Source organism: Dufourea novaeangliae, unplaced genomic scaffold, assembly GCF_001272555.1.
Source record: "Dufourea novaeangliae isolate 0120121106 unplaced genomic scaffold, ASM127255v1 scaffold125, whole genome shotgun sequence".
Lineage (NCBI taxonomy): Eukaryota > Metazoa > Arthropoda > Insecta > Hymenoptera > Halictidae > Dufourea > Dufourea novaeangliae.
In genome coordinates this window covers 2,093,386-2,165,474 of record NW_015374020.1, presented here as the reverse complement: position 1 = coordinate 2,165,474, position 72,089 = coordinate 2,093,386, and the positions used below count along the sequence as shown (strand labels likewise).

Sequence of the window (72,089 nt, the reverse complement as noted above, 5' to 3'; positions counted from 1 at the left end):
TTGTGACGTCAAGTATCATTTTTCGAGAATACTTCTTTTCTCGCTGGATCTCCACTACGAAGAAGACAGATCTCTCGTTCGAGGCATCGATCTCTGCGGGCTAGACTTCTCGGAAAGGTTTCGAATCCGTCCCCGAAACAGATTCCCGAAGAATCTGGGAAGAAAGTATCTCATAGATAAAAAAAGACCGAGAGATATATGTTCTTCCACAACGACCGACGAGCTGGTTGGTTGCGAGTGTGTTGGGTATTCCCCTTCGAAGAAGAATTAGACTTTTCTTCCATTTTATGTTTTCAGGTCACACGAACGTTCGTAGATTATTAGTGACCACGTTACACTCTCTAAATTACTTAAGTTGAATGGTATACAACGCGGTTTTGACTACACGGTAGTGTATTACAGTACTTTTACACATAAATGGAGTGATGTATCGTATTAAACGAAGTAGTCCGCATCTTTTAGAAACGCGATGACGTTTTTTCTTTAGAATTAGACTCTATTCTGCTTTGTTTTTTTATTGATATTTATTATTATTCATTTTTTACGTGTCGGCTGCAAAATGGAGTTTGGCTTACCTACAAAATATGGTTTTACTCATTTGTACTTCATTTATCTCCCGTCTCCCTTCCTGTCTTACACATTCCCTCTTCCTTCCTTCCAATTTCCTTAACTATTCTGTCACTCTTTCACTATCTGTTCCTACCACTATCTTACCTGATTTTCTTCTACCCCTCCAATCTCTTCTAATCTGCCCAACGCTTTAAACTCCCTAAACCTTCTTTAGATAGTGTCCATTTCCGTTCCGTTTTCTCCTTTCAATCCTTATCTCCACACCTCGCTTTAGCAATTATTTTCTGTATAACAGTTACAGTTCCAATTACAGTATGTATATCCTAATCGTTTGCTCGTCGGAAGTGCTCGAAATGGAAAGGTGATAAGAAAAAAGAAACAGCATTTCTTCTGACAGTTTTACTGTACGTGAACATAATTTCGATATAGTGTCCCGTTTATTCTTGTATACCAGGACCAACATATCTTCCGTAGTTCTTGCAATACCCAAGAAACAACGCGCCAGCCTCGATCGATGAAAGATCTTGAATCGCATCTTCCCAGACGCACGACTTATACTGCGTTCTCGCGCACTATTCTCTGTCAGCTGTTTCCATCGCACACGACGAAGTTTCACAAAGAAAAAAGTATTACAAAACCAGTCGTTTGCGGGAGCCTACGCGGCCCTCGACTCATTAGTTAACGTTCGAGCGTGGCGCGAACAATCGATGCACGACGATCACGGTCGGCGTTCATCGACGTATGTAAGTACGTGTGGTAGATATTCTTCCATCGACGATTGTCCTTGGCTAGAATTAACCCCGGAAATCTATCGAAGCAACGTCATTTCCGTTCTTGGAGTCGGAGAGAGAGAGAGAGAGTCTCTCATCGCGAATACATTAATGGCAAAATATTGATACTTCTTGTCTCTTTTCGATTTTCGTTTGTTTCATGAGTCCATGCGCGAATACAAAAAAAAAATCCAGCTCGAGGTAATAAACTCTCTGCGCCAATATCCAATCCGTTTCGATACAAAATTTCACGGTGTATACTGACGTGCAAACTCGGCTTCCTACCATGCTCCTACCACTTGGTATTGGGAATTACTGAAATTTATGCCAAATTAACATTCGGTTTAATATTTATTTTGGTAGCTGGAATTTATCAAGTGGTATGAGGCCCTTCTCGTTAGTGACTTTTTCCTTCAGCGGAAGCCGAGTTTGCTCGCGAAGGTACATATTTTGTACAATGGTCTTGTGTCCTGTGTCTGTGAGTTCTTTCGGTGGCGATCTTTTGTTCGTTCGTGAACGATCGAGGGGAAAGAGGGAGAGAGCATAATTCTGTAAACGGCCTGTGGATCTACGTAGCGAGAATCTTCTCCGGACGGTGTCAAGGATACACGGGTAAGCGCATCCTTCGTTCGCCAGGACTCATTACGACGACGGGCGTGTTGGTTCGCTGAAATGGTTGGGGGATGCAAGGCGCACGTTTTTCGACGTTCGCGTTGCACGCGATGCGTTTCGCGCGTGAGAATAAATGCGCGCGTGATTAGGAGGGAACAGACGTGCAAATACGTGAGAAAGCGTAACTGGATGGCTCGAGAATGGTGCGTTTTCTCGTTACCGTGGGGCAAAAAAAAATGGTGTTCGGACGAGGCGAAGATTACGGGAGTCGTTGGATAGAGAGGTTTTGGATAGAATCGTTAGATATTAATTAACACTAGAGAACTACCAGCATTGAATGTATGCTAAATTAAATTGTGTAATATATGTATAATGCAATACAGCTTAATATACTACAATATAAAATGTACAAGAAATTAGAGGTTAACTAATTCCGATGAAAGTATCTGTAGGATTTCTATAATTATAAAATAAGAAATCTGGAATCCGTCATTTTGACGGGTTCGATAGTTCTAGTGTTAAAATGGAATTTCTAATGTTTTACTGAGTGGGAACAGCTCGTTTTCAAGGCTTTTGAATTTTTTTTTATTGCAATACAAGACCCGAAGGAACTTTCATACACAGGGATTCGCATGCCGTCACGTGATTTATCTTAAGCTAATTTGTACTAACTGTTCTGCGTACGTCACACTGCGTACGTCACGACTATATATCCGTGATCGAATAATATAGTATCACAACGGTACGTACAAGATCAGGCTGCAATAATATTTAACAAGACTCCGAGAGGAATACTTATCGCGCCACCCGGAACGAATATACATATCGCAATTAACGGGAAATATAAATAAATAGCGTTCGATTGAAATACGTGTTTTATAAACGCGCGAGAGGATTGTTCGAGGGAACGGATACGCATCCATGGAGAGTATAAAATTCAACGCCGGTGGATCGTAACGCCAGGATGGCACGATAGTTCCCATGCAGGTTCCTACCCTTCCCCACGTGTTTGCATTCCAGAACGATGTTTCACTAAATGCACGCATTGCATCGAGTTTAACCACCCTCCGCAGAAGAACCAGTTCTTTCGGGCCGTGCGAGCATGCCGCCAGCCTCTAACCCGCCGCGCCGCGAATGTTTTACGATGGAAGGCATCTAAAAAGGATCGACAAGAAAGTCTATCCCGCCGAAACCTGACGATGCAGTTTCACCTCTATCGATTTGGCCCTCCCCTGATAATCGACATTCCGTGCACGGCGAAACTGCTCGAAATTATTGATATCCTCCTGTCGTTATCTCGCCATCACGCTATCACCTGTTTAGTTTTTGTTTTTTGAATATACAGAACGTTTCGTGCCTAAACGAAATTTTAAGGAAAAATGATTATTCGGTATAATATGCCTCAGAGGTTAAGGAAATATTAGGTTGGTACATATGAAATGTTGTTTTTCCAAAAAAAAAAAAAAAAAAAAACGAAAATTCTAAACATTTAATTGCGTCGTGCCATTTGCATTGGTATAAATTAATCAAATAATTCGGAAGTGGATTCTTTCCACCTGATCGAAAAATTACGGTTAGAGGGTGAACGCCATCTTTGAGCGCCCTCGATACCAGGCAGAAAGCTCATCGAAACGTTCTGGAGAACGGTTTTCCTCGCCGCGGCGCCTTGACAATGAAATTCCGCTCTCAAGGCGATTCTCTGCGGCGATCTATCTTTCGGGATCTCTCTTCTCTTTCCACGTTCACCGTCTCGCCGATTCCGTTTTCGTTTGAGTGATCCCTCATGGTGGGACCCGGGCACGTGCAACCGTGAACCGCCATGTTTGTCGATTGGTTACGCGAAAAATTTATGTTCACCGTTCACACGTTGTTGTGTATTCACTTTCGTCGGAGGAGGGCATGTGTCGTTAGAATAACAAACGGCCTGACGATTTTTTGCCGACGTGAGTGAGCGCGCGCGACGACATCACACATAAGCAAAATCATGGACGATCTCGGAACGGAATCAGAGCGAAACGCGAGGCATCGCCTAGAATCGCCGGCCTGTCGACCCGTTCGCGCCGCTCCTGACCGATTTTAACGGCACTAGAAACGTATATAATTGGTTGCGTCTGCGCGGAGGTAGAATCGTTTTCGAGCGTTGTTAACGTTTCGAGTAATTTTGCACGAGTGAATGTTTCTTTTTTTTTTTAAATGGCACGAGACGTGAGAAAGAGCTTGGGATTTTAATGACTAGAGAATGTCTTGTGTCAATTGTAAAGAATGGAAAGAAATTCACTTCATCGTTTTATGGAACGATTCTTTGTATGTTAATTGGTCTGTTTTAGTTATTATCGATTTTATTCCTTCCTAATGGATTATGAATTTCTTTGTCGCGGATATAGATTGTTAATAGGAAATTGTATGATGCTTTGTTTTCAAGATACTCAATTTTCGAAATTTATCTACTACGTATGTAATGTATACATACTATGTATTCGTTGATGATAAGTAGAAACGGAAGGTAATGAACAGACGCGTCAAGCAAGTCCTATGCAATTGCAAGCGCTTTTAGCAGATTTGCAAATTCGATTCTCTATCAAACGAAGCATCGTACGAAAAATTTTATTTTACATTTTGTTTATTTTTGCATGAAAAATCACATCTTTTTAAGTTGTACCACCAGCTTAGCATTACCCTGTATATAGCCTACAAATTTCTCATTAAATATCTCATAAACTAATGGCTATATGCGGTTGAAACAAATATCATTAGCTTCAGAAATCCCAGCTTTATCACTGGGCTAAAAACCATTAATCTCTTAGTTGTGAATGATGAGTATACCCGTCATGAAGGAATGGCAATTTTTTTATCTAATGACGAGTATACTCGTCATGCGAGAAAAGTAATTACCATTTCTTATTTGAATTAAAATTTTTGTGAAAACCTAAACATATTTGTAAATTTTAGATAGTTTAGAATATTTTGTGACAACGTAGATACACATAGACACGTAGATACGATAGCAACAACAGAAGCATTGCCCTCGCGCTAGTCATTTCGAATGCAACCTCGTAAAGTCATTTAAAGGCTACGTGGCCCTTGTCGAGGTTAAGGCCTTCGAAGTCGTGAAAAATGATGGCTCGTAGCATATTAATTCATCGCCGTATCGCACGACCGACATTATTACACGCTGTTTGTCGGATCGATTCGGCGCAAATTACTTGTCGACTGTTCAAAACTTTCGGAACTTTTAACGGAAAACAAACTTTATATACAAGCCAAGGCACTGATTTGCATGGGATTCCTAAATTTTTCAGGAGGGTAGTAATTCTCGAAACGGTCGGTCGATGAATTCAATATTTTTGTCTTCGAGCGACTAACACCAAGCGTCGACGTATCGCGCCAACTCTCTATAGCTCTGACTGCGTTTAATCTGCAGTCTCGGTTAAAAATTATCGCTAGACCACTTATCCATTGTAATTCAATTGTTCTTCAGTAAATGCGCCGCGTACAGTTCTCCCCCGACGTTCTCGTTTCGGACATTTTTTCCGCTACGGAGAGACGGACCCAACTCTCTATCGAGCTAACTGTTTAGGAGCGAACAATACTTGTCATGTTTCAAAATTCAACTTGACAATTGGAGCCTTTATTACCTTTTTTATACACTGGCAATACTTTCCATTATGTATTACTGTATGAATATGTAACTTTGCGATAATCACTGACCTATTAATACGAGTAATTAAATTCTTCAAGTTCGACGGTCCTACTTTGTTCTCACACGATGGAATTTGGGAGCTACTTTGAACAACAATTCGACTAACGAATTTCTTTAAGTTTGATGTGAATGAACGAAATTCCAGAAAAAAATGGAAAGAAACGTTTCTTTACAAAATTTCTCAAAAACCAAAAAGTATATCACAAAGAATGTGTGTACTTACCGTTGCACGCGGCGACGAGGCACACCAGGAGCAGTAGGAACCGGGTGACCATTTTGGAGAACGCGGTGGTCGTCATCTCCGGTGCCGCATTTATCACTGTGCGTCCTTGGTAGAGGATCGGAAGCTCCGTGTTCCTTAGGACCGATCGAGCTTCTCGTTACGCACGTGTACTGCCGTCGAAACGATTCGTCGCATGCGATTTGTAGCCGCACGACGATGACGCATGTAAAACCCCCCTCCGTTGTCACCTTTCCGCGAGGCGCGTGTAACACGTTCTACGGATGCAGGAACGAAATTACACCTCCTCCACCCTGCACTCCCTATCTGTACGACGATCCACACCACCGTTCGAACCACTTCTTCTCGGACACTTCTGATCAAGACCCGTCGTTGTAGCTATCTACCCCGTGCGGTGTAACGATCGTTTACTCGTTTCCACGAGTGTGTCCCTCGATTATCGATTTCCTCGTTGATCCAAGTCTTCCGTCCGGTTTCTTTTCTCTAGATCGAAGAACGAAGGATATTTCTATTAAGAAAGGAAGAGTCCTTCGACGAGGAGATGATCAAGTCGGCGCAGTGATTACAGAGTGCAAATGAAAGAATACCCGTCGCGATACGTCAATAACGGAAGGATCGGTGGTCTAGAAGTACTTGACCTTCTTGGGATCGCGTGGAAGGGAACGGTGTCGAGAGAAACCGGTGTGACGTGGCGGCGAAGGTGGCCAGGAAATTTTTATCGGTCTACCGTGTCCGCTCGCCAATCGATGACGTAGTTCCGTTATTGCAACGTGACGTTCGATCCGCGAGCATGATCACCGGCCGGTCAGGTGATAACCCGTGTCTTTATTGTTTCTACGATTTCCCGAACGAATTACGAGGGATTTTTTTTTTCAATGGAGAACGAATTACAGGCTATTCAGATCGGGTTACGCACGAATTGAAATCTTCTGCGTCCGTTAACGTGTCGTTTCGTGTACTATCACCAAACGACAGACGTCACAGTTTAACGATTTTCTCGCGATATCGTCGTCGAGGAATTGATTCGCGTAGAATCGTATTCGTCCGCTTACGATACAATTATCGCGAATAATTGCCTCTGAGCATAGTTACATTCGAGTTGTTGGATTCCAAAACTGGTGTTCTTTAGTTTCATAATTTTAGTTTCAATATTCACGATGAACGTGGAACAACGAGAGGGGACAAGGGTGCACCGGGAAAATTTTACGGATTCTTGCGACACCGGTGACGGGTGCGGGCGAATAATGATGCAAAACGATTATTCCGATGGCGAAGGCGCGCGAGTGTGGAGGGTCGACGATCGAACGAGATCGCGCGTTGCCCTGTCTGGCCAATTATGTTCCCGATATGTCAAAGTTACTCGAGCGTGAATTAACACTGCTCGTCGAATATGCGCCACGGTAATTACCATATAATGGACTATACGCTATCACGTTGAAACTAACGATTTAAGAAAAACCGCCTCCCCTCCTCGCGTGATTGTTCCCTTGAACTTTCCGCGAACGCGAGTAACGGAATCGGTTGATCGGGTGATTCACCGAGCCCGCCAAAAAGATCGAAATTCGAACAGGCAGAGAAAGAGGGAAAAAAAAAAAAAAACGAACCATTCCTCCCGTTCGTCAAAAAATGGTCGCGATTTCCCGCGACATGCCACCGTGCATCCCACGCAAATAGAAAGGCAAAAAGTCGAATATTTCGAAAGTTCAGCGAAACATCGTGTCGAGAATAGTCGCTTTCCCTCCGAATTATTCGGCTCGGCTGAATAGAAAATAAACTCGAAAGCGATGACTACGGTAGAGCACACGCACGTTCGTTCGTTCGCTCGTTCACGCGCGCGCGAAATTCTCCCGGGGTTAGATCGGTCCCCGTGGTTTCATCACCTGACGCTTCACCAGAATTCCTACCGGATGATCCTACTCTCCCTGTCACACAACAATTCCACCGTACGATTTACTCACTGTCACTCTTCCTCTGCCCCTCGCAAACTGTCTCTTTCGCTCTCTCTATCTTTCTCTAACACTTCCGGAGCAACCTTGTGGGCACTAATCGCGGAAAATCTGACGGTGGTATGTTTCTGGATCTCAATACACCTCTTGTCGAAACTATCGGCTCCCCGCTCGAGGAATTCTAAGCTCGCTCGCTGTCGCGCGCGCGCCGTTCGTGTCGTGTACTGTACGCCTGGTGCTGCTGCGTGGCATCTGCGGTGACTCACACACTAGCAGTGAGTCCCCCGGACGTGCCCTGTGCGCCGCGCGGGCGGCGGCGAAGATAGTCACCAGAAACGATAACGCAAAGGGGCCGTGCGTCCAAGGGAAACTCGTGGGAATTCCCCGCGGAGCGAAATGTCGCGCGTGCTCGAGCGTAAGGCGCCGTGTGGCTGACTGCAACTGCAGACGGTGGGACGGACGATGGTCGCCGGTTGCGCGGCGTTGTGTCTTTGTCGCGTCGTCGTAGCCGTCCACTTCTTTGTGTGTGTTGTGTGTGTCGGTTGTCTCTCTGTCCGTCCGTCGTCGTGTCGTTGTGTCGGTGTCGGGTTGTAGTAGTCACGGCGTCGTCGTCGTCGTCGGTCGTGTATGCGCCTTCGACTTCCGAAGCCGCAAGTGGGGGTCCAATGTTACCAGGGTACGCAACGGCGGCCAGGGGGGCCCCTACCAGAGTTCCAGCACCGGTGAGCCCCGGCCTGAGACTCGTCACCGATAAACTCCACCTTCCCACCTCCTTCCACCTGACTCCCGACCGCGTTCATAAGGGGGGAAAACGCTGTGTTGTCGGCGGGGGCTCAACAGCAGCAGCAGCAGCCCGTCGGGAATCAGGTGTATCCCGGGAATAGTATTCGATGCACCCGTTTCGCTCCGGATGCTCGGGAACACGGGCCTGGGTTCGCCGCGTAGTCGTGGCCACGGCCTGGAATGCTGCCCACCCGTGTCTGGCCTCTACCGTGTGCGTCTCGCCGGGGCGAGCTGGGTTTTGCGGCTTACTACATCGAGGACGGTCACGCGGGGAATTCGATGGCGCGGATGCTACGTTCGAACCGCGCACGGGGAACAGGTGTATCTTCCTTGGACGGAGGGAGACACGCGACAGGGAATCGGAGATCGATCGATCTCACATGTTTTATAGCTTCTCTATGGAACTATAAATGGGCCATGTTAGGCAGAAAGCTACCAATACACTATGATCTGAAATGGAGTGAATTTAGTTGGAAGATTATAATTTTAAAAAAATGTAGCTTTATTATTATTGGGTATATTTTATTTCTTGTTATTGTTTTATAATGATTTTTAATGGCTTATTTAACAGTGAGTTGTATATTATCTTAAATTTTCTACGGTCAATTGTAATTTTATTTTTAATTTTCTGTGAATTGGTAGTTTTATTAATTGTATAATAATATACAATGTATCTTTTTCTGGAGAAACATTATACCCACCACGATTTTAGACATACCATACTTGGTTTGTTTTTATTGTAAACACAATACATAAGAATTGACACTTTTAGAGTGATTCTATAGTTATGTCATGTAGTGTGCACTCCAGTTTCGAGAAGAAAGACACAAAATGAAATTGTTTTGAGGAAACAATTACGAGTATCAGATTTACAAGGGGGGTTCTAATTACTTCAAAAAAGTTCCATGATTTAATACCTGGAATGCGGGTAATATTAAGCAAGTATGTACTCGTGTTGAAGTTTGATCTGAGGTTAGCGTGTCCGGGAGGTAAAGTTTCATTTAAGATTAGGCCCAGTTGGTAAGTACGCCGGGAATTGCCGCGATTTCAGTGCACGGCAATTAACGGCCGTCCCTCGAGGAGGAGGCGAATCACTACGAAATTCAGTTACCTACGAGTCGAAGGGACGTTTACAAATGGACGCTGATAGCGTACGGAACAATGGCGGGAGGGGTTGGGAGGGGTGCGCGCACGGCTCGAATAGTTGCAAAGTGATACGCGATGGTACCGGAACCCGCGAAACGAATAGTCCGCATAATTACACGCGGTACCGCTCTCCGGTCGATATTTCTATCTGGCTTATCGGCGTCATCGGACACGATGCTTTATCGTCGACCGCGTCCCCGCGCGTACATTAGAGCCGCGTCGAAGACAATCGATCAGGCATACGTTTTCCACGGCGTGCGATCCCCCGACCGTGACCTCGAAGCATGTGTTTCATTCATTTCCATACGATTTATTTTTTTCTTTTTTTATCGTCGATCTCGATACAGGGAAAGGAGGTGATTGACCGAGACCTAAGACAACGTAAACGTTTAAAATTCCGTTGCTTTTTACGAGTTCTTTTTTAGCTATCAAAAAATAATTTACGCCGTATATATTCTGTGGGTGCTAGGAAAAATGCCGCATGTCACATATTTTCACTTTCGAGATATTGTCGTTTAAAGTCCTGAACATCAATTCTTATTAACAATGTTTCCTTGTTTTTTATTTACGTTGTAAACGTGTATTTCCTTCCCTTTGCATAATATTCTTCTGTATATTGCGACTCTTCTTGTGAAATACAAGTTACATACGTAGGTATCGCGCATATGTAATAGCATGCTATTTCTCGTAAAATGAAAATATGGAATATAATTTTGTTCGTTTTATTTTATACAAAATAAGTTAGAGTATAAGCATACTATTAGAGAGAGAAAATGAAAAGCGATCACAAAACGAAGATACTAGGAGACATAAAATTTATTTTTGTGCATCTTTTTCCATTAAACACATAAATCCTATATTCTACAGCTTGCATAAATTCAAATTCTTTTGAAATTGTGACATTCGACGTTTTTCTTTAGTCACAGATACGTTCTTAGGTAAAGGTCCATTGAAATAACCAAAAATGGAACTCACGATCCTAATCACCGGTACGAAACTCGTGTGGGGATTTATTCGAGGAAAAAAAAAAGCTAAATTGAGAAAGTCGGAAACCGGTACACAAACGTGTTTCACGATCCAGGTTGTCTAGACTCATCGGTTATGAATGAAGGGACATTATGGTCTGTTTCTCCTGCTTCCATCGGATATTTCGGGATCGAGTGAGTAATACCCGGTCGATGATTAATTCTGTTATTTTCATTGAGTAACTTGGATCGTGAAGGAATCGTCAGGCAGTGGGGAAAGGCTGCACAAACGTTATTGTACCAAGGAAAATAGTTTCGGTGGCGCTTATTCTGACGCCCGAGATGTTCTTCGATGGATTCTACACGGGCGAGCAGACTCGCGAGAATGCTCGGGAGGTATACGGATTTACGTGCCGTTTACGTCAGCCCCAGTCTCATCTCCCGACAATGAGAAAGCGGCTGCACCTGTACGCAGCTATAATCACGGTATTTGCACACTCGGTGACCTTGCAGAGGTATCCGTATCGTTCACGAAGCCTTGAACTTGCACGCGGTAGAATCTCGAACCTGTACGGAGGGATCGGGTTCGATTTTGCTCCGCACCTCAGCTATCGTTCAACATTTTCGACAAACAATCCAACGTATGAATTATGCAATATTCAAGATTTTTGCAAGATTTTGTTGGCTTCTTCATCCACGAACCCGTCCATCGCTTTTTAACTTAATTAAACAGGGAAGATTGAATGTTTCTATTAAATGGTTTCGAAAACGTTGTATAATCGTACCTCGATAAGATCCAATGACGTAGGAAGTTTTGTCGAATTCCCGGTGGAATGTGAAGGCACGGTGGGGCCAGGATTTTCGGAAACGAAGGAATGTTCTAAGCCATATTTTCGGACGTGAACTTTGGCCAATTTCGTCTTCGCGGAACTATTTGAACGGTCTGTCTTCTTGGTAAAGTGAAAACGACGTTACGAATATAGCGGGACATTATACAATTTAGTTTGTTTAAGGATAAGGTTGGTTTGGACAAGTGGTATATGGGTGTTGTCGCATGGATCGCTATTAAAGTTACGTTATTCTTGTTTGACATAAACAAGAGTTCTATACTCGTGTTCGAAAGTCTAACTTCAGAAAAGTCGAGAGATGTAAATCGAATCACGGGGCTGTCCGACGCGTGCAAAAGTTTTCGTGCTTCATCTTCGTCGTCGTCGAGTTCGAAAGCGATTACACGTAATGACGGTTCCGCGAACCAACAATTGCCAAGGCGGTGATCACTCTTATCGTTGCTTAATTCGTATGAAATTGTGGATTACGCAATGAAGATCGTCGCGATACGATGCAAAAGGCGGAGTAGGCTCCCAAGTTCCTCATTTTATTATTTTTCCCATCTCGTGGTCTGTGTGGCGCGACCGTGGGCGGTTGAGGTCAATGCCAATGCGAATCGATCAAACATTCGGCCGACCGGTTATCGATCGGCTCGCTGCGAACAAGACATTCACGCGATACAGGAAATTCATTAACGAGCAGACTGGTGTTGAAGCAGTAGATCCAGCCATGCTCTCACATGTGACGATTTTCGCTGGCGATCGCGTAACTACCGGATTGAAATCTGTCTTGCTCAGAAAATATTCGCAATATGACCGTGATGTTGTAATTTCCATAATAGTGTCCATACACGATTTTCTGATCTGATGGCGCTAAATAATTTTACTTACTAATGACAAAGGATAGGTTTTTTTTCATTTCGTAGAATCTACTCTATAAATCGGGAATTTATGTCTACGCAGTGCTTAATGAAACATTCCACTTTGCTTCTTTTGTTTATAAAAAAGAACGCTTTAACTGTCGATAATAATTTCAATGAACCTAAAAAAGAAAACCAATGAAAATGAATGATAACAATTTGAACGACTTATGAAACGCGACAGTGGCAGCAACGTTAAACTTCTCTGAAAAGGTGACCGTGTCACACGCATCGAACTCTCGGAGTCCCGGCTACGCAACGGATCGCGTGCCTGTACTATCGTCGACGAAAAGATTGATAAGACCCTCCTATACAATACGTATTTACGTGCAGAACGAACAGAACAATCCGTTCGGTACCTCGAGGCAGTTGCACGTGGTATCGAAGTACTCGCGGGGCAAGCAAGTACTTTCTGTATCGTTTGATTATTAACGGTTGCCTCGTAAAGCACACTCGGATGACGACGGTACCAGCCATTCCTTTGTCAGCCGTAACATCGACGAACACGGATATAAATTCACCCCGGCGCACCCGAGAATCGATCGACAATTTGCATACGATGAATCTCCCTTTCAACCGCCGCTGCGAACTTAAATTTATGTGATTCACGGAGATCGATGCTTTGCGTTGGTCTTGTTGAAGCTCTTCCACCGGGCGGATAAAGTGACCGAAATACGTTAATCGATCGATGCGCGTCTGGAACGTGGGTTTATATTAAGAATCGTCGATCCTCCTTCCGTATTCAGCTGAAGATCACGATATTAAGGCTAATTAACGTTATGCATTTCATTCGATGCACCACAATTAGCAAGGAAAACAGTCGAGCGTGGAAGACGCTATTTTTGGTCGGACTATTAGCAGGTTTTGCGTCGTGAACAAATTCACGGTGCGTGCACCCCGCCCTAAAGGATCAAAAGAAACGCTTATTACCTTTGCTCGCGAAGGGAACGTGCGCGCGCGTTGCCAGGCGAAGGAATTTCTGATTTTTTTTAGTACCTCCGTACCGCGGGTATTATGTGTTGCAGTTTCAATTACGTTCTTAGTTTCATCCGGCTTACAATGTCCATTGAAAGTTTTGTTTATTGCCGTTTTTTCCGTTCCTCGCTCGCCGTCGATTGACCGACCGAAGATCGAAAGAAGTCGTCGTGACGCTGTTGGACGCAACGGTCCTGGCCTGTAATAACACGTCATTTTCCCCAGGATGCGATAACTATAATTCGACGTGAAATTGAATCTTTAATTGGCCGGATCCTCGTACGACGCTGATCAGCTGGCGCCAGTCAGCAAAACAAGAATAACACGACGCGAAGGGAGCTTCGGCCGCGGGACCAACGCGCCCCGTGGCGTGGATTTCTTCTGTTGCTGCTGTGGTCGTTTCCTAGATCCTTCTTTCGCGTGCTCGCGCACAGAAACGCTCGCTTCTTATTCGAAAATAACACCTTCGTTGCTCGAGGCTGCCGCGTCGATTATCCCATCCTATGAAATAATGCAGGAGAACTGTCCTTTGCGGCAGCGCGCACAAATGCGGTCGGTTATAAATAAATCCTTGGATCATGCGTCTATTGCTGCGTATGACAATAACAGTACGTACTGTGTGAAAATAATGTATTTTTTCACAATTTCTCATGTACCTATCGATATTGCGTATAATCGAAATTCAAAGCAACGTTGTTTTTTAGTCCGTAGTATTCGAAACTGTTAACTCAAACTATTGTATTGAATAGCAGTACTAATGTGTATAGTATTGTATTATGAGTACTTATTGATTATGACGTTTGTTTGTAACAGTACTCACTATCGATCGTTATTAACGATTTTATATAGTTTCAATAGTGATTAGTGATAATCATTAGCGTCATGATTATCATTAATTTTTGACACTTAGTAAGATGATCGTCAAGAAGATTCAATTCAGTCCGAAATTTAATCATGAGAATTGTTTTTTGAGTAATTCGGACGATTCTAAAAGAAAAACTTGTATCAAAGAGTGGAAGATCGGTAGCATGGGTTTCTTCAAGGTCGCTGTTACCTTTGTCACAGGGACAGGACATCGATGATCATGAAGAACAAGAAACAGCGGTGGCTTCTTCAGTCCGTCAATTACACCGAAGCGAAAGGTGGATGGTTCTAATCGAACCTTGAACGTTCACGCGAAGCGATTTTCTCGCGATGCACGGCTCGTCGCGTATACACACACACGCTCGGTTGCACAACCTGCCCGGAAACGCTTTATTGGTGGTTAATTATTTGCATTGTTATCTCGCGCCGACATAACGGTTATGGAAATTCCGCGGAAAGAATTGAAATCGTCTTTCTACGTAAACTAATAACTCCAGCTTCCTATTAGCTACGCCTCGAATGCTCCGTTAACGTGGACGTTTTTCTTCAAATCGTTAACAATCGTCATAAATCGAGACCAGTCGAACCGAATTGGTGAAAAACATTCGAGCTTAGTCCATCGTTAAAAAAAATATGTTCGGAAACGAGGGATATTTCCGGCCGTTTTTCTTATTTCGAGAGTAGTAGAAAGGGTTTTCAATGCTCGGGCGATACTGACGCGCACCCTGTGATTCAATTATGACGTTATAATTGCGAGATCCTTATGACTCACGTGCGAGGATAGGTTTCGCACGATTAATTTTACTTTCAAAACGGTTCTATGCTCGGCTGCATTAGCGTTGCCGAGTTAGTTCGCAAGAGAGGCTGGTACTCATTTGGGGAACATTAACTAATTGAGCCAATTAATTGTATCGTCTAAGGAGCAATTAACTCTGCCTCGGTTGTTATATTTTAAAATAAAACAGCTTGAATTACTCTGCGGTTGCTTCGCTATGACAGAGCGATCGTATGTTGGATACAGAGAGATTGCTGAAACATCTGAATACTGTAAAATTCGTGAAACCATGCATTCTGACGACTGTGCTCAGTTGTGTTTCAATTGCTACTTTACTTATATTGTTGCAATAGTCTTTTTTAGTTTCCTCACTTCTGTCATAAATTCTGGAATTATTTATTTATGTGATCATGTTTGAATCATATTTTTCTACCATTGTATCTCGTGATGCGTTAGAGGTTTGTTCCTTTCATAGTCAGACAAAGCTGTGGCCATCTACATGCTGGAACTGTGAACTAGAATATCCCTTTCGTTATGCAACCTACTATGCTTATTCGTCGAAAGGTAATTAGAAGTGAGTCTAGTTCATAGATTGTTCACAATCTGAAAACGATGTGAAAATTTCCACGGTAAATCAAACAATTTCGAAATACATAGGTAAATACTTATTGCTAAACAAAGCAGTTCAGTTCCTAAGACGAATCAAATAATCGAACATTAAACAGCTCTATGAATGGACCATAGACTATAACAGTATAAGAAACTGTTTTGATATCGTTTAAATGCCTCCCGGATAGTTGGTTTGATAGTTGATCAAATATGAATTAATTTATACGAGCGATAATATAGTCTTCTTCTAGGATGTATATACAAATAGAATATAATAAATTATTATGTATTGAATTAATAAAATTTTCATCAATCCTGGTAAACAATACGATTTACTAGAATGTTTTGAATGAAAATATTTGAGCCCTCTAGCGATTACAATTAATCAGAGTGCCAACACGTTAGTAACTTTATTTTAATTCAGTGCGCGTCATTATTTAATCTTTCATGTTACTTTTTATCGTTCCCTTTCATTCGTTCGAAATACATCGTTTGGATAATTTTTCTACTGTGTGTCTGATATTTTACTTCAATTAAAAGTTGAACACGATGGTGGATCATAACCTATCACGGGAATTTCTTCACGCTTGCCAAAGCGGAGATTTACATAGAGTGGAAACTCTTGTATCGAAATACGACATCGAAGACTGGACGGTTTTCCGGCATTCAACTTCCGGCGACACTGCTTTACACGTTGCCTCGCGCGAGGGACATTTGAATATCGTTCAATATTTATGCGAATCGTTCAAGAAACCTGATTACCGAGTTGACGTTGCTAACAAAGATATGAAGAGGCCATTGCACGAGGTGGCGCAATTTGCTCGCAGTGAAGTCTTAAATTATCTGATTGAAAAAGGTGTTTAATGCAAACTTTTTGGAATTCAAAATATTTCTTAATTTGTACAAAGTTACTATTCTCCGAAACAATACCCCTAAAAAATTTTATCCTCCGATAACTTTCGGTTTTAATAATAATATCTTACACCGTTTTATATTTAATATACGTACCTTTACATTTATAAAGGCGCCACCGTGGACCCTTTAAAACGCGCCGATTGGACTCCACTCATGTTGGCGTGTACTAAAACCGGAAGTAAAGCTTGTAGCTGTATCGCCAACCTGTTAGAAGCGAACGCGAATCCGCTTCTTCGAAATAAAGACGGCTGGACATCGTTGCACATTGTGTGTCGTTCTGGCGATTTAAATGCTTTCGATTTATTACTGAAACACTCGATTAGCTGCATCAACGATAGAAGCAATAATGGCCGCAGCGCCATGCACATTGCTGGTAACGATTTTGTGGATGTCATTAGATCCTGAAATGATATATTACTCAATCTAGAGTCGAAAAATAAAAAAAAATGTCTTCTGTATTCAGCGTTTCACGGTCACGAGCCATTGATCGAACGACTCGCGACGGTGAATTCCGATTTCCTAAACGCGAAAGATTCATCAGGATCCACTCCACTTCACGAAGCGATAAAGGGTGGACATTTAACTGCGTCGGTACGACTCGTTAAATTGGGAGCCGATGTAGGAGCCACGGACAACGTGGGTCAGACGATCTTACACGTGGCCGCGTTAACTGGAAACACCTGCGCCGTTCGATATATTTTAAAAAACAATTTAATCGACGTGCACACGGTAGCATTGTTTAACGTGACGCCATTGGTTGCAGCCCGTAGAAGCAACCACGCAGACACGATTAAGTGTTTAATCGAATTCGGCGCTGTGAAATAAGGTTCATCGAACAAGTTTCTTTTGCGTATTTTTATACAATAAAGTTATAGAAACAAAACTTAGAAATTCGTTTCATATGTCAAGAATTTTTTTCGAACTTTATTCGAACCCTCTCCATTTTATAGAACGTTCCCTGTCACTCCTGAAACATAGGCTATACGAAGTATTTCATTGGGCGAGATAAATAGGCCAGATTTTATTCAGAGATTGGTACACATTTATTTATCCTTTTTTTCTGTATCAGACAGTCTTAAAGAAGCATACAAAAATGAAGAAACGGAGACTTAGTAGATCGGAGATACCTAGACTTTACAATCCTTCTTGTTCGTTTTTTTCTCGTCTTTTTTTTTATTCATTTGTTAAATCTTCGTTTATCTTCTTCGGTTCGTTCTTCGGTCTTCCCCTTTCTTGTCTTCTGCTTGTTTTTGTCAGCGTACGCAGGCAGGCGATGGATTCCACGGGAACAGAACGTTACGCGCGCGTAGGTATTCTGCATGCTGAAAACCGTGTTACGTATGCGTGTGTCCGTATCTCGGTTACCTTTATTTTTCATTTTTAGATATCACTTACAAAGAGGAAACATAAACGGTAAGATCACAGAATCTTCACGAATCCCTTATGGTTGTGTAGTATCGCGCGCCGGTTCCGTTCGAAATTCTGCGATTGTCCGGTTGCGGATCGGTTGCAGTCGTCGTGTGGGGATGTGTATCTCGTCTTCGGGTAAAACGGGTTTAGAAAAAGGCCGATTCGAAAAATATCCGGATACTTTCAACGTGTGCGAGTCCAGGAAGGGATGGCTGCGGGGGAGGATGGAAGGGGTTAAGAGATTCTGGGGATGCTGGCCGATTCCATTCTCTGTTCCGCTAGTCCGGTATTATTTTGTCTTTTGTGTTTTTTCCTTTTCCTTTGCGCGCGAAACGAAAGCATATTCGACAAGTATAAGTTTGCGATCGTGATTGGAGACGAAAATTAACGAAAACGACATTAACGGTTGAAAGGAACATATCTCGAATATTGGACAATACGAACGGAGTCAGTGTGTACTCGATCAGAGAGAAGTTTCGCGGTTTCAATTCGTCGCGTGAAAGAGAAGAAAGGAGGAGGAGGGCAGAACGAGAGAGATTGAGAGAGAAAGAGAGTAGGGGAGGGTACGATGGAGGAAGGGAGAGGGATAGATTTAATATTTATAAAACAGCTAAGGATAAAACATGCACTGTATATCTGTCCATCTGATTAATTGTTGCACAATAATCATAATCTTTCCCTTTCTAATCTCTTTAGCGCTTTTCCTACCCTCTTGGCATGTTTCCTTCTTTCCATTGTCGCTCTGAGTGTCTTTCGGTTTCCCTTAAACGTATGTCTGTCTCTCTCTCTCGCAAAATAGTAACCTAACGCACGGACGAGTGCTCACGTCCACTGTATATATCTGTACGCTTCCCCTCTTTCTCTCGTCGAACCTTACGGGTGGTGTGTACTTTCCAGTTTATTCTTCGTTTTTTTTTTGTTACTGTTTTCCGCTCTCGTTTCCGTTCTCTCTTTCGGTGGAGACTCGTTATAAATATCCAATGATTACTTGGGCTTTTCATTTAATATTTTACTTCCTCGCTTAATTTATTTACACATTAACTAATTACGCAATTTGGGGGGACTTAAGTTAACCGCCTCACGCATCCGCCATCACGATAATAGTCACTGTAATATTCACTACTTACTAGTAACTTGTCTTATCTAGTGTATCTTCATTTCTGTGTTCACATTAATCTTGTTCGCATCGCTTGCCCCTCATTCTCGTCTCATCTCACGCACTCTACATTCTCGACACGCTTTCGTTCTTCCTCTTTCTCTCTCTCTTTCTTTTTCCACGCACTTTTCCATATACATTACAAGTGTTCAACATGTACAAAGCCCTATTTACATTATATACACCTTGCTTCGAGAGTTTTCCGACGATATACGCTATCTCTCTCTCTCTCTCTCTCTCCTTTTCTCCTTTCACACGCAACAAACCTTCAAGAGACGTGACCGTACAGAGGTGTACAAGTTATCAGGCTCAACGTGATTGTGTCAACTTTCGCTGGTTTTTTGTACGAATATCAAGAAACTATAAGATCACGACGGAATTTTGTATCACCTTGAATTATATTTAAATATCGAGTATACACGGAGATGATTGCACGCTGAACACTGTGCACGAATATACAAATCGTGTATCGCGAAATATCGTTCTCGGAGAATGTTTCTTTTTTGCAATTTCGAGCCTAATGCGTTGTACACCGCAGCAGAGTGTGTATGTGTTTGTGTGTCTATTTGTGTCTTCTTTTTCATCAATGGCCCGCCGGTTACGCCGTTATAGATGCAAAGGAAATAAAAAAAAAGAACAGGAAATAAACGGAAAAGGATATGCAAATCGTAAATCGGTCGCTTCTCTATTCATTACCGGGCACAGCGCCCTCCCAAGTGTTGTCCCCCGTTTACTCGGCCCCCGTACACTTTAATCGCCCCTCGTCTCTTTCGATCACGATAAATCGAACGGATGGAATGTGGCTGCACATTTACGATTATATGTATATATGTATATCTGGCAGTAGTCGTTTCGCGCGGCAAGACCTTTCGCTCGGTTACAAAAGATTCATATACACGACTGGCTGTGGCTCTCGCGTACGCGGCCTCGAACAAAAACGCTAGTTAAATGGTCGCTGGAACTTGCGCCGTTGGTGATTCTCGATGATCACGCAATTAGCACGTGTCGAACAATTGAAATCTTAAAACGTTTAAAAAAAAAAAACGGGACGTCATCGTCGTCGCGTACCGCGTTGGTGTGTCTCGTAAACTCGAGGATTTTAGATATCGAATGGCACGGCTCCACTTTGCGTCCGAGAGATTAGAACGTCTGAGACAACCATTTGGCAAAAAAAAATTTGTCAACAAACACTCTCACCCGGAGATTACGTTCCCGTTCGTTTTTTTTTTTGCGCACATCGAGTATCTTTCGTTTGATGCTTCGTGGTCCTCCGTGAGTTTCTTTTAATCGACACAGAAGCGTATCCGCGAGTGGCTCACTGAATGGCAACAAAGGAATGTCTACAAGTGGAAGAATGGAAAAATATTACAAAAGAAGGTTTCTCCCGGGATTATATAATAATTCGATCCCCACCGTGACGGGTACGCGACGATCCGGTAAAAAAATATTATACGGTGGTCTCGATCTACGGATGCACGAAACAAGACGGCTGAATTCTTCGTGGCCTCACGAAACCGATACGTATATACGATCTCTCGTCGTTCCTAGTACGGACACACGGTTTCGGGCTGTTGTTCCTCTCACGGTGTCACGGTTGTGTGCGAAGGGCCTGCGAGAAACCAGGATACCGCGGAACGGTTGTGTGTATGTTCTGTCGCGGACGCCAGAGAATGAGCAAAATTTCTCGTTTCGGACGATACGGCGGATAAACGGCCCGCAATGCTTGTAATTATAGCTGTGTGGTACCTTTAACGCTGATTTATCGCTAGTTTTTATAATTCGCCTATAGAGTTAGTTCGTCTTAACGTACGGTTCGCCGTAGAGAGAAAGATCACGGCCGGGCCCGGCTGAGCAGAGTGGAATAAATTAAAAACTGTACGCGCTGAAATCGCCGCCTGCGAATTAACAGTAGGTTGCAACGATGCTTCGAAAATCACTCGTTCAATCTTATCCCGTAGATATTTCAAAATTACGAATGACCAAGTATCTCTCTCGGTTTTTTTGTTGTGTTCCGGACAAACTTCTGAACAGTCAAGAAAATTCTTATCGACATACATCGGTGCCGTCATTCGTCGACGAACCTTGACGTACCGAAAAAGCACCAAAACGACCGAGTAACTTCGGTAGCATCGCTGTACGTTCATTGAATTCTGGCGTTTTTAGCGTCTCAGGAGAATTTGGCATGTTCCTTCGCTCGCGGAATCGGTTCTCGGTGAGAAAATAAAATTTTTAACGCGGCTAAGAAAATACAGTGTTCGATGCTCGTTACCTAGATAAAACAAAACCAACGGTGTCTTTATCTCCGTTTCGTATCGGTTCGGGGTGAATACCGAGCTTTAGAAGTCGTTTCTCGATCGCTCGATATTCGTCCGTCTTATACGGTTCTTCTTATCCACTCGTCGACGAAAAAGGTCTTCTTTGCAAGCACAGAATCTCGGCACCGGGGACTCGACCATCGAGACCGCCGGTCGGGCGGATCCACGGAATCCGATATGTTGTCGGAACGATCCCGCAGCCCTCTCGATCGTCGTTCCACGAGCACGACCGCTAATTATACATTAGATAACACTCACGGGGTTGATAAAAAATAAATAGCGCGCGGGTTCCCTTAGTTACGCATTAGATTACGCGGTATTACGACATATACCATTTTGTTTTTTAAAAAATAGTAAAAAACAGTGACTAAGTTGTTTTTCGCTTTTTCCACGTCGCTCGGAAAATCGCTTTGTATCACTATGTATTATATATATATATATATATATATATTTATATATTTATACCTGCTTCGTACAATTCTCCCCCATTCGCAACTTAACCTCTTGTCGAATTACTTTTTTTATACATACATATATATATATAATACCGTTACTGTATACATACATATACATTTATATATATAATTTTTTATTTATAAAAATAACATTCTGGGACTAAAACGTAACGTTCCAAAGCAATGTACAATGAGGAGCTGGCTGAGACGACCGATAAAGGTATTCTTAGCTCTGTTAATTTTCGATTTTTCATTCTTGCGCAAGGAAATCTCGTTTTTCTTCCTCGTTCGCCGAGACTCGCGGAATGGGCACGTTCCCTTTTGCTTCTACGGAACTTGAGGATTTATCCCGCGAATTGTCTTTTACCCGTCCGAGCAAAAAACCTCTTCACCGTACACACACGTGTCGCGAATGCTCCACATCGGGGGTGTACACCTATCTACGATGCGATCACTAAATTTATAATGCGATATTGCGATTAAGTAATTACTTGATTTTTTTTCTCTACGTCTCGGGGAGGGGGAGAAACAGCGATTTACGGCGGATTTCATCGGTAAACGCCGCGGAGACAGAGTTCGCAAAAGTAGACACAAGCTAAATCCCTTTATCGAGTCGTCACCGATTTCCCGTCGGGGATCAAGATCGAATGCACGTCGACACCGTTAACGAGGAAACGTTCCACACACACGCACACACAACGCACACGCGTCCGTCGAAACATCTCCATCGACGTCGATATGTCTAACTGATTTCTGCTTCTCGTCCACGATGCATACTCTCTCTCTCGATCTCTGAACAGATTCTCGTTACGATCGCGAGACAAAACCGCGAGACACGCTTTCTCGTTAAAGGAAACGAAGGGGGCCAGCATCGACGATATCGAGCTCCTCTGATTACGACACGCACGAGGGACGAGCAGCTTCGCGGAGACACGACGAACGAAAAAAGAAACAAAAACAAGATCGTCGCCGAATATTACGAGGAAGATAACCTCGGCTTTTGCCTCGTAGTTGCGAGATACGAACGCGATCTCCGTATTCACAAAACGCATCGATCCCTTGATACGCCTTTCGACCTAACGATAAAGCGGACATCGTCACGTTTTATCATTTCCCGCCGCGGAGACACTCGTTACTGTTAGTCGATCTCGCAAAACAACACGCCTCGACGTCATCGACGACGATTCACACGAAACGAGAAATGGTGTCCGTCGTATTAGTTCTATCGCAACGGAATTCGATTCCCAGCGGTTCACACATACACACACACACTCGCACGGCCAACACGAGGACGTGACACGTCCGGTTGGTGGTCGGTACTCCGCGATTGGCGGCCACGCGATTCCCCGTTGCCACCCACGAAGTATTAACAGAAACGGAAACAAAAAATAGAAGAGGGCCGGTCGTCAGGCGGACCCGCCCCCCCCCTGCTGGCGTTAATCGGTTATGGCTAGAAAACGCGGCATCGTCGGCCAGCCGCGTTTACGTTTGAGCTAAAAACGCATGTTGATCGTCCACCCAATGGACAAGCGGACGCTGGTCTGTGGACGCATCGCGGTTGCTTCGGAATGGGTGGTGGACTTCATCAGGAACGAACCACACGTCGTCGTCGTCCGATGGGATCACGAGGAACCGTCTGGGTTCGTGGCAAGGACCCGCCACCATGATCCGTCAACGCTGGATCCAGGTGTGAACTGGTGCCTCAGCGGGGAGCTGCGAATCGGTCGTCCTCGTGCAGGAAGACCAAGAGGACGACATGTTCCTGCGATCGTAGCCGTGCCCTAACACTCGCTGTAGGATGGCGGCGGCATACCGCGGCCGGTGTACATGTTGTCTGTCTGCGGCTGGAGATGGCAGACGACCGTTTGACCGTCCAGGACCGCGACCGTTCGCGTGTGATCCTGCTGGGGCGGTATACCGTAGGTGACGGGAAGACGGGGCAGCTCGCCCCGCTCGAACCTGGCCTGTTGCTTGCGCAGTTTCTCCCAGCAAGCGTTTAGGGTCCTCTCCACCGCGGGACTGTACTCGGATGGGTCGTAGTGAAGGTTCCCACCGCCGCCACGGTCCGTCAAAGTTTGCCCGTAATGCACCAGATTTCGATCCGTGGCCGGTGAGTACGGTATCAACGGCCTGTGATCACCGTAACTCCTCGAGGATTGTCTGCTCATGTCGCTCTGCCTCCTACCATCCTCGTCGGACATGTCCGAGACTTGAATCTCGCCGCCACCGACGCCACCGACCCCGCCGACACCAGCCCGTTCGATCTCCTCGTAAACCGGATCGTCCTCGTTTGCCAGCCCTCGTGGAAGATGCACGTGATGACCGTGCAGCTGATGATGCACCGGACCGTTGGCCCGACCGTCGATGATCTCCGTGTAGGTGTGATTGTAGGGCATCGCGACTCTCCTACCGCCCCCGGTGGTCCTGGTGCCGCTGATCTCGTTGTTCTCGTTCATTACTCGGGCCCCACGATTCCGGCCCGAGTGACCCAGCGTCAAGGTGTTGTGCGTCCTCGGTGAGTCCTCCTGTTCGGATCCGCCGTGTCCAGAGTCGCGGGAATACGATTTAAAAGAAATGTTCTGTGGGACAGATAGATTTGGTTCAGTCATTTGATTCTCGGCGGATAGACCGATGGGGGAGGTTCATGAGGAATAGAAAATACAGTAAATCATCGATGAGTGTTCGAAGGCATCTAGGAACTGAGGGTTCTGACGTTATCCTCACTACTGGACGCTCGATTGGTTTCATGGGGGACCCCAGTGGTAGGGATGACGTCTGAACACTTAGAGCCGAGGAGTCTTCGAACACTCATCGATGATTTACTATAAGTCGTGTGATGTTTGGTATCCGAAGGGTAGGTGTGGGTCGAGATGACGTGAACGTTGATCTTTGCAATTTCTATTTTTACAGAATATGAATATTTGTTTATAGTAATCCACGTTAATTATTCGAGACTTCGAAACGCAAGATCTTCGTTTTCACGGCATCGATGAATCGAATGAGGAGAGCAACGAGGATGTTTTCCTCGGTTTTGCTCGAGAACGTTTCACTAATAATTCACGAGCTCGCATGCATGGTCGAAAAAGGATGAGCGGGACAAAAAATTCCTTACGTGCTGTATGATATGTACAAGTACTATAATCGTTTTCATTCTTCATTCTACCGAATGTAAATTAAACACGCGCGCACACACACACGCAGACAAAAAGAACTACGCGTACAGACAGGTAAAGAAAATACGTCCATCCGTCTTGATATTTTTCTGTGTTCGTGAGAGGAAACTTCAGGATCGTCGTCGCAATCGCAAGCCGTACGAACTCTCTTGAATTTCATCGATATCGACGCGACGAAATAGGGGGAAGGGGAGGAAGGGGGAGAAAAAAACACACAGTCTTTCTCGCAATTCCACGTCGATAAATTCCGAACGAAAGTTCGCGGCGACCGAAAACGAACGACGTGAGAAAGGATAGGAGGGGAAACATTTCTCGTCGGGAACATTATTCCCCACACCTCCATGCTTTTCCGGAAGCGGTCGGGTATTACCCGTCGAACCGTCGAGGAGTGGTTCCCTTTAAGTGTGCAAGATTGTGTGATCTAGGTGCTGGTTAAATACGAAAAAAGAAAAAAAAAACAAGTGATATTACGGTAAACGACCAAAAACACGGCACACCATGCAGTGAATAGGTAAAGAAACGTCGTGAACAAGAAGTAGAATGACAGATGCAATGTTCGTTCGAGTACAAGTACGAAACGAGCGAGCGAGCGTGTATTTTTTAGGCGAGCGTTAGCTTGCGGTGAGTTAGTTACCTTCCACATGAGGTTTTTGTTAAGGTGGCCCCAAGTGGCGGTGGCAGATTTGGGGATATTGGGAGCTGAGGGTAAGAAGGCGTGACGGGCGTACGGCAGGGTGGCCACGATGTGAGCCTCTGTTGGAGAGGATTCACTTGGCACTGTTACTGTTGGTTGCCTATCGACTATCGCCCAGCTTCGACCGGACGCCAGGTACTGTAAAAATCGAACACCATTCGCCGTTTCCTTTTAACCCTTCGTTTACTGATTCGTTGTGTGGGAAAAGGAAAATGGAAGCGAGTTTTGGTGTATAAATACGTGTGAATCGAGGGCTTCGCCGAGTGTTCTGTGGAAGGTTTATGCTACGATTCCACGTGTGTAGAGTGGAACACACTCGAAGTGTTTTGGAAGATACGACTGATCGTGTTCTTTCTATAACGGATTAATTGTCGAATTATACATCCGAACGGTAATGGAAAAACGAAACGATCTTTTTAGTCGTCGTATACACACGTGGGGATTTAGAGCGTAAATGTGTGTAATATTTACTTACGAGTACAAAACAGTTAGGTGAAAACTCAGCCGGTTGATTGGCTCTATCGAAATCTTCCGCCGAGCCCAGTAAACAAAGGGTTACACGAATCTCACGAAAGCCATATATATCATTCACCTTGCATCATCGATGTCTCAAATCCCGGTACGATTGAAAAGTAGTCGGAGCCTTACAAAAATGGTACTTTCAATTTCGGCCAAATTTTTGTTAATCCACGAAACGAGGGAGTTATGCGCACGGATTTCAGTCGCGAGGAACGAATTACCGGGATTTCGTGTGACACAGTTTCAAGTCGAGTACCCGTCGTCCCTCCTCCCTTCGTTCCAGCAACCCCTTCGGAACCGTCACGGACACGGGAGATACGGAGCCCGGCAAATCCGACAATATCTCGCGGAGTTGCGATCCTCGCCGGAAGCGGTGGCGGATTTAACTCGTACACAGGGCGAATCTACGACGTAACAGGCTGAGATACGCGACGTCAGCACGCACACCTTGGGCCCACCAAGTACACCCGTGTGTCCGTGTGTTTTTGTCCCGACGCGCGAAACGGTACGTGATTGCACCCAGTTTTCCGGATTGTACTGGGACGAGTCACGCGAGGTCTACGAACAGACTTCCGGTTGGCGCGATCAGCCAAGTTTTTTCTCGTTTTCCTTGTGATGACATCGAGATTCGTTATTTTTTTCCCGATCCAAGGAGGAAGATAATCTTGGGAATCATCCAGTCCTCGTAACGCAACAACTCATTATTATTTCGAATCTCTCGAGTTTAACGAGAACGCGTCGCGAAATCACAGAGCGGCATTCGCGTAGTTTTACGGCTCTTCCCCGATCGTCATTAAGTGGTTCCCATTAGAATTGATACGACAAGATTCTAAAATCAGACGATACGAGGGCATCCTGCCTCGATCGTGGATCTCATTCAGGAATGTTTCGTTCCGCCGTGTCCGCGATTATCAATTTTTTTTTTCTTTCTTACCGTGGCGGTAATAAGACGGCGGAAAGCAAGGTGAGACGCGACACGCGAGATCGTGGCGCGAGGGAAAACGAGTCTTCCTTATTTTTATTTTTCGTTTTTCTTACTGTACTCTTGTAACGAGGCGAGAACCGGGCCGGTTGCTCGTTTGCGCGGCGTTGACGTACAACCGTGCCTGGGACCAGGGTCGTTCACGTTCGCGAAGAAACAGGCATGATATTGACCGTTGTCGAGGGGACCGTTTCCAGGGGGACGTAAATATAATTTGTACCACGACGGCGAAATCGTTATTATCGGTAGTCTTTTTTATCTTGCGTTCGCTAATTAGAAAATCCACGGGGATTTGAACGTTTTATGAATGTTCTATGGACGAAATAACGCGATACCGAAGCTGGTCCTTCCAAGAACGGACTGGACCGCTAACACGTCGACTTCCACAGTGGAAAAGGACGTACGTAGTCAGACACGCGTCATTTCGATTTTCAACTCGTTGACTGCCACAGTAAAATAATCCATATGTAACCAGACAGACTTGATTTCGGTTTTTAAGCCATATGTCGTCGGAAATGTATGTATTTAGTTAATAGAGGCTCTTGGTATTGTTTTAAATTATACCGTGACATTAATTTTATACAATAAGTATGTAACGGTATTTAAATAATCCTGCTTCTTTGCAATCTACGTGTCATCTACATTTGGATGACGTAGCAGTCAAAATGTTCAGGGGTTGTACCTAGACAGGAGGCCGAGAAAACCCGAATTTTTAGAAAGTATATCAATTTAAACCCCTGGTCGCGACGAACGTAAACACGGCCGGCTAATAATCGTTGAAAAAGTTCCGTCTCGTGTGAACCGTTTCATACGAATATCTGTGATCTGCTCGAAACATCAAACTGCCGCGAACGCGTACGTCTGAACCGGCCCTTAGAGGCTTACGTGATCCGTGTTACCCCGCAACGTTCGCGTCTCCCATCGCGCGAATGTGCACCTGGTTTTAATTAGCGAAACTCACGGTACGAGGGTAGAGCAAAAAAAAAAATAGGAGAAAAAGGAGTACGTGTGTGTGTGTCGAGCAAAAGTGACCATCGTGCGTACCCGCGTATGTTGTGTGTGTGTGTGTGTGTGCTGCGAAGGAGGTGTGAGAGAGACGTGGCAGGGATTGGTTCGCGGTGATTTTGTTTTTTCTTCAGCCCCGACAATTTCACCACTGTCTTACGGGGGGGTTAAATGACCGATGTTGAAAAAAAGTATTCTTTTCTTTTCTTTTCGGAGTTGAGGGCCTGGACCGAAGCGTTCGATTGAAGAGCGACGATTAGTCGGCGCGGGAGGGAATCTAGCGAAGTCACGAATAAATTAAAGCGAGTCAAGTTCTTCGATCGAACGACCGCTCGGCTGTGGGCGGGCGGCTTAAAAGTATCTTTCCGCGTGGGCAGAATTCGATAGTACGGGACTCGTCAACCTTTAATTGTAAGTTTATGAATTTTCTAACAACGATATAAGGCCTGTGCAACGTGCGACTGTGTAATCGCATTCTGCCCACGTCCGGTGAAACAACATTCGCTCGTACATTACGAATCTTTCGGAACGTATATACACATATATACTTTCTTCGTGGTCCATGGAAGTTTGTTTAAATATATATATATATTCGCCGTGTAATTGCGTTACCGGTCGGCTCACGCGTTGGTGCCGCGAGACATAAAAAAAAAAAAAGGATTCGATAAGCGACGAACAGGTTTCCGTGGAAGCCATGACTAACTTGCTAGAGCAGATGTTGCGGATCGGAATGTAGGAACACTCCCCTGGTTCAGGCCTCGCAGCAGGGGCTGCTGGTGACTTTTTTTGTTTCTTGTGTAGGTACATACGCGACAGATTCCAGAGATGCCGTACAAAACTGTATGGTGGAACGTTAATTGCAGAAGATTGTATGGTACTCAGCTAGTTACACGATAAATTTTTCGACAGCCTGTACAAACTGGAAATATACAGGAGGGCGAGTCAATAAAAGCTACTGTCTAAAATAATTCATTACCTATTGGTTCTATCACAAAACGTTTTTATGAATTATTATTTGTTTTTGAGGATATCAAGGTGACCTTAATTTTTGTCAAAGTCAGTTCCATCAATAACAACGTGGTATTAAAAACAAGATACGCTGACTTTCAAAAAACTCAAGATCACCTCAATATCGCAAAAACAAATAAGATATAAGAAAAATCAAATTGCTTCTATCCGATGCGTCCCTTAAAGTGCTATATAATTCATAAAAACGTTTTCTGATACAATTAATGGGTAACAAGTTATTATAGATAGTAGTTCTTTATTGACTCACCCTGTATATCTGAATAAAAAAAGGTTCATACAATTTTCTATTGAACATAATAAAGCGTATTTATGCATTTAGCTCGTTTCAAGCATTATTACACAGCGTATGAATTACGAACCATTCTCTAGAGATTCTTCTTCGTCGTCAAGACACGAAGAACATGCTCCTTTACGATTAGTGTTGCAAATGCATGATCGCGTGCACGTAACGATCTTTATCGTCGATTTAGTCGTATTAATGTGTATGCAGATTTTGCGTTGCGATCGCAATTTGCAAAAGTCAGGCAGCCAGTGGGCAGAAATGGGTGAAAGTGTCGGATGGGGTGGTAGTGGCCGTCAGAGGCGCAGCTGCGAAGCCGATTGTAAATCATCGATGTTACGGATTCGTTACGTCTCTCGTGCGTGTGCCACGTCGAAGCGTTTCATTAACGATCCGGAACATCTGAAATGAATGGCGAACCGCGCGATACACGGGCGCGCAGTCCGCCAGGGACATCGCAATAAAAGAATACTTCGGTGAATAGGGTGTATAGGGGGGGAGGGTGGTTTTGGGGGGATGATGGAAGGGAACAGGGTACAAAGTAGCCAGCAACCGCGTTACACCAAACCCAGAGCCAGATAAGAAGCACGAAAATCACCATTTTGTTAGTAGAAGATCTTGCAAATAGTACGTTCGCGTGTTTTACAAAAGGTGTGCAGATACGAGCGAGAGAACGTGCTTTTGTATGTTTCGGCTGGTGCTCGAGGATCCGTAGATCGATGTTCACCGCGACGAACTGTTTCTTTCGTCGTGCTCGTACGGCATTCAACGTTTCCTCGAAGAACCGAGCGAATTTCTCCGGGACAAAGAGAGACAGAAAGAGAGAAAGAGAGAGAGAAAAAAAGTGTGGAAAACACGATCGAATTCTCGATTGACAATTATACGTGGAGGATCGTCTGTGTCGGACAACTACGATACCATCCCTGAAATTGGGCGAATTCACTGGCGGAAATCCAGTAAATTCGTGAACCGTATAAAAAGAAACAGAAAAACAAGGAGACCCGATGCAATTATATAATTGTCATTCGCCGTCATTCGTCATTTCCAGTCGCTGAGCGCGGGACGAGTTTAGTAATCGCTGTTGTGCTAAATCCGATAAAATAAACCGACAATTGGCAATAAATATTTCCCGTGGAAATGCAACGGTACACCGCGACTCGTAGTTATCGTTTCATCTACAACCATGTGGTATCGCTGTTTGTTCCACGCAACAGCGATATAAACATGTTTAATAATATCTTCTCTCTCTCTCGCTCTCTCTCTCTCCCTGTCCTTTCTCCATTTACTTGTTTCTATTTCCCTGTGCGTGTTTCTCTCTCTCCCTACCCCCCCTCCAAACCTCTACCCCTATCACTCTGTCTGTCTCTCATCCCTATCTCTCTTCCCCTCTAAACACTCTCTCCACATGTGAACGCGACAGGATTTAAAGAGTCCGAACGGTTCGTTAAATGCCTTTTTAGCTCGTCCCCCGGCTCCACGGAGCCAGCGTTTTCAAGGCGGCGAAGCGATTCCCGGGTGACGTTAAAAAAGTATGTGTGTGTATGTGTTCAGGCACGCGCCACTTTCGTGCGTTACGCAACGACGATTCGAAACGAATCACCCTCGACTAGAAGGGGGTCGAAGACACACCCACTTCGCAATATATCCTGGAACAGACTTGGGGTAACACATTAAAAAAAAAAAGAAGAAGAGAACGAGAAAAGAAAGAAGAGCCGCCCATACCACGAATACGAAAGGGGGTTATGCGGTCGAAATTAGCATATTATACAAAACGGAAGAAGAGAGCCTAGGGGTGGCGTTTTTAACAGTGGTAAAGAACGCTTAACTCGGATGCCACGGGGCGTTTCAAAAAGTCCTGCGGTGTCTACGTGGGGATTCTACTGAAGCGTGTCTAAGTCGACTCTCAATTTACGGAAATCAGTCGTCTGTTACGATATTATCCCGACAGTGTTCGGATAATTGGATTCTACGCCGAATTCAGAAGAATTCAACAGGAGAACAGAGGATGAGAAGACGCGAGAAAGTCTGTCGATGTCTCTTACGCAAGGCGTTCTGAAACCGTCGCGGTGCATCGTTGAAGTGAAAAACAGAAGGAGACACATGAGTAGGAAACCATTCCTCTTGATCTCCGTAGATGATCGTGCAGCGTAGAGAGAGAGAGAGAGAGAGAGAGAGAGAGAGAGAGAGAGAAAGAGGCCCTTGGTTGCATCGCCGGACGTAGGAATTCGCCCCGATAAAGGTGCAAGAACCTCCCGGGCGGGTTATCAACTCAGGAGGGCAGGTCGGCGTTCTTGGAATGAGCGACAGAGCGGCGATAGAGGGAGTGTGTTATTAATTCCAGTACCATTAATCATACTTGCGTTACTGGCAGAAACAAGCGATAGACCTAGTGGTGGGGAGGGAGAACCGGAAGAGATTAATACAAGAGAGCGTTTGCGAGAAGACGAGAGAGAACTATCCAGTTAAAGTGCAAGTGGGAGACAGACAAACGGGACAGTGAGAGAGAGAGAGAGACCTATTTTTAATTCGTCCCTCCGCCGTAATGAAAGTACCCCTCCCCCCATCATGTGTATTTCGGTCGTATTCAAGGTTTGTTCGACCCCTCCCAACCCCCTCCCTATCGCGAAATATATAAAAGGCCCGTGTGACTCGAGAACTGTCGTACGATCACAAAAATACGTTTCTCGGTTTGGTGTAGAAGCGGCTATCGGATACCTTGCTGAGCGGGATGCCTATTGTGGTTGCTAGGTGCCATCATGTGCATCTGGTGTGCCCCGACCGGCGACCTCAGCGACAAATTGTTCAGGTTCACGTTTATCGAAAGATTCGTATTGTTACAGGCGGCGGTCAGGTTGTTGTGATTGTTCGGCGGTGACGTGGTGGTCGGTGTTGTACCCACATTGGAGGCGGTATGCGGCGACAATCCCGAGCTGTCCGTGGTAGGCGCCGACGGGTTCGACGAGGTGTTGTGCGACGAAAAGTCCTTGCCGCCGTTCGCGCCGGCAGCACCGCCGCTGGTGCCGGAGGAGCCGCCCGAGCTTCCGGTCACCGTCTTCGAGCACCTCAGGCACTTGGGCAGCCACGAATGGCGGCGCACGAACTTCCTGTACTCCTTTCTCACCTGGAATTGCAAAGCAAACCCACCCCCCGAACGAAACGTTTTTTTAACGGTGCACAAAGAACCAAGGTAAAGTGCGAACGCGTGTTTTGTTCTATCCTTTTTCTTTTCTATTCCGTTTTTTTTCTCGTCGTTTGACGCATGATAAATAAAAAAAAAGAATACGTCAAGATATGTAGAGGTGAACATAAAAAAGGAAAAAAAAGTCCTCGGGACCGGGTAGGTATTTTTTTTTTTGCCGAGGAAACGTGTATGATTTTATGGCAATTGGAGAACTCGAAGACAAGGAACGATCAACGGAATATTTACGAAGCGTTTCCGTGCCGAATTTACAGCGAAATTAGGAAAAGAGCGGTGCATAATGCGGTGGCAACCAAAGTGTAAACACGGTTTCGTGGTGATTAAAACGAAACGAAAGAGGGTCGATGAACTGCAAATCAGAGTTACAAGGATAATCCCTCGGATGATACGTCGAATAAACGTGGGCGATTGTTGGATTGCCACAGCACTTTATTCGAGACATCGTTCTGTTTGTCATTCAATATGTTTGTTTCTTTTTTTTTTTCATTGTGTGATACTGTTTATACGAGACGGTGGTAACATGTGATCCCATTCACGGGTGAGATCCTCTTGCCTAAGAATTACTCGCACTTATAATAATAATAATAATGAAGAATCCGCTTTGATACACACTGCATGGAATTCTTATGTTACAAAGATGCTTGACTCGTGATTAAGTAACGTATCATTAACTTACGATAGAAACAGTTTTACAATCTTTATATATATATATATATATATGTATAAAATGCTGCCTGCTCGACAATTGATTCTCTATCTTCCGTTATCTTCTATTTCATAGCGTCATCGATTCGAACTTTAACGGTGAACTTAAACAGAGAATCGCGAGACTTACATGCGTATAGTAATATCGTACTCTCGAGTAAACTAAAGAAAGAGATCACGTGACATCATCGTAATTAACAACAAACTCTTTACAGTACTTAGCAAACGATTCACGACCGTTCGTGATTAGTTCGCGATTTCAGGGTGGTCTTAAAGTAACGTAGACGTTTGGACCCCGACGTATTCCCTTACCTTCTCGTTCTGTACGCAATGGAACACAAAGATAAACAGCCCCTGCAGACTATTCAGTATGGTGAAGATGTACGCCATCACGACGGACTCTTGGTTCAAGTAGAGGAGCCCGAACGTCCATGTGAGTCCCAACAGAAAGACCAGGACGATTGCGCCTCTCAGCCATGCCCTGCGTCGGAAACAGATTATCAATTAATCACGCAACTTAAAAAAGTATGCCTTACCGCGGTATTGATCGTAACGTGGCGATGCTTAAAGGATCGTGAATGAATATATGAATATTTCGGTGGATCGATACGGAGGACGGTGGACTGCGGGCGCTAGAGAAGGGAAGAGAAATGAAAAAAATATATAGGTAGAGAAAGAAAGGAAAAAAAAAAACGCACACGCGAGTAAAGAGTAAAGGAATCCCCGAGTCACGTGGTATTAAGGTTAACGTACCAAATGATCGATGACGGTGTGACTTTAATTCTAATAATTCCAATGCTACATTTGTCACGTTCCTTATCGAAATGGAACGGCGGGAACACGGAAGATTATCAGAACGGTGTTGTTAAGGCGCCCTGGAACTGCACGCAACATTTCGAGCGAGTCCGCGAGAACCTTAAACGTGTGTAAGTACGCTACCTTAGTAATGTTGCTCGTTTCTACGCGTGTTGTGCACTGGGGGGGTGTCGGTGAGACACGTTCCACCGAAAGCATTAGTATCGTTAAATGTTATCGTGAGAGAGAGAGAGAGAGAGAGAGAGAGAGAGAGAGAGAGAGAGAGAGAGAGAAAAAGAGAGACTAAGAAGCCGAGGGTTTAGGCTCCTGTAAGCATCGCACACACGTACAGCACAACTCCCGTACGTTTCTTTCTTTTTGGGCCTTTTTGTTTCGTCTCGTTCGGGGAAACGGTAGGAGTTCGTTTTCTTTTTCGTTCTGTCTAAACGATTACACGACTACATAGTAGTATGTACTACCACGAGGATAGGAAGGATCGGGATTCCAATGGGGACCGAGGGATCGTACACAAGCTACCACAAGTGGGAGAGGCACAGGGTTTTCGTTTCACTTCTAATCTCGCGTATTCTAGGCTACTATCTCAAATCAGGCGTGTTACACCCGAAAAACTAAGGATAATATTACGGCATGCGGAACGAATCGGTCGTGTGTACTCAAAGGAAAGGCGTGAACGCGAGTGAAACCAAGGAGCAAAGGGAAGATCCATCGATCGGGCGGCACGTGTGCTCTGCGAAGCGTTCCACCACGAAGAACATCATTCGCCACGCAAAGCAGCGGTAATTGCAAACAACAACGTTACTCAGGCTCTCGTACGCAACAACGGGCGGGGAATAGGCGACTGGCACAGAATGGAAGAAAAAACGATAATTGCGATTCCAGTGAGTAGCACGATCGATCCGATAATCGTTCAATGATTCTGCGTGTGTGTGCTTGTTTGTGTTCATCACGACGACACGTTTGCTACTAACTACGTTCTACATTCACATGTGTCAAAAAAATCGAGACAATGATCGTTAGATCGAATGTGACAAACGTAAGATATAAATACGTATACTGTGTGGGTGTGTTTGTGTGTGCGTGAATGTGAACTAAAGAAATAGGGTGAGAAAATCATAAAGGCACGTGTGAGAACGACATGTGTGCGAAACGTTAATGATGATTAATGATGGAACGAGAATTGAGTAATAATAAATAATGGTAAATATCTTACAAGTGCGCTTGCAATTTGTTGGGAAGAGCATTCTCTTCCTTTCCACTACCAACCAACCACGCCATGCAGAAGAATGTAGAACAGTGTAGACAGAAGTGGGTAGAAGATTTAATACAAAAATGAAACAAGACAGCAAAGTTAGGTGATTGTTCCGGCACCATTAATTAATTGATTATTTAAAAAAAAAAAGAAAAACAAAAAACAGTTTTTTTTATTTGTTCGTTATGGTGCAACACTCGATCCGTATTACTACGCACTGGTGTTTCTGGCGTTAGTGTAATCAACATACAAAAACAGTTTTAATTATAAGTGTATTGATTGAAGAATGAAACACAGACAAAGAAGATGCCTCACGAATAGTTACGATGAAGCCAGCCCTGATAATAATTCGAGTCGAGTTTGCAGACAAAATTGAACTACCATCACCGATATTTCTATACGGAGATTTACCAAGTTAATACCGTGTCGTTAATTAACTATATCTATTCAATTTGACATAGTTCTGTTCGCTTGATTTAAATCGACAGAAACGTGTAAGAAATTATGTATTATCATTACTTGTACGTCCCTAATTGAAGCTGGACTGTGAGATGGCTTTTAATATAATCTCTCCTCGGTTTTAATAATCTCTCCTCGGTTTCGATCGCGAATCAACGAGTGTCGTCAAAATTATAAACATATATATACATATATGTATACATATATGTATCTGGACCCCAGAGCCAGAGTATATTAAATCTACTTTTTTAAGAAACTGACATTTTCCATGTTTCTTGTATCAAATTTTTCAATCTTTCCAATGTTAAAAATTATTTCGTTTCAAGTAGTGTAGTTCTGTTTATAATAGTGTAAAAACGATATTAAGTCCGTATCTTGTCTCGAGCCAAACAATATAAAATTTATCACATAGGGAATTTAATGTAATGTTCACCATTTCTAGACATCGAGAGAATTTTGAACCACACGGTTCCAAAGTTTGGAAAATGTGACTTAATACACTTTGGTTCTGGGGTCCAGATATATATGTAGTCGTATATACATATATGATATATTGAATACCTAAGATTTACAGCAATACAAGTGGTGTGTCGAACGAACGAAATCTGCGATCATTCCAACACAGGTACTGAACAGAGACAAATAACGAAACAAAAAAAAGAACTCAGCATGGCCGCCAAAAATGATGCGTGACAATAAGATCATCTTTCGGGGAGATCTCTTTAAGCAAGTAAAGCTTGCGAACGTGAACCGAAAGCATCAAACAAACACTTTGATTATCTACTCGACGTGAGGATATCGTATCTCGAACGTGTTTACGGACGGACTCTGATCGATCACTTTATATATAGAGATATATATACATATACGGATTTACTGTTTACGAATTACAACGTTTACAACAAGCCGGTAATTGCTCGGCTTACCTTGCACTGGCCAAACGAGAGTGCTCCTTACTCTTCATCGCGACCGTCGTGTTCGCGTGCCGACACATCATGTAAATTGCCATCGACAGGAATACCAAGTTTGCCTGATGGGAGAAAATCAGAATATTAATCAGCGTTCACCATTTTAATCGAGCAACTGCTGCTGAAATGAACGATCGTTTATCTGCTTGTTCCTATCGTTAATTCAAGTGTAACAATTTCTTGTGACTACGACTAGTGGTCGTGTGAACATTGTATTAATTTGCATAAATTTCTATAAACTATGTCTTTTATAAGTAAGATCAGCGAGAAGAGAACAATAATTTTATGTAACTTCTTCGGTACGCATTGTATAAACACAATAAGAATACCACTGAACTGAAAATTTTGATATTGAAAATCTTTTCTTCGAAACTATAAATTTTAATACTAAAAATTTGAATATAAAGTATTTTATATGGAATCTAGTACACGTTCAATATCTTTCAATGACTAAATAATTCATTATTAAACGATTAAAGTGCTGTTTAATAAAAGCAGACTAAACTCGGACGAACATTTATAGAAACTCGTACCAGTATAACAAGTATCACAGGCCCAACGAAGCTGAAGATGAAGTAGTTATCCGCCCGTAGCCAACAGTACCGATCGGTCCCGTAGCTGAGAGGATCGATTATACAAGAAATGGCCACGACCAGCAATGGTGCACCGTAAGCGACCAGATAGTACCAGCGAAGTCTCGATTTTTCTGCTTCGAAGACCTCGATCAGCATCACGTATAATTGGAATCCTGCAAGAAAGTTGACGAACGGTTCAGACAGTTCTCCAACGTATTACTTGGTGTCTCCTGATTTTAGAGTGTCAATGGATATTCAATTGCGAGGGAATACCTTCTAGGAACATCCAGGCGAACGCGCAGAGGAAGAAGAAGTGGAGCAAACCGGCTACGATACCGCAGACAATTCTCTGATTCGTTTGGCCGATTCCGCAAACGAATAAAATTTCCGCGATCAGCAGGCACACGCAGAGATTCTTGTGAATTGTTGTTCTGTCCGACTGTAACGATACAAAAAAGAATACGGTGTTCAATGATCAAGTTATTCTTGGTTCGATGGTAATACATGGTAAAACTGTATTGAGTGGAAGAAGATCGTTACCTTCAGTCCGCGAAATAATTGGAAAGTCAGTATAGCCAGGATGAGACAGACGACAGAAATGATGCAACCGATGTAGGTGATGATTTGTAATGCGACTTGGTGGGCGATGTCCAATCTTACGGCGTGAACGTCCATGAGAACGGCGAAGTTCGTAAGATGGTTGCATTCGCAGACCGTGTGAGTCTCGTTGGTTTTTCGTATCTGGCAACCTTCCTCCGACCAAGCGCTAAAAAAAGCATATACAAGTCAACTAAAGAACTTATTTTCATTTCCGTCTTCGAGAAACTTAGACAAGCCGTATAAAAGGTGATTCTGTTACACTCACTTCGATGAATCTAAGTAGCTAGGAACTGTCTTAGTTACACGAAAATTACCTCAAGATGTAGTCCCAGAAGACGCATGTCGGATTGGTGACGTTCTCAATGGACAAATGCTTGAAATAGACTCTGACGGGCTCGCTGAGCTGTATATGCCTGCCTTTGCCCAAAGACGCGGAGATCACTTTGCTATTTAGAAGCCTGGTCGTGTTCCTTTTCGGCAGCGGTTGCGGGTCGTCGTTCATGACTAGGGACGATACCTCGGCTTGCGGCTGCAGGATCTCCTCGAGTCTGTCAAAGGCCATGAAGACCAAGCGGACAATACCGCCCGCGCTGTTCTCCAGCAAAGCGCCTCTGGTCAGTTCCACCCGATCGTTTGACGCCGTCCACCTCTGTTGGGCGGCCTCGGTCGGGAACACCTCCAGATCGTCGCCGATGTTCCGGGCGTCCAGCACGCGAACTTCCATCACTAGGTTCGAAACAAGGAAATTAAACTGTAATTTCAGCATTATCGTTTCCTATCGAAGCGATTCAAGACAATTGACTATAAGAATGAAGAAAGAAGTTATTGATCTAACAGACACGAAAAATCGGTAGACAGAAGTTGTAACGGTAGCATACAGGAAATCATCGATGAGTGTTTAAAGGGTCTTCGGCACCGAACATTAAATATACCAAAACAAATATTTTTTTTTATTTTGACTTCAGAATTCTAAGCTCTATACTGTGTTAAACCTCACCAAAATGTCAGCGTTACAAAAAATGGGGAGTGAATTAGGTACCAGTGAATTGAAAGGTAAATTGTTAGAGCAATGTTTAATATAGATATTAGGACGGTATTTTTGTTCAGCCAAGACGAACGAATTTTATGGTGTGATTCACATTCACCATTCTTTCTTTGACGTTCGTCAAGACCGCAACTATAAAATTTTACATGGTGGATTCATCCTCTCTCTCTCTCCACGGTGGAGAATAAAACTAACCGCGCGTGCAACATTTTTTCCTCGTCGCGTCACCTATTCTGTTCGATCAGTCATAAACGCGACGGCGGCGGCTGGTGACGGGAAAAAATTCGAGGCATGCGATGATGGGCACGGAGTTTTCTGCTGGCACGGAAGAAAGAGCACGACCAAGGAAAGGGGGGGGGGGCAATATTATGTTACGTGGCATCCGGCCGGCTGTCGCTCATCAAACTCATCCTCATCCTTTTTGCCCTTTACTGTTATGCTATTTATCACGTGCGGATCTAATGTTGCTAGCTACTTCATTCGACCGCGGCGTATAAATCCCTTCCAGGCTCAATCACGACGCGCCACCTTACTTCCGGGAAGTAAATCAAATTGCTCGTAATTTTCCTTGCGGGAGAGGTTTTGTTGCGATAATGGTGGAACCGAGAGTAGAGAGAGGCAAAGCTCGGGTTACAACATTATCCAGGAAGGTACCAGAGAATTACGATGGGTTTGGATCTTTGTTTTATCTACGCCGGATATTACTAGCGTCGCATTCTCCAGATAAGGAATCTAGATTTATGCGACCGAATACTGAAGTCGGACCCACGGTATTACTCGCGTTGCCCATTGTACAACGGGCTAGTCCGAGCTGCTAACTTGCTACTCTATCGCGAGCTACTTCTTTTTTCAACAGATGATCCAACACAATTGATAAACTGGATACCTGTGCGGATAAGTTCTCGAAACGAACAGTGCAATACGACCAAGACACGCTGTGTCAATCTCGACGAGTAATTGCAATGGTAGTTAATAAGAGGATCAACGTTCCTTCGTTCATTTATATTTTCTGCCTACAGAATTCTTGATCAATGAACATCAATCTCTGCCAACATCGAGCGACACGAAATGTCCAATTCGAAATGGGACTCACCTCTGTCTCGAAACGAAACTGTCCATAATAGAATACGTATTATTCAACGAATGAACTATACTTACGTATGTTCCTTCCCACATGAGTGATCGTTTTCTCATGCATCAGCGTGTCGGCCAACAGGAACGCGTTCTCTTCCAGCCCGGTCAATAAGGAGGTCGCGACTCTCATCTGCTCCTGATGACTGAGGTCCTTCCAAGATGCCATTTGCGCTTTGTCCAGGAGATTACTACCTGTCCTCACGACACCTTGCAGCAACTCCGTGACGCTCACCTCCCGTTGATTCGCGTCCTGGTACGTTCTGATGTCCTGGGCCATTTTCTCCGCCATGTTCTTCATGATCTTGGTCGTGATCATCATGTCGCCGCCGTACAATCCACGGCTGTTGTTCGTCACCTGCGACAGCTCGCGGCTTATACCGAGGATCACGTCGCCCTCCGTCACTCGATTCTCGAGTGTGGTCAGCCAGACCGATCGACACTCGCTCAAATCCGGACTGTCCCGATGCCAGAATGCGGAATCGCCCTTTGCTAGGCATCTCCATCGTGCCAGCCCGTTCGCACCGCCTGGACAGCTCTGTACAGCTACGTCGCCGGCTCTGGTCGTGTTCCACGAGAGGTTCCTGGCCATCACCGGGGGACACACTTGTCTGCCGTAGTCGTACCATTGCCCGTTCGAGCTGGACTCCGGGTAGAGCGTGCTGGGCACTGGAATATTTGAGTTAGTTACGAGCGTTAGTTGGCCCGTTACTTGGCTTTAGTTAATGGCATGGCTTTAATGTGATTCTAGTGTCCGGTCCCCGGTGGGGAAGCTTAACGCGCGACATCGTATCTGGTCGGGTGAAATGGAATTTTGGATACCCAAGGGTGTCTTAATCTTTCGCGGTGATTGTTACGAGTTCGCGAAGTTACAATGAAGTCGAAGCTCCTCTGGCCAGCAACCCCGATACAATTTATACACGAGGCTATCCGAATACCGTTTTAACCCGCGTAATTGCGATCGGTGCTGAACGATAGAACGGTAAGAACTGGGGTGATAGAGGATAAGGTGGTTGGATACTGGGCACTTCTATTAACGGTTACAGATCGATACGTTTTTAATGTATTTCCGCGGCCCCTTCGAGTCAGAGACAGCTGAAATTTCGAAGCTCTGACACCTGCCCTTTGGACGTTAACCCTTTCGGCAGGATCGTCGAGTGCAATTGACAGCCGACAAGCCCTCCACTGAGCGAACGCGTCGACCATAATCGTTGGTCGATAGTTCAAACCAAGTATGAACGTGCTCTCGATAAATCTTGCTTCGGCGAATCTATCGAGGTTCATTATGGTCTACTATCTACTATATATTTTACTATACTATGACGTACGTAATAAAATGAAGAGCGATATATTTATTCACCGATGGTGGACATAATTTATAAATAACGTAGCGACATGTTCTTTTAGAAAAACTCACAATTCCTTTGATAACTACTTTAAACTTTTGGTAAAATCGATTTCAAAAGAGCTTAACGTTGGTTAATTTCAATATTAATCCGTTATGTAATTCTTTTTTGGTTGTAGAGAGTCTGCATTTATAAGTAAATGACGTATCCTCGATGTAATTAACGCACCTTTAATACACGGTCGACGAAAGGTATTTAAACGCTCGAGGAACTCACCAGTGGTCCTTCGACTCGTTCTCCAAGAAGCAAGGGTCGACGTCGTTGTGGGCTGAGTTGTCTCGGGAACGATCGCAGGCACCGCAGGTCCGTTCGCAGACGGAACATTCGCTGGAAGTATTAAGTCTTGGTCCACCTCGAGCACCTCCATATCGACCGGAGACCTTGTCGACGTCGGACTACAAAGTGGAAAGAGAAGTTCGTCATTTTTAGTACGTGCCATAGAGAGTCCACGTGGGTGGGCACTGCGAGTGCAAAGATGTAACGAAAATATTTTTCCGTCGGGAATGCGGCACCTTGTAACTCGATTTAACAGGAAACCTTTCTATAAGTTTGCTTTGCCAGCCGGACACTGCACAATTTCCTTTTGGTCTTCGAAGAGTCGTGTGTACGTGCACGATGTTACGAGTTTCACTTCAATCGACTCGAATAAACATTATTAAAAAATGACGAAATGACGAGAAAGTATAATTGCCCTTTCGATTCGAAAGTTTATATCAACTCTATAGTAATATAAATTCAAGGAGACATTTTTCACGCGTATACAAAATTTCGCAAAAACAAAAAAAAAAGATTTTCACAGATTATTTACAGCTAGGGACGGACGCGAACGATGTACTGACCTTGACGTGGTGGTTATTGGCAGTGTCGGTGTGGACGGCGCCGGCGGCTGTGGTTGCTGCTGAGCTGGGGGTGTCGTAATCCTGGAGGGAGGCCTGACAGTCGGCTTAGCTGTGCTCCAAACGCTCGGCTGCGAAGTCACGAACCACGGCGGACTCGGACGGGACGTTGTCGTGGTTGTTGCCGCTGCAAGTGTTTCGTCGAGCTCGTTTTAACGTCGAGAAACGCTAGAGACGCGAGGAGGGGAGGTGCGTCGAAAGCGATCGGCGGGGCGAAGACGAGGACGCGAAAAGCAGAGAGACGCCCGTTAGGGCTACGGTTAGGGTGGCCGCGTAGGATCTTGAGAGCCTCGTTTACGAGCTTATCGGATTCGAACGCCGGGTATAATTAAGAAGGTAAGTGATTTGAGGGAGGGCTCGTCGAAGGTGGACGAGCTTCCTCTCAGCCGGCTGAAACGACGGGGATATTTTAAACCATCTTAGAGGGGTTCGGGGATCAATCTCCCGTCGATTCTCCTTGGAATGCTTTCACTCTATCTTTCTCTCTCACACGGCCAGACGCTATAGTGATCGTCCGTTTGTTTCCCGTGGAATTGCAGCCGTTGCGGTGAAGAAGTCTTTCACCTCGGACCGATTGAACCTTGCTTTTCATCGGGTCCGTCGGATCGAAGGAGAAATTAATCGGGGGGTGGAAACGTTGATGGATTATTAATCGGGCAAAGAAAAATCATATCGCGTATTTGACGATTAAATTACTATGACATATATTGCTTCTTTTCTTTTTTTCATTTCAAATATTGTATTATGGTAATTTAATTAATTTCGATCAAGAGATTTGAAAGTGAGACAATACGAAAATTGATTTTACAGACCGAATTTCAATTCTTCCTTCTATTTTTGGTCTTTCTGCGAACTGAATCGTAGTGATGGATGATATATTTCCAGTGACCGTACGATCGATTACTCGGGATTGTTCAGCCCCATATCGAGAATATCCATTCCCGTATCGCGCACGGGACACGCGCGGATAGACGTCTTTTAGTGTCGATGTTTCAATGTCGGGCGTTCGCGCGGCCCTGGGGGTAATCGTGACGGTACATCGGCCCACGACAGAAATATTCCCCGAAAACGAATGCCTCGGCGAACGAGGCGAGCCAAAAAGGACGAGATTAGCCTACCTCGCGGCTGATATCGCGACTATATCTGGCCTAAGAGGAGAAAACGATCTTTAACCCAAGATGGCGACGGCAGTTAATCCCTGAACGGGATGGTCCGCGTATTTCGCGGTACTATCTCTATAGGGGTCATCTTTATTGGCCGAAGGGGTTGGCGATAAGGTAAAATACCGGACGTCGCCGATGTCCGTTACGATAGTCGGGTTTTGTGCGAGAGAATGAGAGAGTGAGAGTCGTATGCACGAAAGGGAAGACGGAGGAGAGAGACGGAGAAATTCTCTCGTTCGTGGGTATCGGGGCTACCAACCAGAGATCCGACTCCCCCCATGAATGTACGCCTGGTACCTCGAGACCGATCTATCGAGCCTCTTGAGTATCGATCACGACAGGGGCGAAGTGTTGGGGAGCCGTGAAAGGCAAACAGAGAGACGAGGGGAATTGACAGTTTATGGTCCAATAAGTGATTGTGTCGCCCGACGGTTTTAGGCTGGATCGCGGAGGGTGGGTGTTAACGGTGAATGGTCGGTGGAGTTACACCTCGACTCGAGTAAAATACACTAGAGCTCTGTCCCGACTTGTAGATACCGAAGATTTACACTTCCGCGTCCCTAAGTCACGGGCAACTTGATTGTTTTGAGACAAATGGAAGTACGGAACTAAAATGCAATATATTGTTAATATACCGCAATTCATGACGAATATTCCGAAATTAAATAAATACTTTAATTGAACAGGTTTTTAAGATTGTTCAGTACATTGAATATAATTAACATTTTCTTTACAGCGTGGAAAATTAAAAAGAATTAATTGGTTTCATTATATAACTAATTTTATAACTTTCACTCTTTTTTACTCTACGTTTAGTAGCATATAAGTGTCCCATGACTTATAGACGGGCATATACATATATTGATCATTTCGAAGGTGAATCTGACTATTGTTATAAGCGGAAAATGTCATGTTACTTTGGTTCCAGTCAGAAACAAAATTTTTTCTTTAGTATCGAGTATAACAAAGGTATAACGACGGACCGATATTATTCGTTATGAATCAAGATTTCCTCGATAAGACAGGCCAGTTCGTTTTTTGGGGGAAGCAAATTAATCGAAGGACTGTTTATGAAAGCGAACGACGCGATGCATATTCACAATAAACCGCCGGGCGTCGTTTCGCCGCAGACGAATCGCAGTATCATCGAGCGTAACGATCGATGCTTACAGCAATATTCTCTCGGAGTCTCTCTGCTCTTATTGGCTCCGTGGAAGAGTTTCATTACGATACGAAACACGTCAGAAAACTTTTGACGCGTGTATCTCGCCGTTACCGATCCCCCACGATCGATTTCTCGATTGCAAAGATCACGTCTTCGCCGAACCTCTCCTACCTTTCCTCCCTTCTCCTCTTTTTCCTTCGCCCCCCTTCGCCTCTTTTCTCTTCTTCTGTGAGGTTTTTTCCACCTCTACCGCTTATATCCCGTTTGTATCGAGTGCGCATAGCCGATGCAACCCGCCGGGAGATCTTTATCGAGACACACACGGGTCTAGGAAGTTACGTATGGAAACGTGAATCACAAGCGTCGACTTCGGAAAATTCTAATCGATTCTCGCGGTTCGAACTGTTTTTACGCGACCGTCACTTTACCGTCCCGAGAAATGAAGAACCAATCTCGATTGTCTTTTTATCGGACGAAACGGGAATCGAGGAAGAAACTGATACTATCTCGATTGGAATGCATCGTGGTAAAAACAGAAATTCCGGAAATACCTTTGTGACACGTAAAATTTACAAAAGAAAGGATGCTAGAACACAAGTTTAACACTTTACTGGCGGGAGGGTTTTTGTATTCGTAAATATACAGTTCTAAGTGTTTTAAAAATATTTAGAAACTGGTATTTAACTTTTATTTGTCAAACTTTACGTATAGGGTCATTCCATGCAAAATCGGACTCTTTTTGGTCAAAATGGTATCCTGTGTATATAGTGCTTTTTTTCGTGACCCGCAAAATTTGTAGAAAACAAACGAAGTCGACGCTTATGCGATCGGTACCGTAGCGTACCTCCTCTAAAGATTGTTCCGCGAAATAAAACGGCGGGAAGATACATATTACAACAAAGGAATGGAGCGTAGAAAAGTGGATCTGTTTTACTTACCGGACACGCAACGATAGTGCGCTTCAAGGTACTTGTGCGTGTTGGGACAAGGATCGCCGAATTGCACCGTGGACGCAACGATGCTGCAGTTCTGCTGGTTGTTGCACCTGGATATCGAGGGTTTCGTATTCGCGGTTAATTACAAGTCGCACCCTTACCAAGTGCGCTGAACCATGGATCCTGTCCCTTTTCTCTTACCGTCGTGGATACGTATATTCGAGGGGTGGGGGTGTTGTTGAATCGAGAGACTTTTTCGACGAAGTTCACGCGATTCGTTGCTTTTGTTATGTCGGGCTCGTAGGTCCAAGCTTCTTCCAAGATTTTCTTTCAATCGATTTCCATTAGTAGGAGAAAAAGGAATCAGTCAATCGGATACTAGATCGTATTAATAACGAACGATCCAGACCAAAGTTGTTCGATATTTTTCATCCTGGTTCATTATAATTTCAAAATAACCACTGCCTATTACATTCAAGAAATTCTTCGTCGATCGTGGAAAATGCTTGGTTACCGATACACCCCGTCGTGGAGATGCTCATCGACAAACAAAAAAAAACGAATTCGCCGATCGATAAAGAAATCTGTGCACAAACCTAGGCAATGGTACTGCGCCTCGATGTACTTTCCGGTTCCGGGACACGGGTCCTCCTCGAAAATCTCGCTGCGCACGTCCACCGTACAGGAATTACGATAATTGCACCTGCAATCGTCACGTGAGCAAGAGAATGCCACCCCAGGGGGAACAATGATATAGGCGGGAGTGATTCAACGCTGTACTTCGGACGGAATCACGAACCGAGAATCAAAGGCAACGGCGCCCGAGGGGGTGGACAAAAAAACGACCTTGAAAACGTCCTTTCCCCGATCAAGAATCTACTCTTGAACGGCCGTACAAAGAACAAAAATATTCTTCGTTCTTCGTCGCTGTATCTCACCGTCCAATGTTTAAATATGCGGACGCGTGGTACGGAATATATCGGTTTCGCAGTTTTTTCTGTTTTTTTTTTCTTCCAGCCGAAGGTATTATATTTTCACACCGTAAGCGTAGTCGAGAAGATGAGCGCCGGGTGGATAGCTTACAGCGAAAAGTGTTAGTAACAAGAAGACGTCTGATGTCGTTTCCAGGGCAGTGGGTTAGTGAGAAACCAAGGGTTTGCAATAGTTTCAGAAGCACAATAAGGGGTGTAAACAGACGAACAACCCGTATATACGTGTATATCGTGTGCCAGATTTCGTCCCGTGCTGTGAGTTCCACGGTGGTGGGTAGTATGTACAAGGAAAGTCATGCAGAGAACTCGTTTCGCCCGGTTTCAGCGGGCGCCAAATGGTCACGGTACCCTCTCCCTCTTCGCGGTTCACTATTCCGCGGTGAGATTTTCACCAGAGACCAATGTTAATAATCGAAGTTACGAGGGATCGCGACGGGCGAACGAAGTTGAAGCATTTGTACCAACCGTCGCCGTTTTATTTCGAGTGTATACTTAAATGGACGAACGCGAAAGTATCGGTGGCACGAAATGGTAAACTTTCGAGAGGACTTCTGCGTCCCCGTCCCCACCCCCTACTTCTTCTCGCCCAGTACTTTACGGGACCCTTGTTCGTTAAAGAGCGTCTCATTCCTGGATTCGTCGAGCAGAACTCTTAAAGCTTCGCCTCTCGCGTAAGTACAATGGAACAGGAAACCGTCGTTCGCGTTCTTCGGTAGGTACTAGGAGCGCTGAGGGGAGCTGGGGGAGGAACGAAGTCGACGTTTCTCTCCTTTTAACTTCGCTTATTTTCCAGTCTCCAGTTACTCGAAAGACGTTTTCTTTCGTTTCTAATCCCAAGACGTCGTTGTACGCGGAGCGAATCGCTCTCGCCGTTTGATTCAAAGCGGACTCTAATCGCCTTATCGACGGAAGGAGCTTTCGCCCCCACCTTCTTTTAAAATAAAATCGTTCCGTGAAAAGTGAAGCGATAATATTAATGGAGTCCCGGGAAGAGTAACGGACGAGGAACGCGTCACCGATTTAACATCTCGTTACGAAAATATGGTTGACCCGTGATCGAATGATCGAATCGGAAGCGGAGGTATGTTCACCGGTAAAACGACCCATAGACGATAAGATTTAGGTGGATTTATATTATTCGTATCCGACACGTAACGTTTCTGTATCAGCCACGTTTAGACACAGACACGAGTATTTGTATTATACGTTCGTCGGACGGTGGTATCCGATCAGTCAATCAACAGAAAGTCACTTGACGGTACACGTGTCACTATTACAGCACCACCAAGCAGTGGTTCATTGTACTTCAGTGACAAAAAAATATTTTCCGCTGTGTTCTGAACGGTTACGTTCCGTGTCCGTGTCAATAATATAAATTAAACTTTATCGTACCATTGATCGTACAACATACGTCGTTTCAACGGTCTGAACGACAGTTCCAACCGTCGAAGCGATGTTATGTCGTACGACTTGTACAACAAATCGCATGGTCTATAAGAGCTTCAACGAACCGTTTAATGGGGACCTGCACTCGAATCAATGAAAGAAATACACAATCAAAACGCGTGTCGACATGGTTCAATCTCGTGGACTGCATAGTTTCTATTCGAGCACGACGTTATTTTGGTAATATCTCTAATTAGAAAATATTCTGGCGAAAATAGAATTTAATACCGTTTCTATATTATTTATGATTTCAACCGAAGAATCATCTGCTATACACTCGAAATATTCTTTACCGACGTTTTACGACTTTCAACAGAAAAATACAGGGGACTCGATGACCGAATTCGAAGGCCAATAGAACTATCCAGCCACCCTTTCGCCTATCGACACGATCGAATAAAGTATCCGTTTTGCTCCAATGATCCCGTTACATCAACCCCTGCGTTGTTCCCTTTCTGAATAATATACGAACACGGTGGCGGCCTTAGAATCGGCAAGGTGTGCACGGTTTAATCTCGATCGGGGGTGGGGGTTTAAGGGGGTGAGGGGCGAGCCATTAAAGCTGGTACACGGCCCATTGTTGTCCAAACCCCCCCCCCCCCAGTCCTCTGGCTACCGTTCTCCGCTCCGAGAATCATTTTTTTTTCTCTCCATCTACCCCCTGCCCCATTCCCTGCCTCAGTTGTACACACACGGGTTCATGCGAACGCGTGCCCGATCCGGGATACAACGGTGACGCGAACCGGGTGAACAGGCTAGACAAAAAAAGCGAAACAAACAAATGACGGGGATGGGGGTGGAAAAAAAAGAGAACAAAGGAAAGGTTCCTTCGAGCAGGAAGGATTAATTCGCGCGCGGACGGTACGCATCGATCGAGAGGGGGTTGAAGGGAGTGGAGGGCGAACAACCGCACGAAAGGGCGGAATTCCCGTTGACTTTGTCGAGGGTCGTCGATTCGTCGTGATTCGAGTGGCGTGTATCGACAGCCCATGGGAAGTTCCGGTTACTCCGCGTAATTGGCCCCGGTCGTAGATTACTATGTTACAGGGGAAGAAACAGGGAACGTACGGGTTTCCTGTTATCGGCGATCGTTCCCGGTTCTTGATCCTTTGGCTACAGGACCAGAACTTCAATATATTCTGTAATATATATTGTGGTACGTTGCGCTATTCTGTTTCTTTAACAGATTTCGATTGGCTGAAGTTACTCGTCTTGTAAAAAAAAGTACACTACTTCGACTGAAAGATATTATAGGATTTATCCAATTAATTGAACTGCATTATCAATATTTTGTATTAAGGAAGAACTTCGAAAAAGAAATACAACTGGAAGAGGCTGAAGAGTTTTTCAGCCAATACTTGTCGACGTTAAAAAGTAGTAAATAAGAATACGATGTAAATATATAAAATATAGATCGTAATTCAACCTTTTATCGGTATTAATATATCGGCTCGAGGGATTTTTCGGAAACCCCACAAGACCGACCTGTCAACTCTAAGGTACTAAAAGGGTTAAGACGTGAGTAGCGGTGATTGTAAATATTTTCCATCTGCCAGCAAATCAAAATCGTCGGTTAATGGCACAACAAAATAATACCCCGTTGTTTCATTTCCTATTAATATTATCTCTCGATCTTCTTTTTCATCGCGATGTCGTTCCCCCTTCGTTCAGGGTCCTCCGTATAAACACACGACTCGCGCCGCCCTCCGTCGACTAGAGCCAAGGGTAAACGTAATTTCAGACGAACAAAACTACGAGCGAACACGAAAAATCGCCATTTCGCGGATGTTGCGCCGCTCGTTATTAAGGGCTTCGGTTTCCTTCGCTCGTCCCTCCCCCCAATCCCCGGTTTGCGTTCGTCTCCATCTGGCCTCGCGTTTGCGCTGCACGGTATCGTGAAGTCGCTCGGCCGACTACTTTAATCATCGATTTCACGATGATTCAGAGGCCTTCCGTCTCGCGTGGGCCGGCCTGGATTTAATATGTTTCGACCGGTTCACGGCTCGCCCGGTCATTTATCCGCGTAAAATCCCCCTGTTATTTTTTCGCCGAGCCGACGTGTTTCGGAGCACGAAAGAAATTTCTGCCCCTCGTCGTTCCGCATCGAAATTTTTCTTTTTTTCTTTTTTTCTCTTTCTCTGTCTCTCTCCACGCGATTCGAAAAATTATGATACGCCGTGCAACGGAAACAGGAAAACAAAAAAGGAAATGGAACGCTTCGAATTATCTCACTTGCGTACGGTAATCGCCTATCCAAATTGGCTTCTTTACGCGTCCGCGGTTATTTATACAGCCATTGAGGTTAATTCGAAGCCGTAAAATGCATTAAAAAACGGTAGACGAAGCAGATAGAAAACATATTGAAATTTCGGACTTTCTTGCTGTCTTTGTTAATGGGAAAAATCTGTTCTTGTTATATCGATGATTCAAACGGTGGTGTTTGTATATTCTCGGTATAAATTCGGTATACACCTGGTGGGGATAGTAAGATGTTTCGGAAGTTCTGCTTTCGGAGTGTATCGAACGTTACGAATGCGTGCACGAAGAAACACGAGTAATGTATGCATAGAGAGCCCCTGATAGCAATCGTGTATCGGTTATACCGACTGTTTCGCGCTTTACAAAGGGCTCGTTTGTAGCTACGCTTTTCGGTGGCCGTATTAAAATTTCAATTTCAGTTCGCCTCCTCCCCTGTACCTCACTGACCCGCGAACTATCGATTATAAATATTGTTTCTGCGCGATGAAAAGGAACGGGAAATTCGTTATTTTGAAACGTGGATGAACTCGTGAAAGAGTAATCGATGCATCGTACGATTTAATTATGGCGAGCAGCACTACAATCAGGCGATTCGTGAGATCGTTCAGTGAATTTAGAGAATAATTTATCGACACGCGAACGCGTCGTGGAACGAGCGAGTGGTGCTCGAGGACCAGAGTGCGCCGATTAGTTTCGTATGGGTCCGATTTTTCGCGGAGTTGCACCACTGTGTGTATGCTTAGGCACGATTCCCGCTGGACCGTCGTTCATCCTCGCGATTCAACACTTTCAAACACAACGATATTTACATTCCACGGTGCACAGAATTTATTGTTATCGCCCCGGGGACGGCGTGTTTCAAGAGTTGACTTTAATATTTCACCGAGATAACCGAACGGACATTCCGAGAGGCGGTTAATCGGAGCGTTGCCATGAAAATGCGCGTAACCCTTGGCAAAACTGAGAAATACGATTTGTAAACGGAGCGTATATATCATCGTATGAACTTTAATTTTTAAACGGGGGTGGAAAGAACGTTCTAAAGATATTCTATTTCGTAAAGAAGGGCCATTAAGAATCACCGATTCGATCTCCTACCTTTTAAAGCTCAAATCTCACAGTCTTCCAGCAAAAGTTTATTCAAATGATTCCTCAAAACCCGGCGGTTTTTCTTCTATCTAAAGCTCTGCCACCCGATGATTTACGAGATCCTTATTTATGCGCCTAACATTTAATAACGCCAAAAGGGAACGGGGCTGCCGCGACGCCCCCGTGTCACGCGACACCTAAGGGCTGGAAAGTACATCTCTCATGTAGAAAAAGCTCTGGGCACGAACCATCGAGAAACTTTCGCTATTTATAACTTTTCTTAATTGTTGAATTTTATGTTTTTCATTTCCTTCGTTGTTCGGTGAACGATCTACGCCGTTAATATCTGTGAAATGCATCGGTTCTTAATGCTTGAACGTTTCTTATGAAGATAAACTTCTATGCAAGTGTATAACAACCATTTTATTATTCTACACCAGTGGTAGCGAATCTTTCTATATATGCGTGCCAAAAATTCGTAAATAACATTTATTGAGTTCTTGAAGTGCTGGATAATTTTCAATACAGGACAAATTTAATAGAACATTAATTATTCCAGAATTTTATTCAGGCGATTTTGAAAATTCATATAGAATTTCATAAAAGTGTAGTCATAACTTGGCATAAATTTTGTTGTATAAAAATTAATATAAATTATTTACCATCTGATACGACGATTTCGAAACATCTGTCACCTCTGGTCAAATTTTGGTTCCCTAGGTAAACGATAGGTTCGCCATGCCTGTTCTACACCATCGACTTCCACTGGAGTATCCTTACTATATCAGTTTATTATTTTATTTTGTTTCTATCCTTTTCAAGCTTCACCTGGATTCGAGATAAAAGGCGTACCGCGCGGATAGGCTACGAACGAGACGAGTCGATCATTCCCCGATAGCCGAGCGCGACACGAAAGCGCCATTCGCGGGTATGGGAAATTGGGACGCGAAATGAGGTCCGCGCGGATACACGAATTCAGTTTTAGCCGAAAACACGCCTCCCCTTTCCCTTTCCCATCCCCCTCGCGGAAACGACGGGGGATCGCGACGAAACCGTAACAGCCCCGCGGATCGAGCGCACGACCGACGCGAAAATTAATCGAACGCCGAGCAACCAGTCCAGAAGAGGGGGGGACACACTCTCTCTATGGTGTGTATCGACGAAAAATCAATTAACCGACAGGTCCCGGGGTAGATTATGAAAAATCGTTTCGGGTGGTAGCTCGGTTCACGCGTATCTCTGCGGCGGAATCGCGAGGCTGCTTGGTAACGCGAGTCGAGTCACGCCTACGGTTTTCGACGAGGAAACGAAACTCGGTGGATAGCGAGAGGATGAGAAGCACGAGGAGGGGGGCTACGATTGAACGGGGGATAGCCGAGAAGAAAGGTGTCGATGGGGGCGAAACGAGAGGCGAGAGAAACCGAGTTTCCCGTTACACCGTATCGAGAGAGAGAAAGAGAGTCCCGTGACTTTTTAATCGCCGGTGGAATTTCTTTGTGCAAGCGAACCTGCCCGGATTGTTCGCAAGGGGGGAATGGTAGGGGGTTCTCGCGACGCACACGGGCCACCGAAAATCACCGAGGAAAAACCGTGTTTCCCTTTGACGCCCGACAGGGTAGAAAGGCCGCCCCGCGTGAACGTGTCGCGCGTCCGATGTTCGCCGGACGAACGAATAAAACGAGTGTGCTTGGGAAACACGCCAAGAGCGAGGGAGGGAGTGGAGAGGGAATTGAAAATCGGTAGCTTTGAGAAACTCGAACGGACGCACCCCTGCCACGTTCATTCAATTTCGTTAGTGTCCGCGTGTTCATGATGGACCGTTATTCAATTCTAAGCAGTGCGTGTTCCGTGACGCGGGATGTTTAAAACGTGAAGATTCTTATTAACGCCCGTTACGATGCTCCTCGAGAAGAGGATTAAGCCGGGGATGGAATTTTTGTATCACAGTTTCGCTCGAATTGATTGATCCGTGTACATGTGTAACGGGTAGGATTGACGCTAAAAATTGATCATTTTGTTTGCTGTTATTGTTTATGAATCAACGGAGATGAAACTTCGTTGCAGCGAAATTAAAGGAGATTCAATTGTAGGTTGCAAATGGAAACGCAAAAAATGAACACGGGGGCGCGGGATGTTGTAGATGAAACGTCGAAAAATTGAATTCTGTGATATCGATGCGCGGGAGTGATATCAAAAAGACCGTACACGGGATATTAAATGATCGGAAATTCAATTCTGAAAAATGCATACTAATAGTTAATGACGCATTCTACTATATTGGAGATAATTAAGTAGATTAAACCGGTTTTTTTGGATAACGTAGGTAATGCACGAATTTTGTTAAGAAGAAACAAATAGTAAGACCGTCCAAGATAGTACTATCATCGATTTGTTTTACCGTGGTGAAGGGAATTGATCGATTCTACATTATCCACGTGACTAATCCGCCGCGAAGATCGTTCGATCTTCTTTCCTGTTCTGCCAGCGGAACGCCGCGAGCAAACGTGGACTCGTTTATCCACGGTTCGACAAGCCTCTCCGCATAATTTTATACTTTGACGCTCGTTTTTAGTATTCAAACGATTTCTAGATGAGCCGTGTTACGCTCTCAGGATCGCGTAAAACGTTCCCCGGCGTCAAGTGGTGGCGCGTTTCCTTGATAATCGTTCACTTTTCATAAAAAGAGATCAACTTGTCGTAGCGAATGGTTCGACGCGCGTTCTCTCGAATTAATTTCTTTCGCTTTTTCTTTTTAAAAATCACGTCCGTAGAGCGTTTAATGAAGCAGAGCAATCGATATGGGGAATGATTCGTGCAGAATTCCATGTGTGAACCGATGCGTTCGATGATCAGAATATGTGTACCGTGATTGGCCGTGAAACGAACGAGCGTGGTGAGACCCATCGACGAAAAAGCCTCTTTTTCCAGCGAGAATTTTCCCCAGGATAATTTCCCTCGTAGACAACATATATACGTGTACGTCTCATGGCAGCACACGTGGCAGTTCATTTATGTATATGTATATATATATATAGAACTTCTTTGTTTAATTACAAATTACACCTGGAATGGTAGCTTCGCAAAGGGAGATCTCAACACGCGAGTAGAATTCTCCTGCGATCGATATAATTTTAAAAATACTCACGATATTCTACGATTGAACAGAAAATATTACGACAATAATTATTTCGACGAATCTCGCGATTTAAGATCTCCCTCCGCGAATACTCGAGTTACCGTCACGATCGTGGGTTTCGGTGATATGTTCATTAGGATTCAGTATCGAACAGGCTTTAACCAAAAAGTGATATTTTCGATAGATCATTGGAACGAATCCGCCAAAACTGGCCAGCGGCGCGATGCGTTACAATGATCGATAACGAGGGTAACACGATCGTGGCTGCAACCAGCGTACATGTATCCAGCAATTCTCACTGCAAGTACATTAGACAATAACTGAGGCATGCAGTTTGGTTCGCTTTGTGTGTCAAGATGGAGCAAGGATATCACGGAAAATGCTGTGATATTATATTGGTGCGTTTGTATATCTACAGTGACGTTTCACGACATGCCAGGGTTTGAGCGTGTTATATCTTCTCGGTTTTCTCCTTCGAAACTTCTCGCTCGCACCCTCTCTCTCCTCAGCCTCACCTGTATCCATTCTGTGCTTTCAACCTGCACACCCGCCCCTCAGACACCCTGGAAACACCCCTTCCCCCCTCTTTATGTCCCCACCTCCTTTCTCGGTACCGCCAAGGGTAACGAGAAATATTCGTCGGACTTTCCCCCGCGTTCCCGTGATTGGAATACTTTTAAGTACCTAACTGGGAACGGCTCCCCGTCTCTCTTTCTCCACTCAAGTCTCTTCCTCTTAATCTGCCGGAGGATTAAACGAGTTTTGTCGACGGCGGAACTTGAGGGGTATATACGTGCGCGCCACGTAAGGCGCGAGTACAACCCCTCGCCCGGAATACGCGCGAATATTACGTGGTTATTCGGTAGGAATTTATTCGCAGCACAGGACACGACGGAACGTGGAACAATTGTTCCGTATTTGCATTGTACCCGAGGTGTAGTATGTAACTATTTGAGAATGTAATAATGGAGATTTCTTGTAACTATCTGTCGATCGATTTCATTTTACCTTGTACTTGTTTTACCGATACATGACAAGGACTAAGTTAATTCCGACATTTTTTTTGGCATTGTACACGGCCTGTCCCAAAAGTTTCCGAACTGAAATTAAACTAGCTGTTGCTCTTCATCATTATTAAAATTTAATCATCGAAAAATTAGACCATCAAGTATTAAGAAATTAATTAGATCATCATCAAATGTTAAAAATAATTTTCTTTGTAAAAAGACATACCTTTGGCAGTGATTGCAGAAACTATATAAATGGTTCTGATAATTTTTCTTCGAGACGGTGGAACGGACGTGAGTATCATACGAGTAATTGATGTTTTAACTTCAATTCGGACATTTTTGGGACGATCCGTGTATGTACCGACTGAAATTTCCGCGAGGAATTGATTCCGTAAGGATCGGTCTCGCACAATTTACAAGCAAAGGGATACTTTTCTACCTAATTATGTAGAATGGATCAAATATCAAAGACGAGAAAAACAGTCTGGTGTTCCAACTCTTTAAAATAGCATCGAGTAACCGAGCACTGTCGACTCGATCGATTAAGCTGCTTTAGCGCGCGACGGTTCGAGTCCCAAAGCTGCAATGTGTTAATAGGTTATCGTCGCTATACCGTTTAATCGCCAATTACAGTCGGCGTCTATTCGGGGCTAATAAAGATCCCGAAAAAGCCAGCCTTCATCCTACGGGCAAGAACGAATATATTTCGGATGAAACCGGTCGATCGAAACGATTGAAGATCGAGCGAGGAGAAAAAGGATGGACACCGTCGAAGAAACAAAAAAAAACGTAGAATAAACGGGGATCGCAGTCGGGAGGCGAAGGGCAACCGCGACTCTGGTCCCGTTATCGTCTTTCGATCGAACGGAAGGGCTAATTTCGCTTAATGCGATTAACGGCGGAAATCATGCGGCTCCGATCGGTTTAGGTTAAATACGACAACTGGGGGGTGGGGCCAGATTTAGATCGGTGGCAAGGAAGGTGAAAAATACAAGTTTATCGAATTAAAGGAAATCGGACCGGTGGCGTGTTGTAAATTTTCGATCGACCGTGAGATTGAAACGGCTCATTGCGGGCGCGAACTCGATTACTGATCGGTTTCGCCCGAACGAAATTACCCCGAGAAAATGGCTGCTTTTTCGGTCCACTGATCGAACGATTTTCTTTGCTCCATTTTCGAACGATTCTTATCATCTACCATGCGACACTTTATCACCAAGATTTTCCGTTCCTGGGAATCACAAGAATATGGTGAATAGTGTAATTTCGAGAGTTAATTCTTTCGATGTACAAATCATTTCTTTCGTCTTTGATATTTTGACCGATCCTTCGGTACATCCTAAACGTTTCACATTACTTCCAGCAGTATATTGTATAATCTTTCGGTAGATTATCGTTCATTTAGTGCATATACCATAGCGAATCAAAATTTTAGAGCACTCTTCAAGACAAACGATGACATTATGTACAGGATGTTATGTAATTGGTGGTATAACCGGATAGGAGTGATTCGATATGAAAAAATAAGTCAAAAATATAAAATACAATTTTTTCATTTGAGACTTCGTATTCAAGAAAATCGACTTTGAATATCTACCGGATACGCGTTCGATTGAATAGGACTCGACCAACTGGTCTGTCCATTGCATTCCGTTTCTACTTATTGCCAGCACGGATATGCATGCGTAACAGATAAATCTTGAAATTCGATTTTATCGAAAACGAAGCTACGGATGAAAAAGTTGTATTTTATATTATCAACTTATTTTTTCTCACACAATCACCCACTTACCCGGTTGTACCACCAGTTACATTACACCCTGTATTGTACAACACATTACTTAGGTGTGACTTGAAACAAGACTCCCAAAAACAATCAAATCACATTTTCTTTAAATGATTCTTTAAAGAACACAAAATGTAACAAAAGTTCTTACGTACATGTAAATAACCCTCAAATTTTGATGCCGCCATACGTATATATCACTTTTTCCACGAAAATGCGAGCCTGCTGCAAAATCGGGCGTGCACGACTATTCCGTAATTTAATAGGCATCGAGACGCTAACTTTCTGAGTCCACTTCGAAGGTTCTGCCGGAAACCATAAACGTCAAACGACCCGGAGCGCCTTAATCTTGAGCGTGGGGGCGCGAACGCGATGGGATTTCGTCGAAGAACTTCGGACGGAAAATTACGTTCGTTTTCCATTTTCGTATTATCCCCCGTTCATCCTGGCGGGCACGCGAGTCGCCCGTTACGAAAAGAAACCGCCCACGGCAAGAAATGAAGGATAAACACGAACTCAACACGAGTTTCCATCGACGCGAAAACAACCCCGCCGTGATCATTTCATTAGTGGGGCTGACCGGTCTGGTTCCGATAACGGGGACGGAAACTTGTTTATCGATCGTAGATACAGACCGAGCAGAGAGTTTTTTCCTCTTCCCCCTCAACCCATCCACCGAAGTCCCGTCGTCACGATCACGTTGGATGGGTGTGTTTTGATAAATATCCGACGGGACAGGATACTATTACAGGGGAGACGTTTCTTGTAATTGTTTGCCATCGGGTCGGGGGCCAGTCTCGAGTTTTGCTTGATTGCGACACGGAATTACATTCTTCTCGCGTTTCCCCGCTACGGTCAATTATCCTCATCGGGCACGATGACGAATCGTAAAATTGTTTAATATATCTACGTCGGATCGATTACGCCGTAACGCATCCCCGTGCACCGTGAAGAAGTCCCTTTTCCGTCGACCCCTTCTCCGTCTATACGCGAATCCCCTCGGTTTTTTTTTCGGGTTTTTGTTCTTTCTTTCTCTCTCTCTCTCTCTCTCTCTCTCTCTCTCTCTCTCTTGTCGATTGCTCGTTATTAATTGACGAACAAACAAATACCAGGGGAAACGTTGAATTTCATTTCCGAACGTAAAACACGCGGGTGGATCACGGTACGCGTACGACGTTTTCGGTCGATACGATCGATTAGTATAAAAGCATCGAGAAAATATAAATATTAACTATGCAAACGAAACAAAAACTCGTGTGTTTTTGTTAGCGAGAAACGCAGTGGAACAACGGGTTATGATTTTAGACAATTAATAAAATGTCGGTCCTGCGATTACGATTGTTAACGAAGATCACGAGCGAATATTTACACGATCCTTTTTACTAATGTGTTACTCAATTTTTTAACGGTACATTTGAAATTTGTGTTTCGTTTCTCTTAGATGAATTACGGAATTCAATTCTGTTTAACTCTTTAACTCCCAGTGTTGCACTCGTGTAACGTCCATTTTTCAAGTTCGTCAGTCTGTCGCCAGTTATTATTTTAAATTTTACGCCAATGATTCTTCCACGCCGTGGTATTAACCGGTGAACCGAAAAAAAGTCAATAGGAAGGACCGTTTGGGGATTTCGAAGTTTTTGAATTGATTGCCCTCGTCGGCCGTAGTTAACGACGAGGGTAGAATCATCGAGTGGCTATTAGCGCAATGTAATTACCGTCGCGATTGCGCAACGTCCGGGAAAAAGAGTCCGTTCCTGAAGGTGCAAGATGGCAACAACCTTCTTGGCGCCGTCTTCCGACCGCGTTTCTCAACACTTCGTTTCCACGTAATGCATTTTCTAATAACCACGGGAGAATAACCACTCCCCGCGTGAAATAATAACTCGAAACAGAAATTATAACATCTAATTTCCTCGGAAATTCACGATTTTATATTTTCTCGATTTCAATTGTGAAACTTTGTCCAACTTCCACGAAGTCGATCGACCGTTAAAACATACTATTTGGGTGCCCGTTATATATGAAGCAGTGAATCATTAAATACATAACTACATTTGAACGGAATACTTCTTCTACAAGTTACCGGTGATCTATTAAATAATCGAAATAACTGGGCGGATATTATTAAACACGATTAACCCACACTCCACTGAGCAAAATTACAATGTATCAAATTACTTTGCAGAACAAAATCTAGTAATATAGATACAATAAAACCTCTGAATTTAAAGGAACTTTGTCTTTAACAACCTTTCTCTGTGAACCCAGTTTGTGTAATTGTTACCGAGCAATCACCCACGATGCATTAAAAAGGAAAACAAAAACGAAAAAATTCACGTAAAAATGCCAATCGAGGCAACTCGTCGAGTAACTCGTGACTTTAACCACCGTTGTACATACTTTTTTCCACGAAATAAAATGATTCGATTCACCACTTCAGCGGGACTGGAAAAATAGTAGAGGCGAATCCCCATCAATCGGTGGGTTAACGCAACACGAAATGGAACTAATTTCCCCGTTCGGGAGCCCGGTGCCCCGCGAATTGGTCGTTCTTTTCCGATCTAATTGCTCCCGTTCGCTTGGCCGCCCGGTGGCAGATTAAGAGTGGAAAATCCACTAACGGCGGGGGCCGCGTCATTTCTCAACGGCGTAATGAACATTTCCACGGTTACGCAGCGCACGCGCGCGCGCACGCCCGAAGCCGTCGTTAATTCCGTAGACGGAATTTCGCAGTCGAGGCCCCCCTCCAGGCCATTCAATTTCATTAATCGTTCCGGCGAAAGCCGTTCTCTCGACCGTCCCCCCCGTTCCCCTCATCACGGTTTTCACTTAAATCGTAATCTCGGACCGTTGCCCGGGCCCCAACCCTCTGATAAATCTGCTCCTAACCGACCGGTCCCTGATGCGCGTCAATCCCAGTGGTTTCCACGCAGTTTCCTGGCTACGTCCCGTTTGTCCACCACCATTATCAACGGAATTTCTGGCTCCTTTTTCCTTGCATGGCCATGTTCGACCTTCGCGCCTAGTTTTTCGGGGCCCTCCATACTATCCGCGAGATTAACAGATTCTGAGACAATCGGAGCAGATAAACGCGGAAAGTGGGGGAGAGTATAAGCTACCAGGTTGGGAGAAAGAGAGACAGATAAAGAACAAGACTATTCCCTTAGTATCGTTATACAGAGATAACGGTGAATGCGTTAAGAGGAGTTTACTACTGGTGGTTTGTGAGAAAAGAGAGTCAGAGAGGGAAATCGGCTACCCTCGGCGAGAGAGAATTACAGCGAACTACTTGTCCCCTGGCACTTGGGATACCCTTGCTCCATTTTGCTTACCCACGGAGGGGGATCCCTGGGGTACGATGTTAAGGAGGAAAGCCGTTAGAGCGGGTACCGTGTTCACCGCCACCCGTGGATTTCTACACAAGGGGATAAACTTGGTGTATATTTAAAATAGTGAAAATCTTGGACAGTTCCGACAGTCGAGAAATTGCGATTTTCTTGGTGGTTCTAAACGAATGAACGAGAACAAGGGGACTCACGGTGGCAGTGAACGCGTTAATGGTTGGTAACAAGGTCTCCCTGTTCGCAGGGTGCAGCACTTCGACGAAGAATCTTGCGTTAAGTGTTTCAAGCGAGTATGTACATATATGCATGCGTGTGAATTGTTACGTGAGGTCAATGGCACCTTGCGCGAAACCACACCCTGGGTTAGAGGACAGAACTGGTTAGAGACGTTACAATGGAGTTATGTAGAAAAGGTTGGCGAGGAAGAGAAAACCAAAAAAAAAAAAAAGGAAAAGAAAGCTTGAAGTAGGTATAATGCGGAAGTACAACGACTCGTAGAATGGTACTTAATTAGTACCGGAAACCGATTATTGCTATAATTGGAATAAAATCAGTGTTCGACTCTCCGAGATCTTTAATAAGATTCCCGTCTACCCCGCTTCATACGAATCTACGACCCTTTTCCGTTGTTATAAAACTGATAGAATAGTAGAAATGCATGATTTACTGCAGGCGAAGCTCGTGAGAGATCGGTTAATTTTGTCCCAACTATATATACCTATATATTATATTCATCTCGCGATTGAAATATATTCTCGCGGCGCCGTTGCACCATTGATTCCCGTTTCACCATGAGGAGAAAACCTTTCGCGTGTACATATACCAGGTCAGACGGTTCTAATGAACGCGAGCAGCGACGTCAAAGGCAACCGGAAGAAAGAGAATGAATAGAACCCCTATACGCGATAATAATTTATTCCGTTGGCCGATGACGCACTGATAAAGGCCGATCCCCGAAGATGATTAAAATGACTATCCGTCGTTTTACCACTCCGATTGGATAAAAAACGAAAAAAAAAAAGAACAAATAAATAGAAGAGTGCCCGAGTGATCGAGAGAAACATCGAATCCGGGCTTAAAATTACACGGAACCGCGTCGATATAGACGCACACATTTTTCCTGTTCGAGAACCGTCTTCTCTGGTATTTCTCTTTTAATACCGTCGGATATCGGCGTACCGTGACTATCGATATTGTTACACGAAATTTCTTGGTCCCACGGGATACTTTTGCGACAGGGCAAAGAGAGGAATATACTCGTGGTTTGGATTGATTCGCGAAAATAGAAATGTAGAGGGTAGAATAGACACAAAGAGAGAATGATCGAGAGGGTGAGAGAGTTTGTGTAAGAGAGAGAGAGAGAGAGAGAGAGAGAGAGAGAGAGAGAGAGAGAGAGAGATACAACGAGCGAGTACGTCAGGGATAGATTACGATCAGCGATCTTCTCGATCGATTCCACGGTAGAGAGTTAAATTGACGTCGAACTCGTCTTGCGAAACGATGCGCGCGCCCCGCGTGTGTAGAACCGTGGAATGGTTCTTGTTCGTGTGCGCTACTCTTACCCTCGCGACGAGTGACAACCGAGCGGGACGAAACTTCTCCACTTAAAGTTAATCGGAAAGTTATTACACCGGGGCACTGCGGGTCCTTAGACGGTGCTCCTACTTTAAATGCATTTTTTATTTCTCTCCTGAAAAACCACTCGAAGCCGGTTAGTGAGCGGGCGCAATTTCATCTTAACGCGATTTTGAACGGTTCCTTAACGCGGTCACATCGTGTTTTCTCGTTCATTTCGGTGATACGTATAATCGAAACGGACAAGCATCCTTCTCTGTCGTTTGTTTTCGCCGTTTACTCGTGACGACCAAATCGTGCTACCAGGCGGAGCATTTTTCGATTCGTCATCAGGATTATCATTCCCAATTATCCACACTGCGCGCGATCGTAACACACGGGATAGGTACACGTCTTATCATCGTCGGGAGCGTTGTTCTACTCGAAAAGGAAACTAATTTCCGTCCAGCTGGCTATTAATCATTACGTTGAGACGCGTATTCCCGCAAAATTCCGTATCTTCTCTATTATACTCTATCTCTCTCTCACTGTTTCTCTCTCTCTGTTTCTCCTTCTCCCCTGCAATTCCCTCAAATCCAATCAATGAGACCAGGGTCCACCGATAACCGCCTCGACTCGTCGAGCAACGAGGATCGAGCAAACAAACGAAAGATGTGAAAGAAGAGAGAAAAAAACGTATAGAATAAGGAGGAGTGTCGCAGAGGACGTTTTTTCGTGAAATTGGGTCGAGGGATCTCGTAGGATGTGGATCGTGGCGACGCGCTGGGTATACGCGTCGCGACGCGTATATACGACTCCTCGTGTGTGTGTGTGTATGTGTCCTGAGTGTGTGTAATCGTGTGAAGTATGAGGAGCGCAGGCAGACGAGGAGATCGAAGGAAATAGAGTGGATGTTCTGCGGGGACCGGGATAGAGAAGCGATCGCTGAGTTTGCGATTCTTCCTATCGCTCTGATCCGACGCGAAATACGCTCTTCAATGGTCAAGCAATTGGCCAGTTCGCCGGACCATATGAAGCCGTCCACTCCTTCCTCATTTTCGTTCCTTCCCCTGGATATATATATATAGATATATGTATATAGATATATCCTTTTTCTCCCCATTCCTCGAAACACTCTCTGACCGTTTATTTCCTTGCGATCTCGACTCCATGCTCTTTCCTCTGTTTCCGTGGTCAAGGTGGGGATGGAAAGAGGATGATGGTTGGAGAACACCGCGTCGATGTGGAAACTCGGATCCCCTTGCCCGTTCCCGTTTTGCGGGATTATTGTCTCGATTTTTGAGAAAATACTTTTCCCCCGGCCGAACGATCGCATTTATATTGTACAAAATATATATATATATATATATATATATATACAGACGCGAGCGACTAATAAAAGGCAGCCGAATGCTGTTTCCGCCGGGGCGGTAAATTATTTCCGGGACCGGTTGCGTATTTAATTAAACATTCTTCGGCTTTTATTGCTTTACGAACACGCGCGCCCCGGCGAATATTTTATTTGTGCAAAATTTGGTTAACCGGAGCGCGGGCACGCGGACGCGTTTAAATCCGTAGCGTTTTCTGCTTCTTTTTCTATACCATAACAGTTACTATAAGTTTCTTTAATAATTAATATTGACTTTTTTAGTCCATTTTGTCTTCTTTATCACCCACCCTTAGAGCATCGTTTTTTTATATTACTCACGCTGTACAGTAAATCATCGATGAGTGTTCGAAGGCTCGTCGGCACTGAACATTAAATATTTCATAAACCGATGGCTGTATGCGGTTGAAACAAATATCATTGGCTTCAGAATCCCAAGCACTATCACTATGCGAAATCTCATTAAAAAATCAGCGTTACCCCTGGGGCCCTTTCCTTGTCAATGCCAAGGAGCCTTCGAACACTCGTCGATGATTTACTGCATATCGAGTCGAACAAGCGGTTCCTCGATTAGAGCATCAAGCGCAAACCGTTACCATCGTTTTCACCGTCACGAAATCCAAGTCGAATATATCCGCATACCCGACGGTTAATAATTTTTCATTCCCTACGATCGAACCGGTACGTACCGATCGCTTCCGCGGGTAGAAAGATCGAATCGAGATTCGAAGTAGATAGATCGTATAGATCGGCACCCGGTCCAAGGTCATCGGGAGACTATGATCGATATACAGGGAGACCGTGCGCGCGCGAGCAACGGGTTCAGGAAGCATTTCTCGTTACCGCGCGGGAACGAGCCGGCTCCAGGTGTCATGCCTGGATATCACGGACCGTAGGAACGATCGTAAAAGCCCCCCTTCGCCTCCAGGTAGATATCGATCCACGTGGAAAGTCGGATCTCGGCTCGATAACCCCCGGGGGGAACCGAGTGACAAGCGCGATCTATGCCCGATCTCGGATCGTGGTCGTCTCCTTTAATTGGTGCTGCTCGACTCATTAACGATAGAAAATGTCTGGGCGCGTTACGGAATTTTTTCCTTTCGGTACCGCGCGTCATCCGTTGATCCTTTTTACTTTTCTTCCTCCTACCTTCTCAGGATCAACGATCCTGCGGTTCGACCCGCGGGCATTCGATGTATCGACGCGGTTCTCCACAGGACGAGAGGATGCTCGTTGGAAAAAGGTGAATGGGATTGTTTCGAGGACCATTCGTGTGTGTGTGTGTGTGTGTGTGTGTTATGTAGTATAAAATACGTGGGAAGCAAGAGACAACGATTAAAAGGATAAAAAGAAAAACTTACTCGCTGTTCAGCACACGGAAGGACTTGGGCGACATGCAGTTGACGCTCCACTCGGTGTTCCCGTGCTCGTTGCATATCGTTATCGAGAACCTCCCGTAGTTCGCTCTGATGAGGTGGATCAGCTTTCCCTCGCCGCACTCGATGGACAGTATTTTGCCCTCGCAGGCGTACGCTGTGTCGTACCTCTCTGTAACAGTAAACGAGCTCGTTAGTTTGTTGCCGATTCGTGCCAGACGCTCGTTGTCGCGGACAGGGGGTGGAATGTTTAGGGGACAGCGGGGATATCGACTGAAAGCGGCACGGTATTACATGGTGAAATTCGCGAGTTACGGGTTATACCAATCGATTATATTAATTATCATCCGGAATATTAGTTTCTACGTATTTTTCCACTGTTTATTGACAATATCTCATTGGAGTGTGCCCTTTCCTACCCTTACCACTTAATTACTATTACCCCTTAAAAAAACTCCATATTGTCGCATATTATGTAAGATCCACGTTGTCCTCCAATAAATTTCGTATTTAACGAAACTGGTAGTTCCAAACTGTCTTGTGTCCATTACAGTAATATAAATTTTCGATAAACCTAAGTTTTCGATAATTTCAAACAAAACTTTAGATGATTACCCTTATTCAGACACACTTATACTATAATAGTAACAGAAGTTCACGTCAAGACATGGCGGTTAATTGTTACCACCAGCTCAGGCCGTAGCCCAGGTGGTCAAGGTATAACCCCTCATTCCATCGTATCGAGCATTATTTAATCCCAGAGGTTGTTCGCGCGATGAAAGGCTAATTAGTCGCCGCGATCGTCAGTACAATAGGGAAATCGAATAAAGTTGCCAGAGTCACCAGTCTCGACGTTAAAGAGAAACAAACGCCGGGGACCCAGTCGTCACCGTTAGCGATAGGCCTCGGGAGGGTTTGAATCACCGCGAATGAATAAAGGGGGTCTGCGGGGAGGCACTGTAGCCAGGACAGAGAGCAAGAGGAGGGTCTCGAGGTTTCCAAGCGGCGTGAGTCAAGGACACGTCAAAGTAGCTTGCACGAAATTACAGTGACGAGGAGAGCCTGTCGTCGGTTGGGGTAGCCGCGTGGTGCTAGGGGATGCATTACCGGGACCGCGCACCGGTTGGGTAGGCCGTGTCGCGTCGCGAAGTGTAATGGAATTAAGATAAAGGACACCGGTGTGTATAGACGGCCTGTATACAGGGGGAGAGGACGCGGAACAATGAGACGTCGTCGTCGTCGTCGTCGAGAGAGAGAGAGAGACTGGCTGCCTCGGCTGTGTTGCTCTCTCCGGTTCGCGGGGCCGGTTGAAATGAGAGGCCGAGATAGCCAGCTCCTCTCGGCCTCCCCTGGCTTTTGTCAATCTTCCCTCATCCCCCATCTGTTCGCCCCAACGGGGAATTTATCCCGCGGAAAATCCAGGGCCGCCCGGGGAGATTTCTTTTCAAAGCAAATTAGCGAATTCACGGCCGCGAGTTTCTTCTTCTTCTTCCTTTCGAGGAAAGTCGCCTTTCTCCGCGACACCGTGCAGCTACTGTTGCTGCTGGCTTCCGGGGCGAAAGGCTTTTCTCCGTCGACGCAACCGACGACGTCGTCGGTTTAATGGCCGCGAAAATGGTTGAAGTGGGAGGGGAGAGACTCGGCTTTCGGGGCTCAGCTTGCTGAATAATTTTGTTTCAACCCTGTAGGAGAAATAAGTAAGCGGGTAGGAGGAGACATAACGATCGTCGTCGTGGAAAAGACGGGCGAACGACATCGGGTAATTGTGTAGAACGTGAATAGTCACGATGGAAAGAAGACGACTCGAGGGTTGATTCCCGAGGCTCTCTTGGCGAAGAAAAACGGACTGATGTTTGAAACACGACAGCGAAAACTTCGATGGAAGTACGATTCTATTTATTTTTTTTTCGTTCTTCTTGAAGCGGAGAGGTGAGCATTTCTGGGTAGAAACCGGAAAGCTTGACTCGTAGGACCGAGAATACGTGGCAGGACCACGAAAATAGAATGTACAATTCGGGATGGGAATATCCAGCGGGAAAGAAAAGAAATGGACAGAAACGGATATATTTGGCGAGTCCAAGCTGTTGGAAAATGTACGCTTGAATTTCAGATCTCGTACCTCATCAGTTGCAACGTGGTAGCGGCATTCACGGTAGTGTGTCTACCAGCCCCAATTACCACTCGCGGAACAACCGTAAACAGCCGTGCGCGCCACGGCAATGCGAAAGATCCTCGGACGAGATAAAAAGAGCCGTGAAGAAGAATAACAGCCAGAAGAAAGGGTCGTAAAACTAGGTCCGGGCTTATTTAGACGGTGGAACGTTAGATCTGCTATAACACCGGTCAGCGATGGGTGTCGGGAGGGGGAAGGGGAGGAGATCGGTGACGAAGGGTGCAGAAGGCGAGCCACGTCTCGAAGGAGGAAAACGGACGAGGAAGAGTGCTATGTACTCCGGTGAACAGAGAGCAGCGGACTAGCACGGGGGCAAGGACGAGCGGAGCCGTACTGGTTCGGGGTGGTGGTGGGCTGAAGGGGACTGTAATAACTCTGTCCGTGAAAGCCCCGTCGTGAGTTCATTAGTTCCATACCGACGCGCCACAATGCCATTTTAGAGCGCTGTTAGGACTTTGCGCGAACGCCCGCGTCGACGTCGGGTGGATTTCTTGCTGAAATATCGTATCGCACACCCGGGAACGATTTCTTCGGCGCTAATGTGATTATCGTGTCTCCGATATTGGGCTGGGTAGACTGGAACCTCTTTAAACGTTGCCGATCTACGACCTTCTAGGAAATTAAGGATACATTTCCGAAAAGCACCCACATCCGTTGAACTGTCTCTAAGCAACTCTGAATGACTTTTTTATAGCACACTACATTCTGAACACAAATATGGTTTATTTAAAATACTTCCGTACCTCGGACGGAAAAGTTGAGATTTCTAGGAGAAATTAGGGTACGATTTTCAATCTTTCTTTGTTAATAACATTTTAATGACAAACGATCGGCGGTTTAGACGCGTTGAAGGTTACTCATGAGGGTGACCTTGATATGTCAAGGTGCCTTTCAGTAGTTGCACCCGAAATTAGTTACACTCCCTTTCCACTACTTCTGGAGATCTGCTCCAGGCGACCGTTCCAGCGGATCTTTGTCGATAAATAATCCGCTAACGAAATGCGATCTGACAGATACCAACACGTGTAACATTCTTCTTCGTTTTCTTTTTTCGTATACTTTATCCCGGAAAGTATCGCGAACAGAACTTTTGACGAACCCCCCGCTTACTCCCTCCACTCTCGCGCGACATCGTCGAACGAACACGCTTGGTAGGAGAATCGTTAGCGAACACTCCTCTCCTCGTCACGGGGATTGAATTGAAAAACGCGACGCACGGTGACGAAGGCGTAACACCGTCGAGGAGTCGGGTAAAGGGTCGTTGGTCCGGGGATTCAACGGAAGTATATATCACGAAAGAATAGCCGTAAAAACACGGGCGTTCGCATGGCGGGGTCCGACGTTTTAATGCCGATTTCACGGTGTCCCGAAGCTTCTTTCCATTACCGTGTATGTAAGATCTCAAAGTGTGTGTATTCGTTTTAAACAAGAACAAAAATCACCGGTCAGGAGACCCCGAACGAATGTGTCTCGAGACGGTATAGAAGTTAGTGGTGGGGTACGAAATAAATACAGTAGAGACTTTATGAAAGTTTGTCAGCCAGAACCGATTCAAAATTTCCACGGTGCACCACGAATTATTTAAATACCTCATAAATCTATTTTTTATCCAAAGCCCTACATGTTCCACGGCCTACCCCTCCCAGTGGTGGGGATGAAGTAAAAACTCTCACGAGGAACTTCCTATTCAACTCTCATGGAGCCTTTACTGCAGTAGATTTTATAGGATCCAGGTACAATTTCTCGCTGTTTGCAATCTCCACACAGCAATTAAACGCCCCCCAACCCCCCGTTTTCTGCTGCCCCTGGCTTGCTCGATGTTAATTAAGCGTGTGTCTCGGTAACACCGTAAGCGGCAGGTAATCGATATACGGCGTCATCGAGGCTCGATCAGCATCCAACGACGGGGACAGCGCGCAGCCGAGAGCATCGTGTACGACGTACCGCGGCCGCCCGATAAAAACCGCTACTGCAAACAGAAACCGGGTATGTACCTGGGATCTCTCTCTCTCTCTCTTTTACTCTTGGTTCCGTGAAACGGGCGCGTCCTAACCGCGACCGCGTGTTGCACGCAGCTGCGCCTGCAACCGGTGCATTCTCTCTCCTCTCTCTTTTGCTCTCTTGGTGCACACCTCGAACGTGAGCCCGGACGAAAAAAAGGCCGCGTTCAAGCTGACGTAAGAGAACACGCACCGCAGCAGCTTCCTCGTGCGAACCGACAGGCTCTCGCACTTCTGCCTCCTTTGTCACCGGTTGCTTTGGAATTTTGTCTTGTTTGGACGTGTGCATGTGTGCGTGTACATTTATAGTATGGGGTTCGAGAGAGCTTTCGCCTTATAGTTATCTACTCGAGTGGTTACGGTGGGTCCAAATATGGAAAGGCTTGCGCTGAGTTTTTTTTTTTGTCAAGGGTTTCGTCCGATTCAGGTATACAGAGTCTGTGGATAACGTCCAATCGGCTGAAATAATCGATTATTAGGGTAATCGATTATAGATAATTAGAAGCTAACTTAAAGGATCGCGTTCTGGGGGGGAAGTCAAAGTTTACTTGTAGTTTAGTAAATTACTGTTAGGGGTTTTGCTTCTGGCTTCTGTGACCCAACACGGGACACGAATTCTGTGTACATATTTACTTGTTAAAGATGTTCTTAGAGAATTGAAATTCAGTTGAATAATACGATGTTCATGTAACTACCTGAACAGAGAACTCAGAATACTTGGTCCCCAAAAGGGTTAACAAACTGCGACGTTTGGTGGTAGAAGGTAGAACCAGTAATGTCTTCGATGTATCTCTTTCTCTTTTAAACCATTTCGAGGAATCTGTCAGAAAGGTATTTCATAATAGAACACACACGGGCTACCAAGAGTGTCGTGACGGATCAAAGCGATGGCGTTAATTAATTACGATTCTCGGGTAGCCAAAGGGAACGGGTCGGAGATTAACGATGGTTTTCAGTTTTGCGGGGGAACGAACCGCGGTCGTCTCTATGGGTATTGTAGGTCCCTCCGCGTTGTTTACGTGTCACTCGCGGTTGGAAAAGCGAGGCCCCGGGAAAATGGGAGGAGGGCACGGATGGCACGGTTGCTAGAGGGACGATTGCGATTCACGCGCGAACGCAGAAATTGAAGTGCACTTTCGCGTGAGCGCCAGCGAGCCTCTGTCGGGCACGTTTCTCTGCTCGTCCCGTGATTTCCGTCGCTACGTTTGGCTTCGAAAGAATTTCCACGCGGAGAATACTCGCGAACGGGAAAGATAATGACGGTGTATAGGGCGCGCGATAACTTCGGTCCTCGTCGTCGTCGTCGTCCCGGGTCGGCAGCGCGACACGGAAATCTCCCATCTTTCTACCCGTACAGCTCCCACCCTTCCCTGCTGTCTGACCCTCGTATCGCACTTTGACGGAGTGCATTCGAATGAATGCAGCGAAAAGTTTTTAACGAGTGCACTCTCCGGCTGCAATGCACCGTTGCATCTGGCGAAAATGACGAGACGCCCCGACCAGGGTGCCTAAGGTGTAACGACGCCGGGCCGTCGTGACGGTTGAAAAATATTCAAACGGTATTTGCTGGGTTCTAGTCGCGTCTTCGTCGACTCAGGACCGAATAAAGTGAAAATTCACGATAATGTCGTAGCTGTTCCCGGGTGAATTTATTTGTGTATAAAACACAGCGATCGCTCGACGGTGGATTGTGACTTTAGTCCCCGATGATTGAGCTCCATGGGAAATTCAACGTTTAGTCCTGCTAAATATAAGAATCATTCCTGAATTAATAATGGTACATTTCAAAGCGTATTGAAAAGAAAAAGAGGTGAATTCAGCAAAAATTCTCTGTTTCGCATTCTTACAAACAAAAGAAAATAGGTATTTGCAATTAGTATCCTCTTCTGTTCCAAAGGGAAAGAACACACGAGGAAGGCACAATTTTATTCTAATAATACCTATATAGACAAAAATATTAACGTTTTCGTTCACTATTCGAAACCCTTTATCTCGACAAAAAATGTAGCCATCTCTGGGTAAAAGCGTCTGAACATCGACAGGAGGGTCCCTTCCGGGAGTAAGTTCCAAAGGTGTCGGGCCAAAGTATCTATGTTTTGAGTCGTTCGATCGTATCCGGGATTTACGTTACTCGGGGGCGGCGAGAAGCTGTGAAAGTAAAGGGATTCAGACCGGTAAATTTACGCGGATCCGAAACAGTCTATACCTGACGAACTTTCGAGACGAAAGTTCCCGGACTTCGGTTACCACCGTGAAAAGGAGACACGTTACGATATCCTGCTGGATCTATACATATATTTTTCTTAGATGTGTTTAGCCAACGAACTATAAACCAGTATCGTATAAACCAAGTATCAAACGAAAGTGTTGTGCACGGAGTCAGCAAAAAAAATTATAATTAGTATCTATAGATCCCCAGGTATAATTACTCGCTGTCACATCAGATGATCAGAGCGTTAGGCCGACAGCTTGTTTCCTGCTCCGATTCATTATTTAAACGATGGTAGCCGCGAGCTTCCACAAAACGAGCTGCATACACGCGCGTGAATAATTCCATAACCACCAGCGTTGGTCAAACCACCTTTGGAA

General features: G+C 44.8%; 3 protein-coding genes across 3 annotated transcripts in view; 1 reads left to right on the top strand and 2 right to left on the bottom strand.

Moving 5' to 3' along the window:
- Positions 1 to 5,951, bottom strand: part of LOC107188923 — a 19,746-nt gene extending 13,795 nt beyond the window's left edge. Inside the window, exon 1 of the mRNA XM_015577321.1 lies at positions 5,876 to 5,951. Within this exon, the coding sequence (XP_015432807.1) occupies positions 5,876 to 5,951 (76 nt within the window). The remainder of the gene's footprint in view (positions 1 to 5,875) is intronic.
- A 10,245-nt stretch (positions 5,952 to 16,196) lies between these two features.
- LOC107188922 (ankyrin repeat domain-containing protein 16-like) lies at positions 16,197 to 17,443 on the top strand. The gene is made up of 3 exons (XM_015577320.1): positions 16,197 to 16,559; positions 16,728 to 16,991; positions 17,082 to 17,443. The coding sequence occupies exons 1-3, from the start codon at positions 16,253 to 16,255 to the stop codon at positions 17,441 to 17,443; spliced, it is 933 nt and encodes a 310-aa protein (XP_015432806.1). The 5' UTR covers positions 16,197 to 16,252.
- Positions 17,444 to 23,735: 6,292 nt separating this feature from the next.
- LOC107188921 (latrophilin Cirl-like) lies at positions 23,736 to 69,789 on the bottom strand. The gene is made up of 17 exons (XM_015577319.1): positions 69,694 to 69,789; positions 67,161 to 67,266; positions 65,313 to 65,499; positions 45,952 to 46,058; positions 42,629 to 42,812; positions 42,006 to 42,184; positions 40,411 to 41,052; positions 38,522 to 38,933; positions 38,148 to 38,373; positions 37,881 to 38,046; positions 37,566 to 37,780; positions 36,991 to 37,094; positions 35,567 to 35,611; positions 33,853 to 34,021; positions 32,536 to 32,757; positions 25,762 to 25,959; positions 23,736 to 24,533 (listed from the first exon to the last, which is right to left on the bottom strand). Exons 1-17 carry the CDS (start codon positions 69,787 to 69,789, stop codon positions 23,736 to 23,738), a joined length of 4,056 nt encoding a protein of 1,351 aa, XP_015432805.1.
- Positions 69,790 to 72,089: the final 2,300 nt, after the last annotated feature.

Excerpts from the sequence above, each read along its gene's own strand:
- LOC107188922 (XM_015577320.1), top strand. The coding sequence starts at position 16,253 with ATGGTGGATCATAACCTATCACGGGAATTTCTTCACGCTTGCCAAAGC. Across the intron at positions 16,560-16,727 it reads AAATTATCTGATTGAAAAAG|GCGCCACCGTGGACCCTTTA; the intron begins GTGTTTAATGCA and ends ACATTTATAAAG. Across the intron at positions 16,992-17,081 it reads CAGCGCCATGCACATTGCTG|CGTTTCACGGTCACGAGCCA; the intron begins GTAACGATTTTG and ends TTCTGTATTCAG.
- LOC107188921 (XM_015577319.1), bottom strand. The coding sequence starts at position 69,789 with ATGCACACGTCCAAACAAGACAAAATTCCAAAGCAACCGGTGACAAAG. Across the intron at positions 46,059-65,312 it reads TTCCGTGTGCTGAACAGCGA|GTGCAACAACCAGCAGAACT; the intron begins GTAAGTTTTTCT and ends CTCGATATCCAG. Across the intron at positions 37,781-37,880 it reads CGCCTGGATGTTCCTAGAAG|GATTCCAATTATACGTGATG; the intron begins GTATTCCCTCGC and ends ACTTTCTTGCAG.